This window comes from Camarhynchus parvulus, chromosome Z, assembly GCF_901933205.1.
Source record: "Camarhynchus parvulus chromosome Z, STF_HiC, whole genome shotgun sequence".
NCBI classification, from domain to species: Eukaryota; Metazoa; Chordata; class Aves; order Passeriformes; family Thraupidae; genus Camarhynchus; species Camarhynchus parvulus.
Genome location: NC_044601.1, coordinates 15,569,130 through 15,641,218, shown reverse-complemented (window position 1 = coordinate 15,641,218; position 72,089 = coordinate 15,569,130). Strand labels below are relative to the sequence as shown.

The window sequence follows — 72,089 nt, the reverse complement described above, 5'->3', positions numbered from 1 at the left end:
CTGTGGGGATTTTTTAAAGCAGACTGGCATGTATGAATCAAACAACTGTTGAAATATAAGTCTCCATGAACACATGCGTATCTAATGCATGTAAGGAGTGAAGACATTTTCTAGACATCATTGACAGACCAACTGAACATAAAACCTTAACTTTCTGGAAAAACCTTTGGAATAGATTCAAAGCAGCATCTTAGAGGTACTTCTGCCCTGTGACTTCTATGGCAACAGTCTGTGTCCTGCCTAGCACAGCAGGAACTGAAATCTGACATTATCTAACAGCTATTTATCAGCCATATAAAATGAACTGATGAGGTTAACTTGACCTACACAGACCTACAGTCAAGAAAACTGGAATATCTTTTACTCTTAAATACAGCACAGGTGACCAGCAAATCTGTAATTCTGTGCTGGAGTGCAATCGTGGGTCAATATCTACCTAAGAAATGTATTTTAGTGTTCTGCTGAATGATTTCTGGAATATGGTGTCCACTATCAATTTTCACATTTTTGAGAGTGAAAAATCAGTTCAGCTAAAGGAAATTCAGCTGAAACTCACACGTTCATGAATGACATTCTCAGAAGCTATTGTCACTTACTTTAATCTTAAAAATTGTACAATAAACTCTTTCGTACAAAGTTTAGTCACACTTAGAGCTGCTGCACTTTATTTCAACAGCATGTACTAAAATACAGAATTACATATTTCTCAATAGTTTCTTTCTCTTTTTCTCTAGTCAGACAGACAGCACACTCTCTGTATTTCAGGTATGTTAGCTGACTTCCAAGGAGAAGCCTGGTAATGTATATCCTTTATATTTTACATTCTTCTTTCATCTCCAATGACCAGGGTTAAGCAAGAGAATCAACATTATAAGAAGACAATGAAATCTTCACTTCAACCTGGCATAGAGAATTTCTTAACTTTTTTTTTCCTGGGATTAAAACTATTTATCTTTAAAGTGCAATACAAGGAGCACTATATGCTTCTGTACCTAAAATTACTCTTATTAGTCACATCTCTGAAGTTATGTAACAACTGAAACTGTGTTTCAATGAGCAATTTACTGAGCAATTCTGTGTAATAAAATTCAAGCAATGCTGAAGGACCATGAAGTCAGAAACCATTTGCTGTGTGGATGGCTAATAGAAAAATGGCAGCTGCATTTCCATAGCTGCTGAGGTCTCTCCCCTTCTTTGATAATCATCTGCTTTTCCAAGATGTACATGGACTTCATACCAGTTACCAGCAAATAAGAAAAAGGCTGTTTTCTTGATACTCCTCTAACCATAATTCTATATTTCTCAGTGCACAGATATTTAGCCTGCAACTTAGAAATTCCTAGGATTTTAAGCATAGTATCTGCATAGTACTGAAAACAGAATATAAGAATGTGAGGATTGTGCATTGAGAACAGACCACTAAAGTTAGGTCTGGTTAAATATTCTCCAGTTGCAGGAAAAACTCTGCAGTTCCATGTTGACCCCCTTCAACAGTTACTTTGCATGGATTTTACTTGTATCACACAACAGCAGGAGATATCCAGCCATGACTTACAGGCTTCCAGGAGCTCTCCTGGCTGCCAAGACCTTTCAAAGATGACTGTGAGCAGCCACTGGTGGTTGACCAGCTCTCTCAGCACGCATGGATGCCTCCCATCAGGAGCCATGGACTTATACATGTCAATGTATAGATGTCCTCTAACCCGATTCTCCTTGACCAAAGGAAAAATCTTCCTTCCAATATTTCTGTACCCTGGTCTTGTGGGTCAGAGAGTCTTAAGGGCTGCTCTTGTCAGTGAAGACCGATGCAAAGATGGCATTCAGTAACTTAGCCTTCTCTGCTTCCACTTGCTTAGTACCATGTCTGTCATTATCCTTTGCTTTTTTCTTGTTATTGATATATTTGAAAACCATTCATTATGTTAAAGACCATTCATGTCAATAACGTTGTTCTGAGCTTCATTAACAGCAAATATAGCTCCAACACTTACAGGTGATAAGGTTTTTTACATTCCCTGCTTAGCAATTTGTCCTCACAAGAACAACAGCCCCAGTCTAAACAAACCATATTCCCAGAGCGGTCTGGTTCACCAACAGGACAGCAACAGAACACCAAAACATGGCACACCCAGGGAGGTTTAGGAATTGTCTTCGAGATCCTTTCTTTACTGAGCAATTCTTCCTCTTCTTTGGGACATTTCTCTGGAAAAAGGCCAGGAAAATAGAGAGCCAAAGGACTTCCTAATGGGTGTTTTTGTAGAAAAATAGACATTCATAAAGGTACTGGATAGAAGACACGAATGTTATTGTCATGTTGTGTTGCTCCATTCGGCAACACCATCTGGAATAAGTATGTTTGGTACTGGACCTATATTTGTCTCCGATGAAGTATGTGTTCCTTATTTAGTAAACGTTCCTATTTAGTGTAGTCTACTGAAACTGCTGCAGTTTAACTTTACAAAAATTCCATAAAAAAGTAGAACTTCTAAACCATTACCTCTGTTTTGTAGTTTGTAGGGTTTGGTTTTTTTGTTTGTTTTGGTTTGTTTGGTTGGTTGGTTTTTTTGTCTGAGGAACTTTTACTGCATAATAACCAGTTTGCATTTGGGTCATGTAAGCTCCCTCAGCTTGTCTTTCAACAGTGAGCAAACAAGGAAAACAAAGGTGAAACAAATCACTCTTCCATCAGACATGGCCTACATGAGCAATCTAATTTGAGTACAGAGCTCTCACGGTGTGAATTATGTTTCAAAGCACAAAGAAATTGAGGAAATCAGGGGTTTTACAGTTAGCCTTGATCCCCTAGGATTGTGAACAGCTTTCACCAGTGGGGATGGTTTCCACAAAGACTGCAGAACTGGCCACCTTGGGCAGGTTCCTGAGCACATCTACCAGCCAAACCTGGCACGAACTGAGCTTTGTGATTCCTTTGTCCTCTCTGCAGCTCACCCAGCCCTTTACAAACTGAGGCAATCAGCACTTCTCTGCTCTACATGTAGGTAGGGAAGAGGCCTCAGCAGCTGTTAGGACATGCTGATAAAAGTGCAAGGGGAGGGCTAGATGGGGGACAGCTGCAGGCAAGGCAGCCTGACAGCCGGAACTTCCCAGATGGGCAAGTGCTGCCCTGGTGAGGAGACCATCACAAAGACGAGAGCGGGGCGCGGGTGCCGGGCAGCCTTCGGCCCTGCCCCGCCGCCGCCATCTTCCCGCGTCCCCTCAGGCCGCCATCTTGCCCCGGGGCGCGGCGGGCGGTGCGCGGGGGAGGGGCGCCACCTGGCGGCGCGCGCGGGACAGGGCGCGGAGGGCGGCGGGAGCGCCCTGAGAGGAGGGCGGGCAGCGGCCGCGAAGCTGACTCGGCAGCGGTAAATATAAATACGGCCTTGCTGGGGTTTGTGGCGGCTGCGTGTTAGATTTTTACTGAAATAAATAGTATCTGAAGAAAGAAGGAGGAAACATCGCCTATGATTATAGATTATTTTAAATTAAGTATTTTATGACGAACAATGGGCTTTAGTTTGTATGTAGCAGATGGCTGTTGCAAATTTCTGTGAGCACCATTTACTCCTGGAAACAGAGCAGTAACTCCCGAGTTCTGGCTCCCATATCACACATAGCTTCAGTTGGTTGGATTGGAGTATTTTAGTTTTCATTCTGTCAGAAAAAAAAATTCCTGCCTAAGAAACCAAGAAACTAGTCCTGGAAATCAGGTGATTGTTGCATGATTGGTACAGAAGGCATTTCTGGATTTTTAAAATATAGTTGTTAGTCATTCCCTGGAAATCCTGATGTACCAAGTAGCAAGTTCAACATTTTGAATATTTTTGAATTTTTTCCTTGTTATTTTTCTTCTGAAAAGTAAGGAAATTGGTCTGCTTTGTTTTACTTTGTTTTGTCGTCTTAATTTTTTATTATCAAATTTTTGGTGGTGACACATCTCTTAATTTCATTGGTTTGTCATGTGTTCTTCGAGCTGGCGCTGTCACTGAAAGAAAAAAGGATGTGTGACATACACGTCGTTCCCAGTTATTTAATCCAACATGGTACTGCGTCTGTAGGCAGCCCAGTGCTCTTAAGAATCTGTGGGCTGTTAAGAATTATGTGTATAGTTAACATTTGCATCGTGGGTACTTTAAGGTACTCCTCCAAACAATCTTGCAGGCATCACATTGATTAAAGAAGCAATTAATTATAAGAATTTTTTATACACTACTAGAGGTGTTTAAACCACTAGAAGTGGTTTGGTTTTTTTAAGTAGATTTCTCTTGTTGAAGTTTACAAGAGTTGCGTTTACTGGAAAGAACTGCATTTGTATTTGGGTTTCTGTAGGGTGATTTTTTTTTTCTGTTATAATCCTGACATGTTTGGTGTCACCAAAATATGTTATGCTTACTCTTCCTTCTCCAGTATTTTGTATTTCTCAGTCCCTACAGAAGATGAAGGTTATTTACTTGTTAGCTGGTGTGGTTATATGTAAAAATCCCCCAAGGGATATGATTCTGTATCCACTTTTACTTATGTCTGATAGAACTGCATAAAATTTATTTTATGACTCCTAGTTTGCATTTTTAAATGAAATGGTTTTCATCTCCCTGTCTGCAATGGCGTTATTGGCTACTGCTATTACAAACTTTCATGGAGAAGTTTTAGTTCCTTGCATTCTTCCTAATGACTAAATATAAGTAACAAGGGACTAGAATAAGGTGTCATGTCAGTGAAGGCTGAAAGTGCTGTTGATTCAGAATACCAAAAAAGTTAGTGGACTTCTGTTAATGAGACCAAAAGAGAAAATTTCCTATTAATTTTCAAGTGCTCAAGCTATGTGGAATTCCAATCTGTTTCAGCCACAAGCGTCTTGCTGCCCAAGGACAGAATTAATACTCTCACCAGGTCTCCTTATGATCTGGTAAAGCAGGGAAGAGAGCTTGCTCTTAATTCAGCACTGCCCACAGTATGTAATTTCTTCTTAAAAAGCAAGACCCAGAATTGATATGAAATTGCTAAGTAATACAACATCTTGAGCAAAGAGGACTCCTGGAAAATGTCTAGCTTTGAGCTTTTGTAGGGAAAAAAATGGTGTGTTTCACGGGCACTAAAAACTGGCTTCTAAAAAGGAGTAAAAATAGATAAGAACAAACCCTTACTATCTGTGCTGCTAATACCCACCCTAGTTGGAAGCAGGAACACCTGGCTTAAAATCAAGATAGAGATCCCAGAAGTTGAAAGTTTTTCTAAGAATCTTTGGCATTTGAACTAATTTTTTAGAAAAGGAACAAAGGTATTGTACTGCATACTGAATTATATTTAATGCCAACTCGCAACATCTGTCTGTAAACACACGTGCACGCATCTGTAAGGAGTCCTATTTATTCTTATTTTTATTTTTGTTCTATAGCATGATTGATTCTTAATGTGTTGTTGCACTCAGTTTCTAGAGAGTAAAGTCAAGGGTCAAATACATAGTAATTTTTTACAATTCATGAGGATTTCTAACCTGAACATTTTCTTGCAAGACTTGCATTGAATACTAAAGTTTTCTTATAAATTTTTAAAACTTCAATGTTCAAAGATATTTTATAGTTATATAACATATCTCACCTTAGAACTGAGCAGCTAATGCAGCTCAGCATCAGTCAAGCCTTTGTATTTTTTTCCTAATATCTAGTTTATGATTTAGTCATTACCCTCTAGCCTTTCTTCAAAAATAGGTAAGTTGAAGGGCAAAGTTCAGCAAATTACACTAACATAGAGCAGGTCTAGGAGAAAGTTGGAACTGTTTCTCTGGTGGGCTGGCCAATAATATTATATTAATATTATGCTGTCTGCATTTTCAAGTTGCAGAAATTCTTGGATGTAGCCCACCAGACCATCTGAAATCTGTACTAATAAGGATACCAATTACCTTTAGGTTTTCACTTGGAGCATTTTGGTTTCAGTCACCCGAGTCAGTGGTAACAGCCTCTGGATATGTTATTTCCCACCTCTCTGTTTCTTTTCCCCAATGAGTTTTGGTCTGTTCATGTTTAAAGACTTCTCTTAGTTATAAACTGTGGCAGACCCCTCAACTGAGACTAGGATATGAAGTTTTTAAACTTGAGTTTTTGAAACGGCAGCACTAGTGATTGAAATACCAGGTCTTTTAGTTGCAAATAAAAGTGATGCCTGTATATGCAGATAAAGCGTAGCTTCCTTTGCAAGAGCGTTGAGGTCTACTTGTGGTAAATCAGCATCGGGCATTTAAAAGTCCTCATTTAAGTAACCATCATAAGTAAGTGTATGTTAAATGTCTGCATGAGTGTGGTAAACTGTCTCCTTGGCATTGTTTCAGGAGGGATTGAGTAGAACTGTACTACTGTCACCAAACCATGCTTATAGAGAGGTGTCACATGCCATAAACAGTTTCAATAGCAGCCAAATTACTACCCTTTCCAGGTACTGTTGTTTTCTGTAATTAAATGTGATGAGTCTGAGCTATTTCTTCTGGCTTTTTTTTCCCTCTGGGACAAAGGGTTTCATCAGTTTGTTTTCACTCTGATGCCCTAGGAACTTCAAAGCAAATCATAAAAGGTTACCATCTTCCTGCCCCATCTAGTTACTGAAATTGCCCTTATTTTTTTATGTACCCCAGCACTTCCTAGCACTTCCTAGATCCCCTGTAAATTCACTTTCCATTAAGGAGAAAATCAGACACATATATCCCTTCCACTAGTCTCCATCTCCTAGAACTCATTTTTCTAATTCTGCAGAAAATAGCACTTAGAGAAGGTGCTGCTGACAATCTGTTAAGCGGGTTAAGTCTCTCTTTTTCTTGCTCTTTTTCCCAGCTAAATGAAACAGTTTAAGAAGAATGTATGAGTGACATTCATGAAACCTGAGCAGAAAATTGAGGTGTTTTAAAAATATATTATCTATTTTTAAAGAAAAGGCTTTGGCGTTAGAAATATACTGGCAAGTGAATTTTTAGAAGTACTTTTAATCACATTTTGAAAGAGAGTGAAAAAATGCTGAGAAGAAAATTTAGTTAATCCTGGCAATTGTGGTAGGCTATATTTCCCCCATAATTTAGCAGAGTAATGAAGTCCGACTATTAATAAAAATAGAATTTAGAAAGTCATTAAGTATTTGTAGTGGTATAGTGATGCATTTGGGACAACTCTGACAAAACTGATTAGCTCATGGAGTAGGAAACAATTCTGAAGGTAGATGCTTGAAATATTTTTTTGTGCTGAATGCCTGATGTAGTCTAGGGAAGGAGAAATTCAGATAACAGTTCTGAAGCCAGCACTAGCTAAAGGCTTTTGAGCCAGATGGGCCCAATAGAAGGATCCAATGCAAACTGGAGAGATGTTTCATCATTCTGATTTGTCTGAATCCTATAAATCTATTATTTACATTTTTTCCCCTATATTTTTATTCTTGATATCAGTTTTCTTTCATTAAACACTGTGATGAAATCAGAGTGAAAACATTTTTTCTAAAGAATTCACCTTCTTGGTGATGTTTCTTTTGTACAGCTCTAACCATGAGTATTGTTGCCTTTAACAGGTGGGACATGATTTGCCACCAAGGCAGAATGGAGGTTCTACAACAACAGTAAATGAATGTTACATATATAGAATTATGTTTGTGAGCCCTGCCATACTAGGACTAAAGAAGTAAAATAAATGTATTCTTGAATTAACTAAAAGTATTAATAGAAGAGGAACTTCTTGGCCAATGAAAACACTACAAACCAGACTGTATTAATAATGGTTAAACTTAGCCTGGCTAAATTAAAGTTTTTGGACTTTAAAAAAATCATTACAGAAAAGTGATAAAATTATGTCTGTACAACTGTTGCATTACCAGAGTTTCCAGTATGATTAGTCATGCATGATCATTGTCATCTTTGTTCACAATTTTGATTTTTCTCTTATGTATCAGGTAGAAACTTGTAATGCTCTTTTGCATTGCTTAAAACACATATAATACAGCTTGCTTGAATTCTGGCAGTTTGTGTAATAGCTGAGACTTCTTTGTATCAACATGTGTCTTTTTTGCTATTTCTTGAAGTTCTCAGACAAGACAATTCTTTCTGCACACCCTAAAGAACATGGGAGACTGCATTCACTACAGAAGGCAGACAGTAACAAGTATTGGTGACCGTTCTCATGTAAGACAGATTATGTGCTTAATAGCATTGCAAGGTAAGTCAAGACATGCTTAGCTCCTGTCATTTTTCATTTCATACATCTAATGAAGAGTAAATATGTGTGTGTATAAATATATATCTCACAATTATGAGTACCACTCCCCCATTCATTCCTAGCAATGAAGATTAATTCTTCCTTTAAGGTCCTTTTATCCTTCTCAAATAAAGCAGACCAAACTGATGATTGACAGTCTTTACTGTGGGGGCCAATGAACTCTGCCCCTCTACCTTCTTCTTTGCTCGCTTATCAAATGCCCTCCTGCATAAATTCTCATTGCTGCTCCCAGTACTTAAGAAATCACAAGGCCATTTTGCACTCTTTGTTGTGCCAGCAGCATTCAGCAAATCTTGTCTCTTGGCTAGTTTGATTTCACAATCCAGGTTACCAATCAGAAAAAAGGAGAGAGTAGAACAGAGCACTTGGAGTATGTCTGCATCAAATCAAGATCATTTTCAGCCCAAAAATCTAGTGAAACATGTTTGTTCAACATAGAGGTGCAAGGACTTTCTCACTGTGAGATGCCAGGTAAACCTTTCTTCTAATAGCTCTGCTCTGTGAACCTGCTGCTACTCCTTACTTCACTTGCTTTCCTGGATACTCTTTACTCCTTTAACCACAAACATTTCTGCTATTTAAATTGTTCTAGAATGCATATAACCAGTGGAACTGCTGGTCATCCAAGGGTAGACAACTCTAAAATAAATTTTCTTTTCCTCTTCTTCCCAGGCTGTAACATTTATACCTCAAAACTTTTGCTGGGCAGAATTATCAAAGCTGGCTAACTCAGACGTTTCTGCACTCAGCTGCAAAACATACATTACAATGATCCATATATGGTGTGAGTGTATCATATTATTTTCTTATATATTGTGACTGCTTCTTTAAACAAAAGTGCCTCTCAAACAGGTAGCATTAGATTAGAAGTGTTGCTTCTTGAGAAGGCTAAAGTCTGGCCCAGTGAATACATGCTGTGGACATGGAGTAATGGAGTAAAATGGTGCTGCTTCTGATAGATCATGTTAATTTAATGGTTGGAATTGAAGGTAATCTCAGACTTCATTAAGAGATAAGAGAATACTCTTTGTGGGACTAGAAATATCAGGTTTTGATCCTAGTCATTATGATCCCAGTCATAATACATAGAGATGTAGCTGTGTCATAGAATCTTCCTGTCTCAGATCTGGCAGGGAGAGGATGTTGAAGCAGCAGGAGGTGTAAGCTGGTTTGAGAATGAAAGTTATGTGTTGGGTATTTGTTAAACCACTGATACCTCTGAGGAAACAAAAATAAGCACTGATTTATTTAAGAGAATGATCTTCTGTTTACCCAAAGCCACACAAGTAATTTTCTCTTCGGCTTTATGCTAGCCACAGCTTCCCAACAGAAGTAAAATTTAAATCTCTTACATAATCAAAGCACTTTCAGGGGAGAATTCGACCCTGAGGGAGGCAGGAGAACTGGACAGACTTGCTAATAGTCATGTGATAAAAGTAGTCTTTTCATTAGCCCTTCATTAAGTGCAGAGATTGCGTTGAAACATGCCCTAGCTAGTATCAGAAATAGCCAACCTGGAGATGAAAAGCATCCTTGTGCTGAAATGAAAAGGGAAAAGAAGACCCTTAGATACCCTATGACAGTGTTGCTAATGAGTTTCTCACAGGTCGCCATTTCAAATAGCAGGCTTTTCTCACCAGCACAGAAGTACCAAAGTACCCTGGAAATTCAGGTTATCATGCACCCTTTCTCCCCTTAAATTCAGAATACATTAGCATCAGTTGCATTTCAGGGTCCACAGAAATTAGTCCCTTACAGCCCATGTGTTTATATGCAAAAAGAAAAATGAGCAAGTCTCATGATCCCTGGGAGGCAAAACTTCAGGAGGTGAGAGGAGAGCAGTTTCTTTCCTAGTTTTCCCTATACTGCATATCTAGTTCACCTACCCTGTCTGCAGGTAGCCTGGTTCTTTAATCCCTTGTTTGACAGTGGTAGGAGTTTTATCCTACTTCATACTTGGAGGGCTAAGAATTTTGTGTATTGTTCTTCCAAACGCGTTACTTGCATCTCTGAACTTTTTCATGAAGTATGGAGCAGTTTATGCGGCTTCCATGGGATATAAAGACTAATAAGGTAGGTTTTTCCTTCCCACTGAAGTACTGAGAACAAAATATATATGAGTTAAAGGTCATCTCCTCTTAATGAAATAAGCACCTGGGGCATGAGAAGAAGATATGCCTCATCATTTTAATGACTAGTGAAAAAGTGATATTATGATCCAATACAACACTTGGTCATGGTCAAGCATTAACAAAAACTTATCAGTGGTAAAACATTACAGTGACAATGTATATTTTATAAAAATATCTAAAACCACAGCTGGTCTCAAGCAGATACTTTGAAGTGGGGGGTGAGATGTGAAACTGGATATTAAACTAAATCAGTTATAATTGTTAATTTTAAAATAGAACTGTTCATTTTAAAATATTACTGAAACCACTGATAATCCAAAGACAGTGATAATGTCTGTGTTTGAAGTTAATGATGTATAGAATTCTGTCTTGTCTTGATAAATTTCTACTGAAACAGAAAGAAATGAAAATATTGTCTTGTTTGTAAAGAGTAAGTCCTTTACAAAAATCCATATTTACAATTAGAAATAGTTTGGCAAAAGATACTGTAAGAGGGATATCTCTATGAGGTTTTGAGCAAATCCATTTACATTTCCCTTTCTAGCTAGAATTGCAAATTTTTTATTGCAAACTTATTCCTGAAAATTATTTTTATTTATTTATTTTTAACACTTATAAGATTTTTTTCCCTCCAGCATTATAACCGAGGTATCCTTGTCATTGACAAGGACAGAGTGCTCCACAAGGCAGGGATATCCGAGCAGCAAGGCAAACAGATTGCCATCACCCCAAAAAGAGCCATGTCTACAGTGCCAGAGGAGGGCAATCATTACAGGTCTGTAGATAGTCTTCAACCAAAACTGCAGGTTAACAGATGAATGAGTGATGATAACAGATAACATGGTGATGAGATAAATCCAAGGTCAAGCCAGGAGGTCAAATCCATATGGATTCAGGTCAACAGGGTTCCTAGCCAGGTGTGGGCATAGGTGCAATATAGCTCCGGCATAAAAAAAAGGTGTGAGAGCCCAGCCTAAAAGCAGGTCCTGGAGAAAGGTGAGAGGTCCCTGCAAGGGATTCTCAGGCGACATTTCTGCGTGTGGCTTCATGGCTGGAGAGCTGCACTGTCTGTGTTGGCCATGAGAGCAGGCAGGTAGCTTCCAGGAGAGAGGGGTGTGCTCAGGAGCATAGCTGCTTATAGCCCATGTCAGGATTGTGTTTCCTTTTTATTACTCACTTTACACATAGTACATAAAAATTAGATATTTTTTGAGAACTGAGTATCAGCAAGCCGTGTGGAGATACAGTGGACATCAGGCCTGTGGTTGCTATTTATGTCTTTGAGGATCTCCTTTTGGAATTTTAAAAAACAGAGAATTATTTTATAAGAACTAAATTATAAAGGAGGTGAGTGGTCTGGAAGAAATTTATCAGGTAAGAAGATACAGCTCAACTCCTAACTAGTATTTGACAGCAGAGCACTGAAATACTTTATGGTAGAATCATCTGACATATCATGCTTCTTGCCAACCAGACTACACTAGAAATCATTAAGGATTCTACTTTGGAGTGTACTCTCTGAACGGGGAGGGATATCAAAAAACAGGAGAGCAAGCAATTAGCAGTAGGCCTAGACAATATAAAATTGAGCTAGTGGAAAATAAAAATCCTCTTTATAAATATGACTTCATATGCTCACATTTCTCCTTGCAGTAGGTTCTCAAGTTTCCATTCTGGAATTAGCACATCACTGGGAAAAGCAAAAACATGTGCCAGGGATTTCAGTTAAAGTGAGTCTGAGCCCTAAATCAGATGGTAGTTGCATGTGGCTATAAAGGATACCTTATTTTCTTCCCAACAGTCATGTCACATCAGGTATTTGGGTTTCAAATCAAACCAGTTTTATTTTTTGTCTTTTCCTTTCAGTGACTATTTGAGCCACCATTTCTTATGTCAAAGCTACAATGCAAGTGGTAGATTGATCTCTGGATAAAGAAGTTCTTGACTGCCCAGTGTTTTCTGACAGAAGAAAGACATATCTGGCTTCAGCAGCAAAAGTATTGTACCCAAAGAACCAGAGAATCCTGAATGGCAGAGAAATCTTTTCAGGTTCAATAGCATACAAAAATCTTCTTCTGCCACTAGACTACATCTGTCAGCTAGTCAGTCGCAAAACTTGCTACAAAGTGGCATTATGCCAAACGAAGTTTACTCTATTTGAGGCAGAGATTAAAAAAGCTCATTGGGACAAAGTCTCCATCAGCAGAAAGGCTGTGATGTTAAAGAAAGACTGATTTTAACATTTCTCTGTAACTGACATTTATTTTAATTACAGAATGAGAACACTTGCAGGGTAGTGATCCCAGGCTGCATTTGCGATCACTTGTTTACATACAATACTCCAAGGACAAAGTGTTAATTTTACAGTTGAAATATCTGTTGTGCTTTTTTTTCTTTTTAATTTTTTTAATCTGCCTTTTTTCCTGTATTGTGTTACAGAAAATAGGATGATCCTTTTTTCCTGTGAAGAAATGTGAGAATACATTTCTGTAAGGCATCTTGATACATAGTAACTGGCAGAAACCAGAGCAATGGAGGCTTTGAGCCTGTAAAAAGGATACAGAACAATCTGACTGTTCTTTTGTAGCTGGGATAAGTACTGAACTGAAGTTACAGCAAGATAGAAGTTGGTGGGGCTATAGAGGAACCCTTCTATCAAGGAAGTGTACTGAAACCTCAGATTACACCACAAAGAAAGGGATAGAGGCTCCATTTCTGATGGTTATTAAAAACAGATTAGACAAACATTTCTATAGTGCGGCGTATGCAGAAATTATCATGACTCGAGGAAAGGAAATAATCTGGATCTCTTTTTCTTTGTTGGATTGGTCTAAAGAGATGATCAATAAGGCTAAGTGTTCCTTCATTTAAGAGACACCCTATCTTGGGGATCTCTCAGTGTCTCTTAGGAATTCCTGATTGTATGACATCCTGGAAACATGGAAGCAGTTGTGGCTTATGAGGGCATCTTCCTGGGGGAGAGAAGGGCTGTGTATAATGTCTATAGATGTGCAATGCTAATTGTACGTAAAAGTATGAGCTTCAGAGAATCATTGAAGAGTTCTGGAAAAAGGAATGACTAATACAGTGAGAGGTGAGGAGGACAGGAAAAACTCATTCAGGGAAAAGGCAGATTTCATTTGAATGCCCCTACTACCAGTGGAATGACCAGTGTATCTTAGGACTGTGATGCAGGCCAAGAACAGAATTGTCCCTCAGCTGCTGTATGTCAGTATTACCCAGGTCCTCCAGTAGATCTTCAGAGCCGCCAGGGTTTCTGTTCTTAAGTACTGCAGGCATCTGTAAGGTTTCTGCCTGTGTGGGAGGACTGAAAGATAGGAGGAATTTGAGAACATCAGTAATGTTCTGCTCAGCTGAAAAATTCAAATTATTCTGTGCTGAACTGGGACCCACTCTTCTTAAGCCTCCCAGGCAGTCATCCTGACAAACTGAAATTCATTCTCACATTCTCAGACTTGCTGAATGCCCTTTGAACAACTACAGCATTGACATGCTATGTTACAGTAACAGAAACACAAAGATTTGTTCAGGAAAATCCCTTCTGCAGAAATCTATATTAGGTTATGTAAATAGGCTAGGATTTTCTAAAATTTAACACTTTGAAAATAAAATTCTTGGTGGCTTATCTGAGAACTGAGAGTCCTTTTTTCTTATCCAGTCTCTTTAGAGGCTTTCAGTGGTATATTACATCAAATAACTAGTATCACCAATATTTTCAGTTAATGAGATAATCACTGTTACCTGTTAATTTTTTACCAGTGAGCTTTTTCCTTGCAGGATTCTAGATTATCATTGTTCTGTCTTCTCTTTAGAAGAAGAAAAACTACAGGTTGTTTTACATCATGAAAATTCTTGAATGTTGGTTTTTTTCCACAGTAGTTCATGAACTGGTCAATCGTCTAAACAGGGAATAGTCTTATTCTGAAGGTAAAATGCTTCTTCTTCAAGTCTGTGACATATGCTAGGTGACAGTATTCATAGAACCTGGAGGAAGTATACAAGATACTTTTCATTTCAAGTTTTGATGTATTTTCTAACATTTTTGTAATAAACTAACTATTTAGGCTTGTTTAGTGACACAGATCAAATCCAAAGTAGAGCAGCAGAACAAGCCTTCCTGTGATGCATCACGAATTAGAGTGAACCTGAGGAATGCATCTATAAAAGCATCCATTTGTTCAGTATTTCCAGAAACCTGAGAGTGCAGGGAAAATTACCTGCCATCTTCACCAATTAATATCACTTGCTTTTTTTGAGGTTTCTCTGAGTTTCTGAGGTATGTACAACGTTGTGGGTGGTCATCAGAATAAGCAGTTTCTTTGCTGTAATTTTAACTGGCTGTAGTTACCTTTTTTATCTGTTTTGCTTGCATACTGCCTCCGTGGTCTGTTCCTTTGTTTTATGTATGTAACTGCTACTTCTGCTGTAAGTAAACTGTCATAAAAGACCAATCACCTAACATTAACCTTTCACATCCTTGAAAACCAATATGTCATCACTTCTTTCTTTAAGGTTATGATTACCATTTTTTTTTCTTGAGACCTCTTTCTTTGAAATTATCTCAAGCTTTCAATATTTGGAAAAATGTATTAGAAAAATGAAGAGCTGCTACAAAGGTAAGTGATGGTGTGTGTGCAAGGCTCAGGATCTTGCTTATTGCTCTCCAGCATTTCTTCAAACCCACGCTTGATTACCTGTTAAGATGTCCCAGCAGATTGAGGTCGCTCAGTACCTCTGAAGCTACTAATCTACTGTGCAGTTTATTACAATGTTTAGTCTTTTAATTAAATTATCTGTAATTCTGGAGAAAATCAGGTGTTATTTTTTTAAATCTGCTAATCCAGGCTCAAATGAGGTGTAAATCTCACTGAACCTATGAGCTCACATGTGTGTTACTTGAATAAGTGTTTGCAGCAAGAATTATGAGAAAAAGACAAAGGCTGGGAGGAAAAAAACACTGAATCTTTTTAAGATAATGCATAATAATAACAATCATCATCATCATCACAGCAGTTGTAACCAGATCAGGCTTTTGATCCAGTTGTCCAGTTCATTTCATAAGCAGCAGAAGGCTTGGAAGACCATCACCCTGAGAAGAGAACAAGAAGCCCGTGCTGAAAGGCCTCTTTTGGCACATATATTTGTTTGCTTCAATGTGGATATACAAGACAAAAGTCAACACCCTTTGTTTCTAGGGCTGTATTGCACAGGTCAGCAAAACCCTTTCTCTACAGGCTGAAAGTGCATAAACAAATTATTAGGGTGACCCAGTCAAGGTGTGATCACTTGTGCTGTGGTACTGTGACCACGTGCCAGAGCCCTGGAAATTTCTTGTGGCTGTACAGTGCATCCCTCTGCTCTTGGGCAGGGGTAGAAGGCCACCATCTGCTGCCTCTGAACTCCCTGGTGAGAACCTGAAATTGAACAGTTCTGTGCTGCACTGTGGCTCTGTACTCCATTTGCAACAGTTTGTGCATCAAGAGAGGACCTCTCTTGCACCAGACCGAGCAGCGTGGGTGCATCAAGAGAAGGATTTCCTTAAATCAGACTGGGTGTAGGAGGAAGCTGTCCTTGAGCCAGACCTGCCGCTGTGCTGCGAGGAAACCACTAGAGAGCAGCGTCAGAGTGCTCTGGCCGTACCCAGCAAACGCCGCGGGTAGGGGAAGCTGTGCTGGTCCCAGTAAGAAAGGCACTCGGACTCCGTGTTGTTTAAAATTATTTTGGAGCTTTTATTGTAAAATGAGAATAGCATGGATAATCATCACTTAGACGCTAGGAAGCTGGAGCGGTGTAGTATTGAGCAGGATGCCCACCCTTGCACAGGATGAATATACTCTGCATAAGTGGAGTTTTATATGCTAAGAACTAAAGCTTTAGCTAGTGATTTTACAAATTGCAGCACAGCCCTCATCAAATGGTGTCTTTGGAATGCCATAATTTTGAAATGTTAAATAAGCCTTGGTAGTGGCTTTTGAGGTTTTGTTTGGGGTTTTTTAGTTGTTTGGTTTTGGTTTTTTGGATTTGGGGGTTTTGGGGGATTGTTCACTTTGTTGGTTTTGTTTGTTTGCAGTTTTAGGAGGTTTTGGTTTTTTGGTTTTTTTTTTTTTTTTGGGGTTTTGGTATTTTTTTTGTTTTGGCTTATTTTTTTTGTTTGTTTGTTTGTGTTGTTGTTGTAGTTTGTTCATTTGGGCTTTTTTTGTTTTGTTTTTGTAATTCAGTATCCTTGTCTTGCTTCCAAGACAAGGAAAATTTGAATGTCAGAATAAAGAAATATTTTCAAGGATATCTGAATCTTTCATCACACTAATTTTTGTTTTGACTTACTGCTGGAAATTACTATCCTAAAATACTTGAAAGAACACAGGTGGCAACTTTTGTTCAGAAATATTGTATCCATTGTTATTATTTGCTACAAATATTAAAAATTTGTATGTAAGTTATATGATTATTGAAACATTAACAAGAATACATGTTTTTAACAATATCTAAAGTTTTCTTGGTCATAAATTTTTGAAATATCTTTATTTTGCCTCTATTTCTTTCATACTAGAAGTTATTGTTGTTGTTAATTATTGAAATGGAAATAATGTAGCTTGAGGGATTGCCTGAGTATAGTCAACATAATAGAAATACATCTGTAAACATAAAATGATTTGATAATTTAATTTCAATCAGTAGAAATTACCTAGGATTTTCTTTTTTTCAGATTAAGAGATCCTTTGAAGAGAAGAAGCCAAAGAACTTAGTGTTATTGCACTAAGCAAGTCAAGCAGCAGTACATAGAATTCACTTAATCTATGCTAGAATGGGTCTGGTGATTATAAACTTATCTGTGATAATAAACTCATCTGTGACCATAAACTTATCTGTGATAATAAACTCTGTGATGGAATGTTAAGATATAAACACAAATTATGTAAGTGGATGTAACTTACAAACAGTACAAGGGGCAAATGTAAAGGAATTATTATTAAGATTTCAAGTAATTATTATTAAGATTATTAAGATTTAAAGTACTTCACTTTATTAAAATGTATTTCTGATTTCTTTTATATCCGGCGAGCTGTGGATAGAGCTGAAGAATTTATTGCTCACTGAGCTGTCAGTCCTCTTTACAAAGGTTTATATATTTGTATTGCACTGGTTTTATTTTTAAAATTTTCAGTGCTTCTCCACTTCAATGCAGAGATGGTAATGTGCATCTCAGGTAGCTGGGATACCTTGTTGAGTCAGACAATTGTCAGTCATTCCTGTCTGTCCATCTTTAATCCAAGTTTCCCAAGTATGTGTGGCCGTTCTCCAGGAATTCTGAATGAGGTGACAGACAAGTAGCGGTAAATGTAATGTATGATATTTACAGTCCTTGAGAGTCATGATATCAGTGTCATCTGAATATCTGTCAGTCCAATTAAAGAAAATAGGATCAGTTGGGCAATCTTTTGGCTTCTGTAGTATCTAACAATTTATAATCCTTGGCTTCCCTGCCAGCAAATTCCTTATCAAGCAAAGACATCCTAAAACACGAGGCCAATAAAACCTCTCCAAGATGTTAATATAAGTGGGCTGTTTTAAGTAGATAAATGTACCAAAAAAAAAATTTCTGAAAGACTTCCACATAGTGAAACGTATCATAGCACAGGAAGACAAAACACACATGAGGTTTAGCATCTCACAACAAACATAAAATTTCAACCTGAAACATATAGTTTATACAAATAGCTCTTTAGTGAGTGCAGCGAAACAGATTTTTTAATTAATCTACAGCTCTTTCAAGATTATCTGGGCACACATTGCAGTTTTTCTCCTGCCATTTTGATGCAAGAAATAGCGAAGTTCAAGCAGTTTGACTAAGATTCTTAATATCACATCGGGCTGAGAGACAGAATACAAGAGGCAACATATTATGGAGAGCTGAATCACAACTGAAAGTTTGTATTGGCAGGGCTTCAGCAAACAAAGATATTCATAGACACATCTATGTCTTTATTGTATCAGTATAGTTACACAGAAGTCTGTTTCACCTGTGCATGTAGCAGGACGCTTGGATAAAAGTTGTTCTAAACCTTCAGGGACTGAGAAATTGAAGTCACAGGGTCTCATGCAATTCAGGTTGGAAGGAAGCTCAGGAATCTGGTCAGCTGGTCAGCCTTACTGTTCATCTTATGCTGGTAGCCTTTGCTTGCCTTGGTGTTTATGTGCATCTTCTTTGGACTCAGCTGTGTCTCTGTGTTTACGTCCACAGCATCAATTCATCTTGCCTAAGAGTTGGATGCTGCTCACATTTGACAAAGCACTGCAAGAAAATCCCCCCAGCTGGTTTTGTAGTTTCAAGCAGTAAGGGGCACAAATTTCAGGAGGATGGGGTTGCCCCGAAAACAAGTGTGGACTTTTTGAAGGGTTTCAGCAAAGGTGCAGAGTGGTATTTCCACTCTGCACTGTGGAGTGGAAGAAGAGGGAAGGAACTGGGAGAACAGCTGCAGCAGCTGGAGTTGCCAGGATCAGCTTGCCTAGCAACCCCCTTCTTAGGCAAGGGTATCTAATTCAGAAGCAACAGCAACATCAGAAGCAGCCCTGACACTTGGTGAGCTGGGTGCACATTAGGGAGCATGGGAGCTGTCAAATCACCAGCTGTAGAGCTCCGAAACCTCCTCAGTTTTTTGGTAGGTCTATCTAGATCTGGTTACCAGAACTTATTCCTCTGATCTGTGTGTTCAGAAAGAACTGTATATGGCTTATTACAGTGAAACAGCTATTTATGCTAGTTGTTGATTTTTATTTTAGTAATGTAGAAACCAAGAGTAATTGAAGATATATTGGAAAGATAAGTTGTACCATTCTGTCTTCTATTCATATTGTGTTGTGATAAGCAATTGCACAATACAGTAGATGATTATGCTTTAATTATATGTAGAAAAACAATAGCGGATTGCATGAGTAGAAACTATTATCTTTTACTAGAAATAGAATAAGCCCAGAGTGCATTATCATAGAGTATTCTGATCTGTTAGTATACACCCTAAAGTGTATTTTTAATACATGATTAATATAATCTGTTATATATACATATATAATGTATCTTTTATTACTGTTACAATTCAATTTCTGTGCTATTATGATGCTGTTTTCTACCTATAATAGGCTTATGCAATTTTTATTTTATATGTCATTGGGAATATTAAATTTATATGGCTAAAATTTGTATTGTGTTATTAAAAGTATAAAAAAAATTACTCCTTCATAGATTTTAGGTATGAAAGATTAAAAGAAATGGAGCCGTTTGGAATGGGGGGAGTGCCATTCTAAAAGCAAACAAAAAAACCTTTGTTAAATAAACTGTCTCTCTGCATATGGTCCTAGAACCATCTGCTCTTTGTAAAGAACCATTTTGGGAGAAAAAGGTTAGTTAAGTCCACTAACTGTTTCATGGCACTTTCTGGGCAAATCAAAATAATGTACTAGTTGTGTTTGTATGAAATTATTTTTTTTTTCTTTTTCCCTCCAGAAGTTAGAGACGTCAAAATATGCTAGCCTATGTTTCTGCATTTTGTTTGATTTCTGTAGAAGAATTATAAACTTGGGAGATGGAATCCATCCTTTCCCTCTTCTTATCCTGTCTGGTTTTTTTGACTCTTTTTTTTTTTTCTTTTTTTCTGGCAGGTGGTATTAGTGGAAGGGTGGCATGATTTAGATAACAAAGACTATGACTGTTGGCCCCTGGAAAAGCCAGATGAGTATAACATGCTGGACTGCGGAGGTGAGTGAGTCATAAAGACGACTTGGTATCTTACTTGGGGAATGGCTGAAACCCCAAAATTGAAGTATTCACAATAATAGCTTACTCATGATGGATGTAATCCATGATGAAATGCATCTAAATCAGTGACAACCTCTCTTCCTAGAGAAATAAGTGAAAGAAAACAAGTAAAGATACTTCAGAGTAATTATTTGTCCAGTATACCTTTGTTCTGACAGAAAAGTAATAACAACAGCTGTATCCATTTGCCCAGCGAGAAACTGAAAACATTTTCTTTCTCATTAGAAAACCAACTGGAACTTAATCCAAACGAAGCATGGAGGCAGCGCAGCATTGTAGCAAATCTACTTGCTGAAACTGTGCAGTGTAATTTCAAAAGTGTACTGTGCTTAATCAGTAAGCCAGTAAGCAAAATCACCGATTCTACATCATGCTTTTCCACCTTGCACAAAACTCTTCCATGAGTACCTAAAAAAACCCTGAGACCTGTAATAACATACTCCTGTCAGTTTCCAAAATTAATTTACAGGATGAGATAGTGACAACAACAACAACAGCAACAACAACAACAACAACAGCAACAACAACAACAACAAAAACCAACAAAAACCCCCCACAAAAACAGAAACAAAAACAAAAACAAAAAAACCCCAAAAACAGACAAACAAACAAAACCCACAAAGAAAAACAAGAAAAAAAAAAAACCCAAAAACCACCAAAAGGTTGGTAATTTATTGAGATGAAACACTATTTAAGGAGCAACTGATATGTGTAAAACTCAATTTAAATTTATAAATATAAATATAAAAGTTTCTTATAATCTAGGGGTTATAAAGCAGAAGAGCAGGCGTCTCAGAAAGGTTGTGGCTTCTTCATTCTTGGAGATTTTTAAAACCTGACTAGAAAAATGCTAGAGAAACATCCTTGAGATGACCCTGCCTTGAGCAACACAGGCTTGGACCGAATGAGTTCTGTGGGTGCCTTCCAAATTCAACTCTTCTGTGATTTTGTGACTCTGTAACAAATAAATAACTGATGTAAAGGAACACTTTGTTTATGTTGTAAAAGGTAGGACCAGAGAAAAGCATTCAATAGGGTTTTTAGAAGAAAAAACAAGAGTGCCTCAGAAAGTGGTTCTAATAAAACACTTCAGGAAATATACTGCTGTGTCACGCTCTTAGCTCAATGTTACAGTTAAACATTCTTCAATTAATTCTCTTGGAACAGTGAAGTTTCAGCTAAGACTTTTGTCCCTGTATGAATTTACTATTGGTTTAACACTGAAACAGCTATTTATCACTACAGATGTCTTGCTTAAAGCTATTTTTACTAAGTACAAGGAAAACTAATGTGAGTAGATTGCTTAATTAATGTATACCCATTACAATCAGTTTTAGAATGAACTTCAAGCTCTATCCTCCTTTCTTTGTAGGTTTTCTTAGCCCTTTTCTGGGCATTGCTAGAAACAAAGCAAAACACATGTACTGTAGCCTCATTGCTGTGGAATTAACAGAAGATTTTCAAAGCTTTTATATGTGGGAGTAACTGTCATTGAAAGAAGAGTTTGGTTTACCTTTCTGAGACCTTTATAAGGAAGTAGAAAGTAATTTAACTGAAATTTGTGCTGACCTTTTGTCTTCATTCTCATATATTCTTTGAAGCTCAACTCTCTTACCTTTTAGTAGAAATCACACTAGCATTTTGTTAAATCTTTGTATTATAGTTTTCACATAATGTTAGCAATTAAAATGGATTTTTACTTTTCAAGGGAGGTTATCAAGGGAAATCGAAGTTATTTTACAAATTGCTAGTTAAATCTGATAGTAAATTAGGGGGAAATTAGTGGTTTCAGTACTGTACAAGCAAAGAATGTACTTGTTAAAACAAGTATGAGTAACAAAAGAGGTCATAACCAAACAACAAGAGCAAAAAAATGAGAGGTCTTGTAAGGCAGGTTTACCAGTCCTCTGCAGAAGGAATTTAACACTTCCTGACAAACTGAGTTACACAGTTTCATTATGTAAGTAATTTGATGTGGTGCAAATTAAACATCCGACAATAGACAAAAAGGTAGGTGAGTGCACTGGAAAGATTTTGATGGTGTTAGGTTTACGGATTTAAGACTTCTCCCGACTTTTATCTTACTTCATTCTCAGGCACAGAGGACAAGAGACATGGTGGGGGTAAATCATCTTTCCCAGTTTCAATTGTGAAAATGGAAAATAGCAGATGTCTGATGTACTCCTTCCACTGTCCTCTATTCTAGATGCCATATGATTCTATCACGTGATAATGCATTCTTAAATATGTAATTATTAGTATTTATGTTTCATGAGTTTAAGGATTTTGACTGAATTTTGTGTGTGGTAGAGTTGTCTATTGTCTTCCACAATAAGGTGTGTCTCAGTAAGAGCAGCGAAGAATTAAGAGCAATATTTCCTGATCAAAAGAGGAAAACAAATATACCAGAACAAACAGCAATGCTATATAATGGAAACAAAGTTAGTTACATAAGATGAGCAGATTTTTTGTTGCATTTCTCCAACTGCTTGGTCTGAGTGTCAGAACTCTTCAATTAATGTGCATTTGTATTTACCAATACAGCCATTAAAATACATGACTCTTTTTGGCTCATAAAAAGTGATTGGAGAATACTGAGAGGGTTACTCAGAAGGTTGTGAAGCGCTGGAACAGGCTGCCCAGAGAAGCTGAAGATGCCCCATCTCTGAAAATGTTCAAAGCCAGGATTGATGGGGCTTCGAGCAACCTGGTCTACTGTAAGGTGTCCCAGCCCATGGCAGGGGAGGAGGGACTAGGTGATCTTTAAGGTGCCTTCCAACCCAAACCACTCCATTTCATCTATGAATAGATGAAAATCACTACAGAGAAAGTTTTGTATTTGTATATATCTGTTAAGTAAAAAACTATAGCAAATATTCTGACCCATGATTGCACTTTTCTAGGACTGGAGATGACATGGGTTCATAGGCCGCCAGAAAAGGCTGTGAGTGGGGAGTCCTTCAACGTGACCTATGCTGTCTTTGCTTCAGACAGTTTTTATCAATATGCTGTGCAAAATGGAATCCTTTCCTACAGGTATTACTTCTTATAAAAATGCTATAATGATCATGAGTATATGAGGATTTTGTGTGTACATATTCAGTGATATAATTGGAGCAGACACTCTGGAGCTCGTCATTAATTCCTCCCATGTTTTGAGATCTCTCATAGCTCTGTTTGCCCTGCTGTTTTTCCCTTTGCTCTCAGACTAGCCATTATGGCGGGTTTGCCTGCTAGGTCAGAGACCGGGCACGTCACTACTGTCACAGTGCAACTCTGGACATCACTTCTTGCCTTCTCTACACATTGAATTTATGAAGTTGAAGTTTCATCACGAGTCACAGGCTCTCTATATCTTACACTCACTTCAATCATAAGTATGATTCAAGTGCACAACATGGATATGAAAAAGAGCTAGTCCAGTCCTGAATCCATTTAATTCAGTGGTCGACTGTGCTTGATTTCTGTGGGATTAAAATGACTCCAAAAGCTTTATGTCAGCTCACACAGTGTTAGTGACTGTGGACATCAACAGTTAGAGAGTATGTGCAGCTCCAGATCTAGAGATCTGGATCTATAAACCCGGGGGCAATATGCTTTGATTTCACAATTTTGTCTGTAAGTAGCAATTCTCCATTCCTATATAGGAACACCTGAGACAGAGGGTGGAACCCCACTTCCTGTGCTGTTGTGTAAGAGATGATTACAGAACATTTTTCTCTTCCTGAGAGTTCACATTGCAAAGTTCAATTTATAAGAGCTGTTATCCAGAATTATTTTATTTAATATTGAAAGATGATCCATAATCTATTTGCAACCACAAAAAGTTGATTTTTTTTTTAATTTTGGTCATCTATGTACTATGTTTAAAAACTACTTAAAATTTGTTTATCACATCTTCTGAAATGTATGGCTGCCAATAGTTCTGGGAACTTAACTGTGAAGCAGGTTTTTTGACTGTTGGCATGAATCTGATTTTTCTAGTCTTCCCTGGGAAGACTAGAAAAATCCACTCCCTCAAATCAGTGAGGGACTTGGAAAAGTCTGCTTTTCGTGTATTTATACACACCTTGAACATAGAGACAGATGGCAAATATTTTATAAAAAGAGAGATAAATCTATGCTTCATTTTTCAAAGGGATTAAATTTACATCTCATTTTGTCTAGGTTATCTAATTGACACTAAAGGTTACAGTGGCTGACCCAAATATACCTGAGGTTGGCAAGTCAGTGTATGGGCATCAGTGTAATTGGATAAAGCCATGATGAAGTTATTGAATAAAATATACAGAATACTGGATAAATTTTGAAAAGGAAAGAAAAGTACATGATGGAATTAGACGCCAAATTAATTATTTTTCTTAATTTCCAGTATGAACTCAAAGGCTGATAAATTTTAATATTTTATCTGTTTTGGATGTTGACATATTTGCTTATGTCATATTTCAAATATGCCTATGCCCTCGTAAATCTGGCCAGGAGTACAATCAATGTTAACCTAATCCTTTGTCGTTTTGTTTATTTGTCAAAATAAACACAGTCTTCTCGTAATAAACAAAGCCTACTGTTTTAGACCTAATCATTATTGGCTAATTCTTTCATTAAGAACAAGCAAAAAAATAAATCCTGTGTTCTGAAATTGTTTTCTAAAGATCCAACACAAGTGCATAACATTTCAGCTGAACTGCAATTGATTCTGGCTGTATCTGAGTAAATCGTGTTTGCAGAAAACAATTTTATCTTACAGCCAAATTTATTAGGGTGATAACCACTAAAGGGTAACTGAGGAAACTGTTGCGTCACACGTTTCAAGGTGAATACATTCATCTTTCATGAATAAGTTTTCAAAAGTTGTTTTGCAGCACAGTCTGTTCAGAAAGTCTGCTCTAAAGCTGTGGTTTGGGAAATTGTATCTGGTGTATAAGACCATTATACTTATTTTCCTCAGCAATTTAGATTGTGGAGTGAAGACTGGAGCTAAATGGTCTGTATGAATTTCAAGCATAGATAAAGGTTTCTGATTGAAAACTTTGAGACTGGAAGTAGCCAGGGACACATATATCTGAGAGTGGAAGTAGAATAATAGTGTCTTTGCCTGTGCCAGATGAAGTGCAAAGTAATCCCACCTGATCATGAAGTCAGGTTGGAAAGAGTAGTGGAGGTTGGTCCCTGCTTGCAGCACAGTTTCTGCTAGAAGTCCCTAGTGCATGGCAGTCAGCAGAGGTCCACTTGACAGCAATTTCTAGTGCTCCAGGAGCATTTCAACTAGAAGACAAAAAGAAAGAAATAGTTCAAAAGTGTTTATTTCACTGCATATGTTTTTGCTGCTAATTCGTCTGCGCAGGATAAAGAGCAAGCTCTTGTGTGTTTGTTGCAATTTTTGTGAATGAGAAATGGATGTAAAAGTTTTTCTCTCTCTCCTGCTTGTTTAGCAATGCTACTGCTGCAAAGGAATTCTGTGAGGAGCATGACTGTCCTGCCAGATGGAAAGACGCAAATGGGGACAACTGCTGTGTCTACCATGCCAACATTCATTCCTGTCCTTTGGCCTTCATGGTTAGTGGGATGGTGCAGCATCATGTGCTCTGTTCTTGCTGCTGGCTGAGACATCATTGTAATAAGCAGGTTCAAGTTCGTGAAGTATTTCTGTGATTACAATTAGACCAAATCTATGTAGTTTGCTATATATTCACAAATTATGGTTCACTAAAACCACTGTGGCAATGTCTGTCAGTTTTGGAATTTTTTGCACTGAATGCTGAGGCTGCAAGGCAGTATTCAGAATCTCTCATTAGCAGGACCAGTTTCATCTGGCTGAGTTTACCTGACTTGGACTACTGTGCAGTCAAGAGAGAAAGAAAGACAGATCACTGTGTTCTAAAACAAGCAGGGCAAATTTTCAGTTAGATGTATTCCAGTCTCTCTGTTTTACAGAGTGAGTGTGGTTAATTTGCTTGGATTACTGAAGTTGGAGAGGGTGAGTATTACTGGCTGTGACCTGTAGAACTGAAGCCTATTTACCTGTGTCCTGAGATGGAATGATTTTTCTTCATTGTATCAGAGCAAAAAAAAAAAGAATCTAAATAAAAGATAACGAACTTTGTTCATGCAGTGAAGGCAAGATCCATTCTTAGCCTGTCTTCTTGGCCTGTCCCTCTTTGAATAACTACTTAAAGTTCTGATCTAAAAATACAGTTCGGAACACCCTTTTTTTTTTTTTTTTTTTTTTCTGTGAGGTAAGCCTTACCCTGCATAAGAACTTTCATGCAGCTGCCCTGTTTTTCTAGTTAATCTCCCTTCTGGAAATGTGACACATTCTTCGTGATCAAAGGTGGTGTAATAGGAAGCCTAGCCTACACATCTTGCAGCTGTTTCATATACCCTTCTGTGTGAAGGTCTAATGACTCCGCAACAGCTCTAGTTTGCTTCTTGGCAGTCTGTTCTTGAGGACTTGCTTTATTAATGATTCCCCAAAAGCCTTAGCTGGCACCAGGATTTTGGTTTAAAAGAGGAATCCCTGCTGGAAGCATCACATCAAAATTTTTGTCTAGAACCATAGTAAAAAACTTGAACATCCCACTGCTTTGGTAACCTCTCTATTATTTTTATTTTCACAAGTAGTTCTGCTTGAAATTATGGTGTGGAAATGGCAAAAGCATATTCACCAACCTGCATCATCTGGTTTCTTCATAGTACTCTAAATGTTAGAGTTTCTGCCTAAAGGAACTCTGAGCTATTTGACTGTTACAGAGTTGACTATCACTGCATAAGATTGAACATACACTTCAAAGTAAGTTTTTCCATTGTTTGAGAGGAGTTTGAGTTCTCATTGCTTTATTTTTTCAGTGTCATGTGTTCTAAAACATTTTATTTTGGTTAATGTGCTCCATTAACCAAATGTGCTTTTGACTTGGTCTATTACTTACAGTCCTTCAAAAGATATGTCTGAAGAATTATCTGGAATTAGGAGACAAGCTTAATCCTTTCAAGTAAACAAAGCAGCCAAAATTAATCCTCCATGTTTGCAGTTGTAGGAGGTTTACATCCTAACAGTTTTATTGAGAAGTGCTCTGCAAACAGACCCTGAAGTACTGCCTCCCTTCGTCGTTAAGGAAAAAAGAAAAAAAGCTGCTGTATCAAAAGTGACATTTCAGTAAAACCTCTTGAGAAAAATATTAAAAGTGGAATACAAATCTGGTTCTGATTCTAGCACAGGAAATCAAAAAAAGTGAACCAGCTTCATAAGAACACTCATTCTTTGAGTTCACTGCTGAGACTCATATTTTAAGAAATAACAATATATGTGAGATCTTAACTGAATATAGGAGCAATTGCTTCTCTGTTATTTGTCACAGAACGGTGTTTCTTATGTTTTGGCAATTTGATAGTTTTGGTTATAAAATAGAACTTTATTTGCTGTTAGAGAACATAAGTAATTTTGAGAAAGAAAGAGAGGAGGAGCTAGGACTTTCATTCTGTTATGGTATACTGACGTAACCGATATGTCTACTAAAGGCTAAAGGAGGAATATGTGGTCCATGGATCCCAGATGATGGTCAGATATTTACTCACACTTTGTCTACTGCTGGCAAAATGAGCCAAAGGAACTGGACTGCCAAGGTAAAGTATATTTATTGCATATAGGATTTTACCTCATTTGCTCTTTTTGGAGCTTACATGCTAGTAATTTAATGCAGTTCATGAACATGCTCCCCATTTTATTTATATGTATGTGTAATTATCTATGCTATGCATATAGCTGAGCTGACTGTCAATTCCCAACTGACTTGACTTGGAAGTCAAGTGAGGTACTTTTACAGCTTAGGTAGTTAGTGGAAGGAGTGGGGATGGCAGGAAAATGAATAGCATAATCTGTCCATTTGAGGTCCACACTAAGAATACATCTCACTACTGACTGGATATGAACCTGTGATGCAGGTTCATATGATCATAACGGAGCTTCAACCTGAAAGAAATAGCAGGAAGGCATACACAGCAGAATGCACAGGGCTGATAGCCCTGCCTGGTGAGAAGACGACACATCAGGAAGGGAATCGAACCAGTCTTTCTCTCAAGAGCTATCTCTCCTGATTTTGAAAGAAATGCACAAATTCTTTTGAAGGATACCACAGTCAGTCAGTTCTTGTTATAAAAGTCTACTGTGTGCGAGTGAAGTTTTGATGCTTGGTGGTTTGTTCACTTGTTTCACAGGTTGTTTTAGTTCACGTGGGTGTGACTTCTCTCATTGCACATATCAGAGTTGGGAGAATCCAAGCTGCTCTGGAAGCAAAAACCACAGTCCTTCCGGCAGTAGGTATGATATAAAATGAAAATGTGAGCTAACTTCTTATTGACTACAAATCTCAATGCTATTATCATTCATGCATAGTTATGAAGAGCAAAAGCAATTCTTACCCCAGCCTTTGAAAATACACAAATGTCTTCCTGAAATTCTTCTTCACATAACACTGAAGTCTAAAAAAGTGTTTGAGCTTCTAACTGTTGTATTAATCTAGAACAGGAGAAAGCCACTCTTGTCAAATAAGTAGTCAAATACCATGACCAATGGCTTCAGATACTACAAGGCTTGTTTGCAGTTCATGGGAATCTGAGAATATTCCTCCAGCTATTGTTTTGAGAATCCAGACACTTTTCCCCTGAAGGGGAGCAGACTAGTCTTAAACATATTGGAAAGGTAGAAATCCATATTGGTTCCCTTGTTCGCATTAAAAGTTGCTCCCAAGGGCATCAGTCTTCTCTTTAGTATGGAGGGAAGCAGAAATGACTGTAACAATTATCTTAGTGATGTCAAATTTTAAAAGTGGGCTTCTTTAATAAATTAAACACACAACCTGAAAAGTTATTGGCTAAAACAAAAGTGTCATCACAATACTCTTGATATCTACTCTTCTGGAAGTCTGAGAATATATTTTGCAATGTTACGGGAAAAAAACACAAAGCAACTCCAGTGTGAATAGAAGTATTTATCTACAGAATTTTCTACTCATTTCAAAACAACTGCAGCTGAATTTTCCAGGAAACTTACAATATATCAGAGAAGAAATTTTAAAAAATGCAGCTCTACCCCTGAGACAGAAAGTGACTTCTGTTATTATCTTGGTATTATACTGGAATTAGTGAGCCTGAAACAGAATTATTACTGAGCAGTAGAATTTTTTAGGTTTTTTTCTTTAATTTAAAAAAAATTACATAACGACACAATAATACCTTCAGCTCACCTCTCAAGTCTGAAGTACAGCATGATATTAGTTTAATCACAGAGGTAGAATTGAAAGACCATTCAAGACATGGGAGAAGGACTTTTGTTATTTAAGACTTTTGTTTTAAATCACATCTAATATTGCTGATAATTTATGTAAGACTTTGGAGTAAGTAAAGGAAATAATTGAAGTGTGGGTTGTAAGATTTGTTTCTGCAGTTCCCAGTGTCTTTTGCTGCTGCTGAGGAAGGGTCCCTGGCTTCCAGGAATCACAAGTGCTGGATTAAATACAAAGAATGCAAAAGAAAATGTTGGCCTTGAAGAACTTTGAGTTTCAGAAAAAAAAAGTGTGGATAATGAGAAACACAATAGTGATGAAGTGATTTATACACAAAACATGTCAAAGGCTCACATATAATTAACATTTAACTTGATGAAAGCGCACCTGTATTACTTCAGAAATTCAGATTGTTCTTTCAGTTGCTGGGATGATGTCTCTGAATTCTTCAGAATTTATTCTTTCTGGGACTCTGAGGTTTCCCAGGTCAAGAACCACATGTTTAAATCTGGATACAATCTTGTGGATGGATGAAACTGCCTTAAAATGTTTTGTTTTCTAATCAGTCTGTGGAGATGGCTTTTGTGAGGAAGAAGAAGGCTGCTCTATCTGTCCAGCAGACTGTGGGGAATGCCCTCTTTCTGTGGATGTTAGGATAGCAATTGCCTTACCAATATGTTTAGTCTGCATTGGCTTCATTTTGACAGTCGTGGTAAGTACCTGTTCTCTACTCTTATTTTCTTTCTCTTCAATGAATTTATTAGACAGAGTGGAGCTCTCTCTAAGTAGAGGGAGAGATTCTGCCTCCAGCGAATATGTGCTATGGAAAAAAGCAGAAAGAAGGGAAATTACTTGTAAAGCTTCCTTATGAGGGAAGCCACATTGTACTAGGAATTTTCATCCTGTAAGAGAGAAGACTGAGGTGGAATCTAATGGGGGGATGGGTATATTATGGTAAAGGAAAAAAAAATTTTCCACTACATAGGGAGTAGGGGATGCCAACAAAGTAAGAGTACTTTTCACTCGCAGTAGAACTCTGTTATGAAATTAACAGCTTCAAAACCTCATAGAAGCCAGAATTATTTTGAAAAGATTTCAAAAACAAATTAGGTAAATTCATTAAGGACATAGCTCCACATGAGGCCATTAAATATCAGAGTCCAAATAGAACTTTAAGAGCAAAACAGTCAAGTTGGGATATCCTCAAAAGAATCACGGGGAGAGGATATTTTTTTTTTCTGTTTTGGTTGCTTGATTTTTTTAATAGGTTTGTTTCCTTAGTGTAACAAACAGCTTGGTACCTTTCAAAGTGATTAATTTTACATAATAGTAATCAATTATTATAGCAAACTCATGAAGGAAAAACAAAAAGGGAATGAGGAGAGAGGAGTGTGTCAATATTGGAGAAGTAGTTTTGGGAGTCTTTGAATGAAAGAGTCTGTATAAAGAGAGAATGATATTATGGCTTATTACTTAAGATGCTTATTACTTCAGTGCTTCTTGGAAAGAAGACACTTATGTATCTGCATCTTGAAAAAAATGGGGGTTTGAGTTTCATAACAGAGGTTTATCAGGTGAATATGGCAGCTGTAGAGTCATTGTATTAACTATGTTCATAAAGGGTAATTTATTTAGCCCTTGGCCTATATATCCTGTAAAACTATAGGCTCCTGCTTCCTCAGGGGTTCCTTCTCTGTCCATCTTATACTGCAGTTGCAGTGAGCATCTGAGGTAGGCAGCTGCATAGATAGAGAATGAGTAGGAGAAAGCTGATGGCCCACAAATTGAGGTTCTAAAGGAGGCCTGAGTCATGTTTGTTTGTTTGTCACTGTGTGACTTTGTGAGTTAGGAGCAGAAGCACTGTTGAAAGCTATTTGAGCATTCCTCAATGGAATCCTCAAGGAAGTTGTGACAATGAGTTTATAGCAAGTGTCCAGTAAAACCACATGATCTGATAGAAATAAGCAACTGGACAGATGAGAAGTTCAGACAGTTTTAGATGTCTGGCTTTGTAGAAAGAGCAACGGAGATTCTTGGCCTTGCTTATGTTTATTTAAAGTTCTTGTAGCAAAAATCTATTATTTCTGCTGTTTTTTCTGTATGTTTGGAGTTGTTTGTTTTCCTTCTTTCATTTCTGTAGACATATTCCTGCTAAATTCTTCAATAGCAGCATCATGGGATTTTAAAGTTTTAATGGTTTTACTGTAATAAGATAGGAGAGATGATTTTATCTAATTCAGTAATTGATATAATGTAAAAGGAACCATCTGGGAAACTAATACCTTCTTTAATGTTTCAAGTAGCAGAAAGGATTCCTTTGATATCAGTGTCAAAGGAAACAAGCCTAGTATTCACTTCTTGCTAATATGTCTGTGTACAGTCACACCTTTGAAAGATAAAATGTAGGTTTCTTTCCTCAGAAGCCTTTTGAAATAAATGGGATGACTTAATTTTGATTCATTGAGCTCTATATTTGTCACAATTTCAACTAGTATATCAACACAATCTCCACAACCTGTTTCTTCTTCATTATCTGGACTTTTATTACCTGTTTCAATAAATGCCTTGGTCCTAATATTAAATTTTGAACTATAGAAAATGGTATAATGATGATAAAATGCTGCTTTGATTTGAGATTTTGGCATTGACTGCAGTTGCATAATTTAATCTGTTGCTCATTTGAAAGCATGTATTTACACTTTGTAAATGTTAGTTTTGTATGTCAGTTCTACTGAAAATCAGCTGTTAGCTCAATGCCTTCTTTACAAAGTAGCCACAGAATCCCTACCTAATATTCTTTATGATAGAGTATTTGACATAATATGGCCTAATTAGTAGGTCATGGGCTAATTCTACTCCAAGATATAAGATGCATTGCTCCTTATCTCAGGATTGGGATGAAGTTCTTGTCACGTACCTACATAACATAGGGCACTTCCATGAGATGAGATGATGTAAACCCCTCATCTGATGTCCAGGCTGAAATGTAAATGCATGCATGTTAAAAATAATGGAGAGCGTGTAGACAGTGCAAAATATTACATGTAATTAGTTCTGGAATATAGCCTGTAAAATTTTTAATATGTTTATTAGATGCTGTTTTCTTCCAAGCCTGTTATTAATACTTTTGGTTCTAATGTTACTTTAAGACATATGCTGAATGTTTACACTTCAGATTTAGTTTGTATACTTTTAAATGTTCATATTTTATAAAAATAATCTCTGAGTCAATTTCTTAAAAGACAGAAGGGCTACATTAGGAATGATTTTTTTTTACTCTTGTAGTGGTTTCAATATCAGAAACAAAAGATGCTTTGGGATGAAAGCTGGATTATAGACTTCGCCTGCATCAAACAAGGTTAGCAACTTGTAATTTTGATACTGTGATCAGTTTACTTATTAATTTTGAGAAATAATCACAATTATATTGTCTCTATTTTAAGGGTCTTGCAAAAAGTGAAGCCGTTTTTGAAAGACATGTCCAATATTTCATCCCTGTAATCTCTGTGAGCTGCTCACTCATATTTTTGTTTGTCAAACCATTTGATGACAAAGTTATTTAAAATAGTTTCTTTCTTTTTATTTATGTTGATTTGTTAATCAAAGATCACAAGCCTACCTCATAATAAACAGATAAGCTCTGGAGTTGGACGAAACAAATTACAGTTGCTTCGGTGGAGATACCTTTCTGTATAATTGATCTCACTAAGTTGTGCTGGAATTGCACAAATATATTGAGGGATATAGTACTATCTTAATTTCTCTCAGTGTATGCTGTCTGTGGCAGACTTGCTACAAAAAGTAATTTTGGCCAGAGGTATGGAGGGCTCTTTTTCTATTTTATCTTCTGGTATAAAGTATTATTTAATTTGTTCTAATTAAACAGGTTAAGAATAAATTCAGGTGTTATTATATGCTTTATTATGCTGTACTTAAGATACATACCGATTATTTACTTTGCTGTTCCTTTTTTAGTGTTCAGAAGGAAAACAATACTTATATCCTCAGAAAGGGTAAATCTGTAGAAGTCTGCTGTGCGGATTGTACACACACTCATTTTCTGTCTCTGGGAGAGATTGCTCAGCAGATGTCTGCTTTATCTGTGTTCTGTTGGGTTGCTAGTGTCAAGATGTTCTTGTGATAATATGTAGTGGAGATACTTTCAGCCTGAGACTTGAACATTAATTTTGGTATACTTTTGATAAGATATCCTTGTTGTTGTAAATAAGAGGTTTTGGCTTGGAAATTAATTTGATTACAGGCACCAAAATGAATTTCAATCCAGATTTTTGAAAACAGAAATGGAGAAAAGTGTTTTTCAATACAGCAAAAAGTGACATGAGAAAAATTTTCAGCTGGAAATAAATTAGAAAATGCCATAAGCACCACATGTAAGGGAAAGCAATAGAAAGAGACAGAGGGAAATTAGAAGCATGATCAAAAAATAACAGATTAAAATTACTTTGAAAACTCCAAGATGAAAGATGTAAGTTTCTTGGAAAAAAGCCTGCAATGCAGCAATGCTGTTTCAGAATATTGCTCTAAGAGTGATGATTAACAACTTAATGAGGACTGATAACATTATAAGGTCACAGACAGTATGTCTTCTCTGCATAGAGTTGTTCAGAGCTACCCACAGTAGCCTGAAATGCACAGATATCTAAATGAAAATACATCAGCAGTGCTTACCTTGGGTATGTAGCACTCCGTATGAAAAAATAACCTTATTTTTTTAAGATAAGTTATTTTTTTGGTGTATTGCACCGTATATAGACATATAGATATATATGCAGTCTTATTCTCAAAACTATCTCAGGGATCTGTAATGCATTTCTGGGTGGAATGCTGTAGAAAACTTCAAATGTCAATGCAATTTTGAACTGCATATAGATAATACTATGGTGTGGGAACATGGCAGTTCTGATTCAAGGTGAGATATTGGACTTCCTCAGCAAGATATTCCTACCAGGGAGAGTTGAGATGTCTCAGCAATTCTGAGCCTAATTGGCTAAATCTGGATTTTGATTGGAGATTATGGCATGACGTGTAGCTCATTAAATTTGTTTTGAAGTCCATTTTTTTACTGTGAGCTGGTCAACAGGCATTAAAAAATGTACATTGAAAATCACTGGGATATTTTTCCTCTTACTGTATTGTTGCTCTTCTCCAACTTCTCTCTGGTGTCAGAATCACTTCCCACATTCCTGTACTTTTCAGTCTTCTACGAGCTCCAAATAGACTTGTTAAAGTATGGCACAGGGTTTACTCTCCTTCCCTGGGTTCTGTCCTCAGCTTCTATGTAGCAGCAAGGGCTAACCATCTCAAGTGCAGAGAAGTGAAAGTTGCATAAAATCCTGAGGACTAGTGAGAAGGATCTCTGGCAATGAATCCTCTTTGAAACATTTTTTACTTTTTTGCAGCAGTCCCATTCCAAGCTATAGCTTTCTCTCTTAAGTATTGACAGGAGCAGATGTGATGCAAAGATTTTGAAAATTCTCTGTATTTCTTTGTGTCTGGAGTCTCCACCTGTGCATAAATGGAATCTTCATGTGCCTTTTCTCATCCCACGTCCCATTTAGATTGCATTATATGGACAGCAACAGGAAGCATGATGAGTGCTCCTCCAGCACTCAGTGACTCCAGTGTCAGTTGTGTTACTGCTCTGAGCTCCTGCACAGCAGCTGCCAATATGTCCAGGAGGAAACACTTCACCCAGACTGGGAGATAGTAAGTCAATATATTACTCATTTACTGCAGTATCTACTGTATTAGTTTCACCTTTATTTCTGGTTCTTGCTACTTTCAATTGATAGGCAGTGAAAAAGCATGAATTTATCTTGTCAGGCCAAATTGGGTAAGTTAAGATCATCATCTCACTTCTGTGCTGCATATTGGCTGTGGAGTATTTTAACATGCCAGGCTTCTGGTTTGGTTGTCATTTCTCCTTTTCTCTTAGGGTCTTGTTTAAAGGTTGTTGGTACATATAATGTCATGCATCTGTTAATGAATGGCCCTTGCTGTTCAAATGTATCTGTAAGCAAGACTTTTATAAATCCCTTTTTTCTGAAATGCAGGCAGAGCATTTTGCTCTAAAGCAGAGGTTCTTTGCTCTAAAAAAGGGCATCCTCTACAGTAGCACATTAGAAGTCTTGTCCTTTAACCAGCTGACACGACTCAAGATTCAGAGCATTTCACCTCTGAATCAAATTACAAACCTGCATATCATGTAACTATAAGGACAAATGTTGCAAATATATCCTGCCATCCAAGAAGCAATTGAACACATGCAAAGCTGGAAGTGGTTCTTATCATTTGAATACACAGAGAAGGATCTGTGCTTTGGGATCATTGGCTAGGGAGAAAGTGCCTTCGGCATAGATTGTGGAAAATCACAGCCACTTCATTAATGAAATACTGTGTTCAGTATTGATCTTTTTTGCTTCTTTTGGAGTGGTGATATTTTCATCATCATTGTCATCCCCTTCCTCAGACTCAGCATCAAAAGTATTTGTCATGGGTATAATGGGACATTCAGTCTCAATGGTGAAGCACCTACAACTGCTACACTAAACACCCCATACTCTGTATTTATATGGTTCATCACTAAAATTCCTGCAGGTATCTCCACTGAATTCCTTTACTCTAAAAAGAAAAATTTATTTGTTCTTAATCAAACTCAGCTGCTTCTTTGCTGAGAATGCTCAACCCCACAAGAACAAAACTTTGTTAAATGTCAGTGAAGAATCTGCAGAACAGTACTCAGAAGTAATGGCTAGATGGGAGGTGGCTGTATGTATTTCTCTAGCTCTGACATTTCCTTTGCTGCTCCATCCTCAAACTGCCGCAACTGACTTTAACACTCACATTCCAAATGGTGTCCACAGATCCAGATTGAATATAATAACTAATGCTTCCTTTATCAAAAGAAACAGGGTCCTGTCTCTTGTCCTAGATTCACAGTTACAACCACATATGGACATGCTTAAATTCTCTGCATCATCTCTAGAGATGTGGAGCTATTCCCTGATACAAAATATATGCAGTCCATTTTTGTAATATTGCTGGCTTCTAAAGTTGCCCTAAAACTGTAAACAGCATTTCATTCTGTTTCAGTGATGGCAGAACAGTGGCCATAAAGAAAATCATGAAGAAGTCATTCATGCTGTCTAAAACCATACGTAAAGAAGTAAAGCAAGTGAGGTAAGAAGCGAAATCTAAGAACTGTATGTTGTTCCATTTTTACACTGATTTTTTAGGGCTTAAAATCTTTCCAGATGTGACTGTAAATTCATATTCCTCTTTCTTTCAAACTTTCCTTGAAAGAGAGCAAAGATCAAAATTTCCTTATGTCTGTTTTATGTTTTCTCTACACTGTGAGACAAGGCACTTGGTTTTCCAGTTGCACTACAAAACCAGGATGGACATCGGTGAAAATTACTGTTATGCTGTGATTTTTGTTGATTTCCACAGGGAACTTGACCATCCCAATCTCTGCAAATTCATTGGAGGTTGTATAGAAGTTCCAAATGTTGCCATTGTTACAGAGTACTGCCCCAAAGGCAGTCTGAGCGATGTGCTCCTCAATGAAGATATTCCTTTGAACTGGGGTTTCAGGTGAAAAAATCTGACTTTTGAAAAGCTAAATGATATAGACTGTGCTATATGCTGTTTGGGACAAGATATTAATTTTAGATAAAGTTCTTGTCTAGACAAGCCTGTACTGTGATATAGGGAGAGGAAGGGAGGGAGGGGAGAACGAAGGGAGGAAGGCAGCAAGGGAGGAAGTTTGAATATCCAGTCCAACTTGTCTTTTTGGTGTTTTGAGAAATTACATGATTAGTCCTTGCAATGCTAAGCCAATGATTTGTCAGATTTCTGTTTGTGAAGGCATATTGGTGAAATGATTAGCAAACCTGCAAGTGGTTTATTATTCTTACCAATAGAAGAAATGAGCTCACATTGTCGATGAAACTTTCACAAAGGCAGTGACATTGTTTTTTGAGATTGATCCTCTTGACATGTCCTTTCTGCTTCTGCTTTATGCTTGCCTTCAGCAAAGAAAAATGGTTTTCAGGAAGGAAACCTTCCAAATAAAGCAAGGAAGATACTAAAATTGTTTCACTTGTAAACATGTGAAAGCACTCCCAAGGATAAAAAAGTACTGACAATTTCTAGAAGAAACTTTACTCTCTTGGCCTGTGAGCTCAGGGAGGTATGGGTTTTCAAACAGTCACCTTAAGTGTTTTGGAAAAATGACCATGGGGACACAAGTTGAAAACTACAGTAGGCTTTGGAACCATTTTTGAGTGAAATTGGAAATACTAACTCACTGATTTTTGACTTTCAGGTTTTCTTTTGCTACTGATATTGCTCAAGGAATGGCCTATCTCCACCACCACAAAATGTATCATGGACGGTTGAAGTCTAATAACTGTGTGATAGATGACCGGTGGGTTTGTAAAATTGCAGGTAAAGAGAAAGCTAGAAAAAATTTTCAAAACTGCCCAGCTAACCCTCTAATTATAGATTTCACATGCAACACTCTTCCCAAGTACTTTCATGTTGACATTTCATGTGGAATTGCTGACTGCACCAGACTTCACTAGCAGCACCTTGTGCTGAAGCAAGTTTCATGTTACATTATCAAGTCAAGTCATTTAGTATGTGTCACAGACGCACACTTCAGATCCCACAAATGATTCAGCCGTCAACATCTGAGCAGAAACTCTACCTCATTCTCTGTTTTGATAGAGAGAGAACCCTGAGGCATGGAGAATGGTGTAAAGAGATGTAGTAATGCTGACTGATTGGTAAGCACAAGGTAGTTTAATGGAGAAAAGCAGACTCAACTCAGAGCTTTTAAGTCTTGTTCATGGCATTGAATTGTATTCTCCCAGTGATGGAGCTGTGGGTCAGGTCTACTCTTGGTACAGGAAGAGAACCTGTGGGAACAGGAAAACCACTGGAGAGTCTAGTTTAGTTTGCAGCTGCCAAAGGGAATTAAGGCAATGATCATCTCTTCTACTTTTTGCCCAGAGCAGTCATCATACGCTTTAACCCACAACCATCCTGAAAGCAGCAGCAGCAGATTTGTTTTTCAGTGGTATATCCTATGACTAAGGCTCCTACACGGGGCCAGGCTTGCTTCTCCAACTCCTTCATTATCCTTCTGTCTTCAGAACTGCCTACTCTGCTTGGAGCCTGTTCTCTGCTGGAGAAAAACATAAAAATTAGACATAGTTGGATTACATCCACTGCATCACCTTAGCACAACTCCTCTCAATTGAATAGGATACCTGTGAAATCATTCAGCAACTTCTGTTTTGATTCTGTTCTGTGTCAAACTGTAGAGTTTTCAAATCTTCATGGTTTATCTGGATGCAATAATGTCAAACAAACCTCCTAAATAACAAATGTGGGAGCAATTTTAAAAATGACCTCCACATAAACCTTCAATCCCTAGGAACATCTTAATTAGAGGTCACTCCAGATAAAGCCAGATTCTACATCCAGCCTTCACATACAGTCAGAAGAGCGCTGTTTACGTAAGAAAGAAAACAGAAGTCAGTTGTTTTTTTCTCATTCTTCCTGATTCTGAGTCATATGCTAAGAATTCCTTCTATATTAGGTTAGAAGTATAGATGGAAAGATGTTTCACATCTATGCTGCCTTTGTTCTGATGCTAGTGGTGTTCAAGTAACACCCACCATCTGATTTTCAGTTGTTAGTCTGTCTAACTAGTAATTACTTGAGCAACCTGCCACCAGAGATAAGGATCAAGGGACAAAGTAGAACAGAAACCTGTATTTATGTGCTAACTCTTGCACTGAGGTGAGAATATTATCTGAAAATAATTTGATAAAATCATAAAATAATTCTGATTGCAACGGATCATGGAGTTCAGTTTGCCTGCTGTCATTCAGTCTTGCCCAAATATTTGGTTTTCCAGATGCTATATTTGCAATAGTTTAGGGGGGCAAGACCACACAAACCCCACTATTTCTAGACTAAGATGTGTATTTAGAATAGGGAAATTTATTTAGACTAGATGTGTTACTGTCTACTACTGTACTTATTTCAGGGAAATATCCACTGAGTAGTTTGTTACCTGCTTTCTTCCACTTCAGATTATGGCTTGCAGTCATATAGAAAAGAAGATTTTCCTGATGGATCAAATTCATCCCAGCAGTATTTGATACAGATTTACACAGCTCCTGAAATACGTACTCTTTCAGATTTTGAACCCAATTCTATGTCTGATGTCTACAGGTAGCTAACTTTTCCTGATCTCACTTTTAGTAATCTTGAGTATTCTTTAACAACAGTTAGGCTTGGTGGAATTCTGTTGTCACTCCGGGTATATGTTTGATTGTATTTTTAAAAGGATTGGTCCTGGAATACAGAACAGCATAGATATCACAGGACCTTCTCTTTCAAGGTAGATAATCAAATACTGAATTCACTGACATTATTTAAAAGCAGAGTTGGCCCAGTGATTTATAAGGAGTCACTTGACTGGTAAGATAAAAAGGCATAAAGATCTGCTATTATCTAATTATCCTTTTTTTTTTCTGTTGTTGTTTCTTATGAAAAGTAGAATTATTTTCAACAATGGCAATACTTTAGAAGTTAATAGCATCAATGTTCTAGAATGTCATAATGCACATATGCATCCTGTAATTCTATTACTGAATGTCAATACAATTATTTGGGGGCATATACATGGTGATAATATTTGGTTTACAGTGGAAAAATAAAGAGAAGGGGAAAAATGGATGCACTAGCAAATAGCTCCATTCCTTTCCTTTTGAAAGCCTTTATAGAATGCTTTCCAGTGGCTTTCCCTCCTGGTGGTGGACTGCTTCTATCCAATCACTTTTCAGATAAGTGGGAACACAATTGTAAACAAATGTCTGCGTATGTGCTTGAACATCATTATTTTTTATCTATTCTATCAGATTAACTGAGCAAGAACTTGAAGTCTCAGTAGTATTTCTGCCTATAGGACATTTCAATATGTCCTTAGAATTTTCTCCAAAATAGCTCAGCTAAGGCAGTTTGGGATTGTGTTGGTATTTCCGGCTACTGTCATTTGTCCTGTATCTGTACTTTTTCAACATGAAGTAGTCTTTGAAAGAACTGTGCTCCAACTAAACAATAATTTTAGGATTGTCTTATACATTCCAGTTTACCATTGCCCGGCAGCCAAAATGTATCCCAGAAAATGTTTCCTTGGCTTGTTGTTCTCACTTTGATCCTGTTCTGGATAGATATCATTATTTGACTTTGCAGGCAACTTTGCCTCCTGAAGGCATTTCTTGCCAATGGTTCCCCTTTAAATAGTCCTAAGATTTGATTTGCTCACATCCTATATGTCAACAATGAACTTTTGACAGATTCAGTGAATGTTTCCTGGGTTTATCTTGCTGTCCCACCCACATGTCTGAAAAATCTACATCTTCTGTTGTGACACTCTGGTTATTAATTTCTTGATTAAAAAAAGTAAAAGCAGTGAGAGATCACACCAAAAAAGGGAGAAGAGCAACATGCAGGCAGGGAAGATAGAGAAGTACCCTGTACCATTGAAAGAGTTGTCTTCTTATCTGGGCTGTTCTTTAGAATTTGCATTTTAAAAATTTATTTTTGATGATATGAGCAGAAGGTAAGCCTTCCTGATATATGTATTTTGCCTCACTGGCCAGGCAGCATTGATCCAGTCTTGAAATCCTCAGTTTTTATCTGTGCAAATATTCCATTAATGTTCTTGAAGGTGAGGCCCAAATAAAAAATGAGTAGAGACTGCAGGAGAGTGACTTGTAATTTAGTGTGCTCTTGCAGGTGAATCACATTCTTTTAAAGTTCTCTAGGAAATTGTTGGTCAGATTGGAAAGCTAAAATGGAAATGAGAAGTATGAACGTAGCTCCTGTTTTGAACTGAAGAGGCTGTTTCCAGTCACAGTTTCTCCTAGATTTGTTCTTCTTGATTTGTAATCATCATATGAATTTCTCTATCCACAATGAATAGTGCATTTTATTGGGCAGTGCAGCTGAAGATTAATGAAATCAATGCTGCTTTATCAGAGTTACTTTCATCTAATTATTATCCTTGAAAATCTGTTTTAGTTTTGCTGCCTTACCAGGATTGATTTTGCTTTCTCCTAACAAATCACCACAAAATTAATATAAAAATATCATCAGATTAATTTCTAAATTATTAATCATGTTTTATATGCATTATTTTATTTTCCAGAGGTGGTCCACAGGTGGGCTGAAAGATAGATAAACATACCCTGTTACCAACAGAATGTCTTACAGAACAGTGCAACCATTAGTGACTCAACAGATTGAAAAACAATATTCTCTACAAAAGTAAATGTTACCAAGCTGAGAGGCATGCAGGCATAAATTATTTCACAGTTTTACTATATAAAGAGACATCTTTATCCAGCCTGTTGGCTGAAGGAGGTACTTGCTTTTAAGAGATCACTGTTCTGGAAGATCTCCAATAAGTTCAGAAAAAAAGACTAAATTCTCTATTTTTACTCTCTTTTCCCACTCTTCATCCTTTCATTTAGACCTTAATTCAACTGAGGAAGATAATGACCATGAGAATATAATTCAAAGAAACAAGCGGAAATGCTTACTATAGAATATCTCCTCTGGACACACCATGTCGTCACAGACTTTTTGAAAATTTTCTAGAACAGCAGTCTTTTTGGTGGCTGAAAAAAAGCCACTCCCCCTGCTGGTGATTCTGATGAACCTGCTCCTGACCCTTGATTGGAGCAAAAATCAGACCCTTATGTTTAACTGGTAGGATTCATGTACATAAATCTGGACATATCATCTCTGGATTCCATTAATACAGAGAGAATTGCTTTGCTGTTGATCAAACTCAAAAATCTCTGGGGCCTATAACCGTGAGAGGCAAATGCTATGAAACATTCAGTAACAAATCCCTGAAAACACAAAGTAGTAACAAGTAGCAGTACCATTGCCATCCTTCCTTTTGAGATACTGGGATTTCAGCCATAGAATGGGCAAGAGTAAGAAATCATGAAAAGAAGAAATCACTGACTCAATTAGCTGTTATTGCATTAAGATTTTTTCTTCATTTTTATTCTGCAGTTATGCCATCATTTTATTAGAAATTGCCACAAGAAGTGACTCTCTGGCAGTAAGTAAAGATGAACTATCTTTAGGGAATAGAATTTGTAGAATTTGCATGACAACTTTGATTCTGTTTCTGCTGAAGACAAACCAAACTTTGAGTTACTGCATCTTTGAGTTACTTTATGAGCATGCATTTTCCTCATGATTTTATGGATGCCTGTTCAGTTCCCATGAAACATCCAGTCAGGGTTTCCTCATAGATCTACCAGTTTTCCATTTCAGAACTTTGAAGAAGAATATATGATAAAAATAACGTAGCTCCAAAACTGCCTTTTGATTAGTTTTGTGAGGCTTAATGGCTAGGTGGATACAGAGAGAATGTATGTATTAATATCTTCCTTTTTCTCCTGCTTCTTCCTTAACCTGTCTTTTACAGGCCCTTTAAGTGGAATCTTGCAATAAAAAGAATAACCTAGAAAAGCAAATTAGCTGCTCTCCATGAGTAAAATATCTCTTTTTCATATGTCTTTTGATCACTGCTAAATGACAAACACAAAAATTATGCACCTTGAATTTGGAAGCAGATAGTCTTGATATGTAACCACATTCTCTCTGAAATAATTTACTTAACAAGAGTTGTAACAATAAAGACTTAAAACTAATATTTTTCCAGTTCTCACAGTTTGTGATCATAGACTAATATAGTCCTTATGGTCTCCTAAAAGTTTCCCAATATCTTGCCAGGTATTCATTGGTTTCAAAAGTTGTTTATGTCATATAAACACTAAGATTAAAGCCTGTCAGCCACGAAAAAACTTTTCGGAAAGGTGACCCATTTTAGACTGGGTTATATATTTTTTTATCCTTTCTTTTCCCTTGTGCTCTTATGTAAAAAAAGCTGACTTAGAAGTCATAGGGAGGATGTTATAAAAGTGATGATGATAGTAGTAATATATTTTCCGTGTCTGGCATGAGAACCATAACATTTGTTTCAGCATTGTTTAATCACCTTTTCTCTAGAAAGATGATGTGCATTCTGCTGAATATTCTTGGTGCCCACCTTTGGCAGAATTAATTTCAGGAAAGACTGAGAATTCTTGCCCATGTCCTGCAGATTATGTAGAGGTGAGTAAAATACAATAATGTAAGTGAAGTACAAATTGTGAGTAAAGTACAATATTGTGTACAAAAATCATTTATTGAAGTGGATTTAAAACATGTCATAGTAGTTTTATGGTGATATTACCTTTGATAAATATAAATAACCCAGAAATCAAGAAGTACACCTCAAACAAGGCAAAATGATAATATCTAATATCCTTAATAAAAAACCTGTCATTGTGACAATGAAAAATTCAGTTGTCCCCTCCAGTTTCCAGTGTAATAGATTATGTTTTTAATATTCAATCATTAATTTTTGTGCAATTTCATTTTATTGTAAAGTGTTGAATTCCATACATATTTTATATTAGTAATATCTAGCTTTTGTCAGAGGGCTTTCACATAATGAAGTCTGTCTCAGGCAAATTATGAGTTTTGTTTGTTTCTTATGCAACAAGTCTTTCTCTTCAGTAGCCTCAATAAAGTACATCTCCTCCCAGTTTAATTAAATCAGAACAAGATGGGGTCATCCTCATTTCAGTTGTCATTAAAGTGCAATATAATTCACCTTTGCTGATTTGTAGCAACATAAATGTAAAAAACTTCTCCTTAGCAGAATTGTTTTTTAATCAGAAGTTAACATTCTAAGGGGTACTTCAGCTCTTAATCTTTTGTGAAACTTATGTACAGACAAGTCCTCTGAAAACAGTATTTGACTCCAACAGCATAACTCTCTTACAGCACAAGACAAGAACTTAAGCAGTATTCAGCAGAAGGAACGTGTATATCTTACTCATGATTTCCCACAGCAGCATTTTCATGAACTAATATCCTTCATCAAAAGCCTGTAGAATTCCAGAGGCTTCAGTATCTCTCTGACACTTCGCCAGCTGCAGATAGAGCTTCGCATAGGCAGTTGGCACCAAGAAAACAGAAGCATTAACTTAAAATACTGCTTGTGCTTGGAATAATAAAAGGCTGTTTGCTTTTCTCACTCTCTTTCCCTTCTGCAGTTAATTGAAAGGTGCAGAAAAAATAATCCATCCCAAAGGCCTACATTTGAACAAGTCAAGAAAATGTTGTACAAGATGAATCCTGTTAGCCCTGTTGACATGATGATGACTCTGGTAAATTTAGCTTTTTAATCCAATCCAATCTGCTCACTTTCAATAACTTTCACCTCTATCCTTCAGGTTTGTTTTTTTTAAGTCTTATACTCCTTGTTTGGAAAAAATATCCACAGTTATTTGTTCCGTTCTGTTGGGGTGACTGTAGCTGCAATTCTGCTTAGAACCGTGCTTTTCTTCTCATTCAGGTTTTTAACTTTCTCATTTTCTTCGAGGCTGAACATTTTTTTTGGCTGTCAAATGTTGTTTGCAAACTATATTCCCCCTTTCCTGTGGTCCAACACTCTTGCAGTACCATGGATATAGAATCCCTGCATTCTACAAATAGCATGTTTATAAATCATTTTGAGCAGAGTATCTGAAGCTCATCAGCAGAGAAGGAAGATACCTGCCTCCAGACTATTGCCTCACACAGAGAAGGGATGCAAAAAGCAAAGCACAGACTAGCATAGCAAGATAGTTTATAAAAGGATTGTGAGTTTTTAATAAAAGTTTGAGACTTAGATACCTTTTGTTTTGTTAAGATTTTGTCTGTAGGCTGCTCTCTGCATTGGATTTGCCCGCTCAAGTTTGCATGAAGTTTGAAAAACCTGAATTTGCCTTCTGCTGTCTTCTGTGTAAGCAACAACCTGAAGTCTAAATTCACAAATTTACTTAAGGAGAAACCTGATCTTTGTATTTTGTAAAAAAGTGTTAGGTGTCTTAGGCCTGTGCCCTTTTTTATCTCTGAATCTCTGAATGTTTTCAAAGCAGAATAATTCCAATACTTAAATCCTATCCACCTAGGCATCTGTTTCAGTAAAAAGATGAATTTCTGAAAAATTTTACAAAATTCTCTGTTATTTAGATGGAGAAATATAACAAACATCTGGAGATACTAGTTTCTGAGAGAACCCAGGATTTAATGCATGAAAAACAGAAGACTGATCGTCTGTTATATAGTAAGTTATAGAGAAAAAAATACTGGATATTCTTCTCAATAATAATTTTATTTCAGCTTTCTAACTACAAAAAAGAACCCTTTGATAGGTGATTATTTAATAGGTAACATTTAGCTAGCAAAGAATGAATATACTTTTTTCTTGCGAAGCTGTAAAGATATTTAGCTACTTTCTGTATTTCACCCTAGAAATCAGTACTCTCATCTGAGAGCTGTGGCCCAAAATCCATAGTGCTCTGACTTTGCAAAGCCATTGGTGTGGCAGGCCTTTTGCATAGTTATAAACGTTGTGGAAGGGTAGTTGGCTGCTTCTGATGGCAGTGTACATTCCAGAATTCTGTAAGAAAAGCATAAAGAGGTGGGAAATAGCATATAAGAAAGCAAAAAACAAAGGGATGTGAAAGTCCAAGATAGGGGGAACAAATAAATTAAAAAAAAACCAAAAACAGGGAAGAGATAGTAAACAAACCTAACGCAGGTAGAAAGCACTAGCAAAGAGTTCACAAAGAGAGAATTAGTAAAATCCCAGATCACATTAGAATCTAACCTTATTCTTTCTTGAAATGTATAGATTCTGGTTTGTTTGGCCTAAAAGTTATGGGCAATGTGAAGAATCTGGATGTGTTATCAGTGAGATTTATTGTGATTTCTCACATTGCAGCAGAGCAGATTTTGATGCCAAGGTGTGTTTTCACCTTCGTAATATGAACACTTTTTGTGCATTTAAACCAGCATGTTATGTTTAATATGTTCTTTAATCCATGTAAAAAGATTACAATGCTCTACTTTCTACAACAGGTATGTTGCCAAAACAAGTAGCAGATGATCTCAGGCAGGGAAAACAGGCACAAGCTCAAAGTTACTCAAGTGCCACCATCTTCTTCAGGTAAATAAAAGATGAAAGGTAGGACTAGAACTGTCTCCTACAGAAGAAACTCCTAGGCTTCTGGTGGAGATGAAGCTCTTAACCAAGTACAGAATTTCTATCTAAACTGCCACCTGTTGTAATAGGTGGTTCTACAAAATAGTGTCTTTCGAAATTCTCACACTCTCTCCCTAATTTTGGTTAGAATTACTTAAGTAAAAAATTACATTACTCTGGAGCTGTGACAAACAGCAGCACATCACTTTACATGTATTACACATGCATGAATCTATGTTTCATAAAATAGGTATAAGAATCTACCATTTAGCCTGTGTAAAGAAAATTTGCCTATCCTTAGAGTCCACATGGATTTACAGTTTTAATTTTTTTTTGCATGCAGGAAACAACATACAAATGGCATGCCTTCACTTGTCATAAAAGAACAGATATCAAGATCCCTTTTTTTTTAAATTTATACATAACCCAAAACAGAAGAGTGCGTAGTGTGTTACAGATTTAAACTCTACCTGTAGAAATATTTTACTGCATTGCTAAGCAAAAAGACTTAGGCCAGTCTGTCCTTTTAAATGGAAGAAGTCTTTTGTAAATTTAAATAAACAAAGACAAAACTATTCAATAAGAATCTTAGCAAAAGAATTATTGAAAAGAGGAGGTTGATGTAATTGCATTGAGAAATTTTTACTGTGTGTTTAAGGTTACTAATTAGCAACCATTAGGACAATGGATGATTATGCTCTTTCTGTTGTGTTTTCACAGTGACATTGTTGGCTTCACTGAGCTGTCCAGCAGCAGCACACCATATCAAGTGGTAGATCTCTTGAACAAGCTTTATACCATTTTTGATGAAATCATAGATAACTATGATGTCTATAAGGTGGAGACAATAGGAGATGCCTGTAAGTTCCTTGAGCTGCGGACTATGATGGGGCTTGGGTCAGGATAGAGACTCTCTGATGACAAGGAAGAACAGCTGAAGGAGATTTGGAAAGCTTCTTATGACTGAGAAGACCAAATAAAGCAATTAGGAGATGAGTTCTAGCACAGCCCAAGCAAACTTTAGGAACATTTTCCTGCATACATTTAATCATTTGCATGGTTAACAAGTGTGGTGAATGGGGTAAATTAATGGAGTAAAATACCACTGCTGTTTATTGGATTCCTGTTACTAGTGAGATCTGACTTTAAGTCTTGACAGCAGATTAATTCCAGTTGGAAACTTCTGTATCACAGGAACACAACTAAAAAAATTATCTTCTACATGGGATCATACATGCCATACCCTGAGCTTTATTATCTGTCTTTTTTGTGAAGACCTTAACAATCTTCTTTCTCCTAATACATTGTAGGAGCTTGACTGCCTCTTCTCTTTTGCATCTTTTCTTTTGTAGGAAAATAGCTTTGTATTTGCTACCATGGCAATCTGCTGCAGACAGATTGTGATTAAAATTGAGTTCTTTAAAACCTAAGGAAAATCTAACAGGGCTTTTGGATGAGACAGACAGAATTCCCATAAGAGATGGGGAACAAAAAATCCCACTCTTTTTTCTCCATGGAATTGCTGAACACATTCTTGAGCATAAAATTCCTGAACAAATGCACCCCATAGATCCCTAAAAGACCAGTTTCTTGCCCTACACAGTATCAGAATCATAGAGTATCCTGGTTGGAAGGGATCCACAAAGATCATAGGGTCCAACTTCTGGCCCTGCACAGGACCATCCTCAAGAGTCATACCGTGTGCCTGAGAACGTTGTCTAAATGCTTCTTGAGCTTGTCAGGCTTGGTGCTGTGACCAGTTTGCTGGGGAACCTCTTCCAGTGCCCAACCACTCTCTGGGTGAAGAACCTTTTCCTGATATCCAACCTAAACACAAGCCTGACACCACTTCAGGCCATTCCCTTGGGTCCTGTCACTGTCACCAGAGAGTGCCTGCTCCTTCTCTTCCCCTCATGAGGAAGTTGTAACTGTAATGAGGGCTCCCCTCAGTCTCCTCTGTTCAGGCTGAACAGACCAAGTCACCTCAGCCACTCCTCACATGACTTCCCCTCAAGGCCCTTCACCATCTTTGTGGCCTCCTTTTGACACTCTCTAACAGCTCAATATATATACATTTCTTATATTGTGGCATCCAAAACTGCCCCCAGCACTCGAGTGAGGCTGCCCCAGTGCAGAGCAGAGCAGGACAATCCCCTCCCTTGCCTGGCTGTGATGCTGTGCCTGATGCACCCCAGGGCACTGCTGACTCATGTTCAACTTCAACCAGGAACCCCAGGTCCCTTTCCTGCACTCATTTCTGCTTTCCAGCCTCTCCTTTCCCAGTCTGTCTATACATCCAGGGTTGCCCCATTCCAGGAGCAGAATCTAATACTTTTCCTTCTTAAACATGAAGTTCGTGATTGCCCAGGCCTCTGATTTCTCAAGGTCTCTTGGCTGGGCCTTTCTGCCTATGGGGCAATTTAGTAGCATCAGCAGACTTAGTAACCCTTCCAGTCCTGTGTCCAAGCCATTTGTGAAGCTATTGAAGAGCACAGGGCTGAGCATGGAGCCCTGTGGAACCCCCCCGGTGACAGGTCACCAGTCTGATGACTCCTCATTCGGGCACCCCCTTTCTGCTTGACCCCCGATTCAGTTGCTCACCCATCACATAATTTGTTTATCCAGCTGTGTTCCAGACAGTTTGTCCAGAAGGATCTTGGGAGAAGCTGTATAAAAAGCTTTACTGAAATCCAAAAAGATAACATCAACTGGCTTCCCTTGCTCACCTAGGTGGGTTATCCTGTCATAATAGAAAATCAGACGTGACAATCAGGGCTTTCTACTTTCATGAAGCCATGCTGGCTATGACCAATGACTGTGTTGTCCTTCAGGCATTTTTCATTGCCTCCCAGAAAAATTTTCTCCAAAATTCTGCTGGGCATGGAAGTGAAAGTGACTGGCCTGTAATTTGCAGGGTTCTTCCTCTTGCAATTCTTGAAATTCTTGGAAAAATTCTTGAAAGCTGGCAGATTTGCCAGCTTCCTATAGACTGGAACCTCTTCAGATTTCCGTGACCATTCAAAAACATTTTCAGAAATCTTACAATGACTTCACCAGCTCTTTGAGTGCAATGGGATGAATCCCATCACGTGCCATAGAATTACAGGGCTCAAACTAGAGCAGCAAATCCCATATAAGTTCAGGGTTTAGTGGGAGTTTATAATTCTCATAGTCATGGTTGTCCAGCTCAGCACTCTAGGACCCCAAGATCCCATCATCAGTTTTTAAAGCATAGTGCAGGAAGCACTGGTTGGAGTCATTGCCTGTTTTTATAATATTTGCCCAATGACAGAAGGCACTGAACAGCCACATTTGCACTGCATATCCCGCTTTAACCTTACTCAGTGGAGGGAAGGATGAAGAGAAAAGGATTGGAGGGAATAAATCTCATGTCAAAATAAGGAGGAAATACAACATTTTTCATACCTAAGGTAATTCCACACATGAACCATTGCCCTAGCATTAATTTGTTTCTCGTTTTCTTTGCTCAGCAGGTGCAACTATGCCTTGGGATACGAAAGAATAGGACTTCTTCCTTTGTTTTTTTTTTTTTTATTATAGGCAGCATACTTTAGTAAATCTATGTGTAATGGCAAAGGTTAACACAGTTGCATTGTTGTGTTAAGATATGGTGGTGTCGGGAGTACCCAAGGAGAACGGGATCCTTCATGCTGGTGAGATTGCAAGCATGGCTTTAGACCTTCTGGATGTCTGCAGGACTTTTAAGATCCCACACAAGCCTAATACCCTCCTAAAGATAAGAGCAGGAATACATTCAGGTATGTTGAGAAAGCTGCAAAATAATCTTATCCAGCCTTACAAATGCATCTGTAGTGGCCATTTCCTCTCCATTAAAAATAAAGTTAATTTTTTGATACACAGTGGAACACAACATAGAGGTCATCCCAACAGAATAATTTATTGGATGCATGGGATATTGCTACCTCAGTTTTGAATACAACATTGGAAACATCCCATAGCCCCTCTGCCTTTGACGATGTGAGTTAGAACTGCCATTCTGTGTCTGTAACCTGTCCTTATCAGCTGTTCTCTTCTCAAAACAGTGAGTTGTTTCTTGACAGTCTGATCTAGGCTTCACTCTCAGACTCCTAGCTCCCTGATTTAATCTGATGTGATTGTAATTCCTTCTTGATAGACAGCCAGAGTTGGACATGTTCTGTGCAGCCCAGCATCTGCCAACTAATCAGCGTACATTGTCTTACCAAGAAATCATATCTTCTATGTTTTAAATCACTTGTAAGACAGATTTGTAACCCATGTAAAGACAATATTGACACTCAGTCTTTATCTGCTTAACAAATCAGATTTAAGATAGTGTAGGAAGCAACCACAAGGCTGTATGACTGACTATGTGATTTATAAACACAAAATATCTTGCTTTCCATTTCTTAACAGGGGCAGTTGTAGCTGGAGTTGTTGGAACCAAAATGCCACGGTACTGTTTATTTGGAGATACTGTGAACACAGCTTCCAGGATGGAATCTACCAGTGAAGGTAATAAGGAACAAACAGCAGATGGGGGTTTAATCATCCCTGAATTAGTTCTTAAAAAATGTTAGGCTGAGTTTTGAGTCCTGACCTATTCAAATAATTCAGAATCCTGTAAAGAGATTCTTGATTTCTGGGTCCAGTCTGCCTAGGGACAAATTATTTGAGTGATATTCTCTACAACTGTTTTTGCAATCAAATCCCTTTATTTCTCAAGTCCTGGGAAGGGATTTTTGTGGCTTTGAAGTTCTCTAGAGTAAAAAAAGATTGGACTAAAACAAAATGAGATGCAAGTGGTAATGTTTACTGTTTCTATTTGTTCCTGGCACTTAGCTGGATTTATGGTAAGAATATTTTCATTACTCATCTTTTGCTGCTGATAATTTTCTCTAATGGAGAACACAAGAAACAGTAGGATATCATGGGAGCTGTGTCTGTGTTCAGCCAGTGTAGAAGATTATGTATGTGACCTCTAGAAAGGAGTTTAAACAGAAATTTTGTGGAGGTATGCTCACTGCTTCTTCCTCAGAGATAACAGAGCTCCAAGTCTGTCACAGACATCTTTTCATGAAAAATCCTTTCTTTTGGATTTTTCCTCCTGAGAAGCTGAGAGGCCTCAGGAACGAAATGTAAACAATGATTATCTGCTGCTGTGGAATGCAACAGGTGGATCTGTGATTGATCTCATAGAGTTGTTTCTAATTAATGGCAATCACAGTCAGCTGGCTTGGACTCTCTGTCCGAGAAAGAAGCTTTTGTTATCATTCCTTTCTATTCTTAGCTAGCCTTCTGATGAAACCTTTTCTTCTATTCTTTTAGTATAGTTTTAATGTAATATATATCATAAAATAATAAATCAAGCCTTCTGGAACATGGATTCAAATCCTTCGTCTCTTCCCTCACCCAAGAACCCCTGTGAACACGGTTATCACACAAGTCTACTTAGAAAACTTTGTCTTTAGCTAACATGAACATTTGAAACTCATGTTCTGAAATATTTTAACTGATTTAGTGATTCCATGCCACAGAACTTTGATGGCTTGTTTCCTTACAGTCATGAAATGAAGCTGAGTAGTTTTATGGCTCACATTTTAATGCATTGTAAATGAACTAGGCACATACAAGATTCTTTAAGTTTAATTTAATGGTAAAAACTGATACTTTCAACATCTATCATGATCCCCTAAAAACAAGGAAGAAAGGCAGGGGAATGGTCCTAAATGATTAAAAGATTTGAAACTTTTGAGAGGATTTGAGAATCACTAGCGTCCATTGCTTCTCACCATTTTTATTTCTCCAAAGCAAATGCTAGCCTTGATGGAACACATATAACTTCATTTTTGTTTTGTCATTCTCCCAGATAACACCATTCATGTTCCTTGTGTCATCTTATCTAAACTCCTTTAAAACTAATACCTCCAAAATCTGCTTCCATCATTCATAGGTTATCTTTTGTTCTGTATGCCAGTCTCTTTCTCAGATGGTGCATCAGCACTATAGACTTAGAAATAAAGACAAAGTATGTATCTTTCAAGCATTTATTTTCTCTCCCTCTTTTTCTGGCCACATACATCTGAGGACCTCAAATTATATTACCAAGTTTTAACCCTAAGATAATTGCTTTAAAATAGATTAATTACTAGCAATGCGCACTAAAAATGCTATCACCTGGAATTTGAGTGCTAGTGTCTTGTTCTCAAGCAAGATGACAAGCTGAAATATAATGTATCTTCAAAGTTCTGAGATATGTATCTATCTGCGACTTAGATCTCCTGATCTACAGGCAGTGTTCTGAGACTCTAAAAAACACTTAAACAAATAAATGTGGACATTATAGAACTGTCATTTTATAATATAACAAAAATAAGTTAGACAATCTTAGCCACTCCTACTATCACATAGGATGTTTTTTAAACAAAAAAGCATAATTATTGGCTCTGTGTCACAGAATGTTACAGGTGAAAAAAAAAAAACTTTTCTTAAATTTTTTTAAATTTTGGCAAAAGTTTGCTTTCCAGCAAAAGTAGAATTTCTTCTATCTGTCCTTCCTGGTCCTTCCTCCATCATTTGCAAAAGGCAAGACAAGTGAGGTTTACATGGTTTACATGAAGATAAAATTTCAACTAAGGGAAAATCACAATGTTAATAAAATTATGGAGTTTTGTTAATGTCATCTCTTCCAACTGTCTTAAATTGATAGGTTTGGAGTCAGAGCAGTGGTGGCTATTTCTTTAGTGTTTAGACTTTGCTGAAAACTAAATGTGCTTAGAAAGCACTGGCTCTTTATTGACCAGAAGTAGAACTATGTATGGTTTTCTTCACCACAGGCAGAGGACGCTCATCAGTAGCACAGATAGACAACTGTGAAGAGTACAAAAATATTACTAGATGCAGAATGTGAAGAGTAGTGTTTGTTGACAGCCCCATATTTACCCTGAGATGCTCTCACAAACAGGCCAGGATACTGGAACTTGTGTGCAAACATTTTTAATAACAAATAACAAGGAATGGAAGGAAAGACTTGGAAAAAAAAACCCAAGGGAGAGTTCATTAATGAATCTTGAAATGTTTGACACACTTTGGGAGATGGATGTGTCTTAGATGTATAAATTGTTTGCTAATATGATATTTATCTTTCTTTCCAGCTCTTAAAATACAGTGTAGTTCAAGTGCATACCAGCTGTTGGAGCAGATTGGAGAGTATGTATTAGTATGCCGTGGGAATTTACAAGTCAAGGTGTGTATGCAGCATTTATACTCAGCTTTTCAGAGAGGAGAGTGTGAAAGTACTCTGGAGTCCTTGAATTTTAACCCATGCAGTCTCCTATATTTTCTAGTCCTCTATATTTCACAGCGCTTTGGTTAGACTAATTCTTGTACCTGAAGAGAGCATGTTCAGATTTTAAGCCAGGACAAATTCCATGGATTTGTTCATAGGACAGACCTGGTAAGTCAGAGACAAAGGACTTAATCAAACTTGGAAGTCCTGCATGGCACATCACTGTCATGACTGCTTGAAATCAAAAAAGGTCCTTCAGAGACATTACAAATCATCATGTGAGTTCCACCAGAGAATTAACATACTTGTGGACCCAGTTTTGGATGGGACTTCAAAGAGTTTTTTAAACTGATACTACTGCTATTATCTTTTAAGGAAAGGTTTTATGCCTCATTTTTCCACTGTGTAAAGTGGCTGACAGGCACATATTTCTCCTTTTGGGACTTGTTTTGAGTTGTAGTAAAAAAATTATTCCATAAATGACAGATAGTTTATAACCCTATGACTAATATTCCTTCTTAGGGGAAAGGAGACATGGTCACATACTGGCTTGAAGGTAAGAAAGCTTCTGTCGCCCAGAAGGCAGTCACCAGCACTTCTGTGACTCCTCAAGATGCCAACAGATTTTCATATAGTCTGATACCAGGTGTCCTTCCCAGTGATCCTCTCTGAAGTCCTACTTCTTAGTCACTCATTAACTCCAATATCCCTTTTGCTTCCAGTCTGTTAGGTCATCGTGCTGAATTAGAAAATTAGAAAAGAGATAATACACCCCTTTGGCCTTGTGAATGTATTAGCTCAGGCTTTATTTACAAGTGTTTCTCCCAGCAGTGGCACTAATAATAGAAAAAAAAAAGCAAAAACTCATCTTAAGGAATAATACATAGAAATGGTCCACCAGCTACCAGAGCAGAAAGTAGCTCACAGTGTTACTTCTTGATGTGGTTTTGATAGGAAATGCTCAGCCAGCAGCCACCATGACCTCAAAATCAGCTGGTTGGACATTCCAGCCTGTGAGGTGCTCCCACAGGAAAGGAGATGGTACAGTGTTGCTGTTTAGTGGTATTATAAACCCTGTGGACATGGTTGGTTTTGTGCTGTGAAAGGGAAAAATGAGGTGTGTATTGTGTGAGGAAGTAAGATCCATCGAAAGAGGATGAAAATAAGAGCAGAGAAATTATAGTGGATACAAATTGAAACAAGAATTTGTACTCCTACTTCCATTTAATCTCCATTGTCTGGGGCATAGAAAGAGGAATTAAGAAGAAAGTGTACTGTGTTTCCATACAGGCAATTCCTAGTGACACCTGCATCTTGTTGTGGAAAATCTTGGTAGAGAAATGCAAGATGTTGTATGCTGTTGCTAAACAGGGTAAAGTTCGCTACAGCTGCTCTAGGATTTCTCTGAAAAACGGCTCTTAACATTAGCTGATGTTTTTGCTTTGACTAAAGTGGTGGTGAACCTACTGTTGCTGGATAGCTGTCTGTCAGTGAAATCAGGCAGCCCTCTGAGTCACTGTGTAATTTAGGACACAGTTTAGGAAAGGTCATTCCTGAGCCAGCATTTCCTGTAAAGAGAGAACTACATCACTACAAGTGGAGTAATTTCTAGATGAGCATGATTCTGTGAGCATTACTGGTGTTGGCTTTCTTTAAAGACTTACCTTTCAGGGCTAGTCTATTTTGAAGAGTTTAGCCCATTCCAGTTCAACTGGTTAACAAACAATCTAACAGAATAAGTGAAACTGAGAGACGAAGGATACCAAGGGTCAAAGCATTTCCACCATAATGTGAGCTGCAGTGGATAAAGTTAATTGGGAGGAGATGAAAAGGAAGGACTTTGAGTGACATAGCACCACTTAATCCTGATTATTCTGCTCCATTACCCTCCAGTCTGTCCCTGATCCTAGGTACAAGTACAAAAACATGCATGTAGTTGCAATATTTCTGGTTTAAATTTGTGGAGTTTAACCAAGCAGCTAACTATTTGTTCGTGTTTCTATGTAGCTAGCATAGCTACATAGCACAGCTACAACTTTCAATTTCAAGTATGTGCTGTGTGATAGTGACAGGAGAGTCACACTGCAGTCTTTCTTCAGCTTCCGTGAGAAGTAAATGCAGCTGTAATGATAGACTTTTCAGGGATGCCTAACAAAGGTAGAAAGTTAAGTACTTCCAAATTATGGGAGGTTTTTTTGAACTATACAGAAAAGATGTATATCTTTCTGAGTGAAAGTAAGTCTCAGAAGTCTGTGTATCGCAGTGAGGGACATAGACATAGCTGACTTTGGCACATGAGATCCCAACATAAAGTCCGGCCAAATTTTTTTAAATCAAAAATTTTAATTAGTTTCACATTTTTTCTAAGCTTAAAAATTCCTTTATCTTTTTAAATTTCATATTAGAAGGTATAGTACAATTACTGTTTTTGTAATCTTAGCACCTTTAATCTTAAACCTTTCAGTTATCAGTAGCCCAGAGATATCCTCTAGTACAACCATTTCCTTTATCCAAATAGTATCTAGAAATTGTGAAACTCTCTGCTTTATTACAGTGCTTTTTGATGTATTAAATATTTTACATTATTATCTTAATGAGTTTGCATTTGTTTACATTTTTATTAAAGGTTGATATCCTTATCAAATGTGGATGTGAAAGTGTATGCTTTGTCCATAGTACTTCAGTTTTAACTCTTCTGCTTTATTTTAATGTTGTCTATAGAATTAAAAGATTTTTTTTAAAGTGTCTTACGAGTTTAAAATCTTCTAAATAGAAACGAGTGAAGAGTGACCAACAGCAAGCTTGCTGGATTGGCAGCTTTAACCACTGACAAGTCTTTGGGTGGTATTCAAGTTCTGCTGAGGACAGCAGAGGCTCTTGCTGACTTCAGGAGTCTTAGAGCCTGGTAGTTTTCTATAAAAGAGGTACAGCCTGAAGAGTGCCTGTGTCACCCTACCTCAGTTTTATTGTTACTTCCTGATCCTCTCCTTCAACAGAACATCTCCAGAGAATTACTTTCTACGGATTGTTGAATCTGTCACATCTTTCCTGCAACTTCAAGCAGTAGTCCTTAATAATGTCAGTTTGTCTGATGACTGTGATGATATGACTGACTTTGGAAGATAGAAGTACAGTAGTGAATATTACAGACACAAACAGAAGTGTCCTCAGTCAACTGACAAGTATTTTAAGATTAATCTCAGGCATTTTGACAGATGTAGTCAATGACAACAGCCGTATTGCAGAGGCAGGAAAGCATTTACCAGCCTGTAAAACTGAAGTATGATAACCAGCACAGTGCTCATCTGTGAGATGCTTTAAATCCACAGATTCACATCCCAGATTTGGAACTAGTCAGCTAATCTAGCAAGCATTCTTTTATAAAATGGCACTATATACTAGAAATATGTGATGTGTTCTTCCTTTTCTTGATGATTTTATCCATGCCAGAAAATGGGAAAGCAATTGCAATAATAGAGCTGAAGAAGTGAAGGTGATATGTACTTTATAGATCACTTCACAAGAGTGGCCATTCATTTTCTACAGTCATGCAAGATAATACAGACGATACTAAGACTCTATTCACAATGTGGTGATTTTATTGGAAAGATTGTGCATTCTGATTATTGTTTATTACAGCTCCATCTACCTGGCAGTGAGAACGCAGGCAGGAACATTAAAAAAATCACACAACACAGAAACTGACTTATGAAAGTCTTTTATTAGATTGATAAACCTTCACTATATTGTTTCAACTTGAATATTGAGGAACAGACTGAATAATCACAATATTTTAAAAAATCACGACAAGTAAAGCCAAAAATTCATTAATGTATTTCCAAGTGTAAAACTTTCTAGATTTTATTCAAACCATAGGCATTGGAAAAGACTGTGTTTTGCCACCAGAAGTTATTCTTTATCCCCTAGATTAGGTAGCAAACATATTTTATTTAGCTTGTTATTGGTGTGGGGTGGGGGGGAATCCCAATTCCAAGGTTCTTTTGGGGTTTTTTTTTGTAAACAGAAAAGTTATCTGCTTCTCTGTACAGCCAATTAGTCAGATGAAATAATTTGTTTAAATAAAAGGGAAGTGAAATCAGGTGTCCTTTGCAAACAATACAGGGGCATAAAATGAGTGTTGAACCTGACTGTGCAGTCAAAGATGCAGTGTCTCTTTAAGATCAATATTGGATTAGTATGAGATTTTCCCAGCTTGTAGAACATCTCTCCCACCTACTCAGACCCCTAAAAATTACTAATAGCCCTTCCATCTGAATTGACCTTAAAAGTAGAAATCTTTGGTTTTTTTTAAGAGTGTCTTTCTGGGGCTGTCCTTTAAAACCTTTAAAAGACAAGGCTATGCAAGATTGTTCTGCTTATACTCCAGCTGAGCACCATCTGCTTTTCAAATAATGAGCACTTTGGCCTCCTAATTCTTCTCCCAAGTCTTCCCTTCCCCACAGTATAAAACATTGTATTGTACAATTTTATACATTCTAAATTGAAATTCAAAGATAGAATATTTTGCAATAAAATGTTCTCTCCAAATAAAATATGGGGAAATTGCCTTTCCTCCTAAGGTAAGTTTGGTTTTAAATTTAAATGCATTTTCAGATATAGAGATATAAAACAAGCAGAGTTTGGAAATGTGATAGAGTGGGTGTTTAGAAATTCTTTGTGTGGGAGCCCTAATGAGTGAAACCTTCCAAAGAACACACAAGAGTCTACATGATGTTATTTAATGTCTCATAGCATAGTAACCACAGTCCTCTGGTTCACACAGGGAAACATCCCACTCCACCTTCTTATTTGTACACCATCTTTCCTCTGCACTATGTCTTAAACACATATGTGATCCTTTCTGAAACTAAATTGTCAAGACTGGATTCAACAGTTTTCATACAGCACTAAGCTTGACCTGGAAGCTATGAAATATTTAGTGTTACACCTTTGCAAAATTTGCCTTGGATTTCAACAGCAAAATAAGTACTTCTTACCAAGAGTACTAAATATGAAGCCAATATAGGAGCATCCTTATGTTCATGACTTTGCACAATTGCTGATTATTACTGCATTGCATACTAAAATACAGTGGTGTGAAAATAGATGTTTTGATGAGATCTAAAATCAGATCCAGACTACATGGTAATTTTTTCCTGTAGTTCTTGTATCATGCCTTCAGGCAGGAAAACATTTACTGTCCCTTCTTGAGGAGCCATCTGGGTAAGTTACCAAAGACGCAATACACATATGGAACAGTGCACTAAACATACTGTTTTTGTAACAAAAATTCAACACAGTTAACCTGACAAAGTAATAAAATATTGTGTGTGATGCCTTTTTGGTCTTTTTTGCCTTTATGAAGATCTCTTCTGTTCTACTCTCATTAGAACATATACAGAGCCAGATTTTCAAAGTGTTTAACCCTTTTTTCACTCCCTGAGGAGTGAAAAGGATACTTTAGGTTGAAAAAAAAAGTGAGAAATGCATCTTTCAGAATTGACCAAAAGTTCAGGGCATTCACCAATGGTTTGGGGAAATGCTGAATGCAAAGCACTGGAAAAATTCAGATTTCAATTTCCAGGAAATTCATAGGGGCCATACTGAAACACAGACAAGGAATATCTTAACTCTGCTGGAAGAACTGTGTGTTCATAGAAAGCCACAACAGAGCTGTTCTTCTAAGAAGTTTTTTCTTCTAAAGAACTGAAGGAATTTTAAAATTTCAGCAATAGAGTTGAACAGAAAAGCTGAGTAAGGTGTTGGAAAAACACATCTGAGGAGACCTCAAATTACTATTGTGTTATGATTGTGCATTCTGTTTCCAGCCCTTGCAGACAAATGTATAGCATGTATACACACACCCATCCAGGGTGCAGCTTGTAAGTAAAACCATTAAGCATAAACACTTCCATGTATCTGACACAAGGCTAATCTATGCAACTCTTCTGAGCACAAAACACACAAAGATTTAAAAACTAAGGAAAGCTGAATCTCTGTGTCTGGTAAAGACAATAGAGTGTCTGGAATTCCAGCACCAATAGGACTGCTAAATTAAAGGTAATGCTGATCTATGAAAGTTGGCCAAGGTGTGTGAAAAGTGACTTCTCAACCCACTCTCTCTGTGGTTTAGAGCTATAAAAGAGCTCATACCACCAGAGAAGTAACCAACCCACAGACAGTTCTCCCTATAGGGATTGTATGTTCAGACTGGCTCAGAGTGGAAATGGGCTCAGCATGAGCTGCTTTGCAGCTGATGCCCCATGCCATGTGTCAAGACAACACCTCTAGCCTATATATTAGGAAACTCCTCTACAAGTTTTAAAACAATTTATATTAGAAGCATCAACAGAAACCTTTCAGGACTCAAAAGTTCCTATGCCATGACTTTACTGCCAACATGCTGAGAGTCAAGGTCTTGTGTGCTGATTGTGCTCTACAAGTAAATAGGTTGGTCCCCACACACACATGAAAATCAGGTTGCCAGTGCTTGGTGGCCTGACAGCGACCTGCCTCAGACCCATGGCAAAATCCCAAGCAAGAGCTGACAATACAACTGAATGGCTTAACAGCTTAGATTGCATGGATGATGTAGTGTCAAATTCTACCACCCTGGCCAAACGCAGGAGCTCACTCCGCGAAGTCTGGTATGTAGCAGCAGATATGGTGAGAGGGGTTCACAGTAGCTGTTACTCCACTAAATTACAACATAATAAATAGTTACTGCAGCCAGGACTGCAGAGAGTTTGGATCAGAGCGGGAGGAACTGCCTCTGCAAGAGTATGACATTTCTGCAGAATGCAGATCAAGAACACAACACAGTCCAGAGGGACACATACTCTGAGCACACTCACCTCTTGCTTATTCAGTTCCAGGCCGAAAGGACCAGCTATTGTTTTGCACTCAGGAGGACAAAGTGCACACTGATTGAAATTTCAAATTGTCTTGTAAAGACTCTGCAGAGATCAGCCTGTATGGCTAACAATGCTACTTATGACAACAGAAATTTAAACAAAACATAAAATTGCCCTTTGTTGATCTGCATATCATATTGTCTCTTAAAAGAAGATAAACTACACTGTGGCACTATGATAAATGCTATTCCAAAAAGAAAGTTTATATATCTCAGGAAACTTCTCTAAATGTCCATATTACTGTTTTCCATTAAATGCTTTATACAGCCTGCCACTTTAGGACTAAGCAACATGTGGTTCACAAGACATTTATCCCCCAAGATATTTATCCCCCAAACTGAGCCCCCCTACAGCTTCATGCATTGTTTGGAAGAGAGCACTGAGGAGAGAAGTGGGACTCTGACCTGAAGGTTTTTTAATGTAGCAAGAACAGAAAGAAGCTCTCATCTCTGGTCACAGCTTGGAATCACACCCCAAGCTGTGGTATCCTTAAGCCAAATTCAGACTAGAAGCTGCCTCTGAAAAGCAAAGTGATTATTCCTGCTTGTTCTAAGATCAGCACTGGTACCACAAGTTCTAGTGTCCACACGAGCTGAATGAAAATAAAGTCCCAGGTGCCCTCTGATCTGGGCATGTTATCTGCAAAAAAATTTGAAAATGATGTAATGATGTCTGTGATCAAATATGCATTAGATTTCTACTGGCAAAACTATAAAAAGGTCATTTTATTACAAAATAAATAGAACCAACAGAACCACCAAACCCCCAAAACAACAAAACCACACAAAGCCCAAATATTATTACCTAACCCCCCTCAACAAACAAACAATCTAAACCCCTTTTCATTTTCAAATTTTAAAATTCATATTTTTAATGGCCAAATTAATCAATTTCTATTTCATCTTCTATTAAACTAGAGGGAACAAAAAGGAAAAATAAAGAGGTTTCAGAGGCAGTACTGATTGATTTCTCTAATTTCAAATTCTCACACTTTCAATAAACAAATCTAGAGGATTATAGTATATTAGCCTAAAAATATTGCTTAAAGTTGTATTTTATTGTAAAGTCTTAGCTGACTGAATGGAGGGATGACATTCCCTGCAAATACCAAATTTTAAACTTTTTTTTTACCTCTTTCTATACTGTGAGAAGTTTTCACTCCCATTAAACTTTTGTTGAATACAAGCATTCTCTTGTTTTTACACTACAAATGGAATAAAGCACATGACTCAGATCTGCATGTCTGTATATCAAGTTATATATTTACTATTCCTTTTGTCACTAGAGTTTGCTGTCTTGTCTTGAAAAAGTCCATGTAACTTTTGACAGAGAACATCTAATCCTAGACAAAATGGAAAAACTTGACTTCTTCCTATATATATATATTTGCAGAACTGTACAGATCTAGGTTTCCAGTGGGCTGGTGCTCTCTTATGCAAGGCAAGTGATTACTCACAACCCTGTCAAAGGCAGCAGGCAGGACCCAGTAGCCTGTTTTCTCATGGTGGGTCTGATCTCCAGGGATGCTGAGCACCCCTGGGCATGCAATGAGAGCCCTCACCTGCTCTGCTTAGAAGCAGAAAGCAAAAGACCCTGTTTGTCATCACATTCATCAGCAGTGTTTTATCTGTTGGCTTCACAGGTCATGAAATAAGACTTCCTGGTGCCACTAAAGACTTGCTCTGCACATTGCAGAATCAGGTCCTGCAGTGACTAAGCCTAAGCAGAAGGCAAGCTGCTGACAACAACTGAGTGCTTTTATGTGGAAGTTGAACGTGTCAGGGAGAGGGTCTGTTTTTGTGGAATTCCTTTGCTCATTGGATCAAACCTGGGCTGCACGGGGCGCAGGTATTCATTTATTACCACAGTACTGTTGCTGCATGCCTGAGCAGCACAGCTGCCTGTAACCACCTATTCAGAGTTTTTGCCTGACTTCAACTAGCTAGTGTTCTTTGAATTTATCATAGTAGTATCCAGATGCCCCACCAAAGCCTGGCCAAAGGGTTAACATCTTATTTGGTCTGAAAGACAACAAGCTAGCCAGAAAATTGTTTCCTTCTTCTGGAAACATGTTCAGAGACTCATTGTCTGTTACGATTTCACATAAGTTTCTCAACAAACAAACAAATACACACACAAGTATATGTATAAAATTTACATTCACTTTCCAAACAATTCCATGGGCATGGAAAGCCTCATTTAAGTGCAAAATTCCTTTTCATTTTCTACACAACGTCTTAGGTTGCTACAAATGATTTATTTCCTACTCTGGTAACTCAATGTATTTCTCTGGTACAACCTATGGTTCACAAAAACGATCTAAGTAGGAGCAGCTATTAAGACTTTCATCACACAGGAACTTTTTGGTGTTCTGGGAGTTTGCTTCTAGGAACTGGGGCTTTGTGAGATGTTAGCAAATTACTCTATGCTTCAGCAACCTACCCTAAGACCTGAACACAGAGTAGCTGCTTAGCACGCACATTGTGTTACACCACATCACTGTTCCTACACCTCCGAGCTCAGGTAAGATGTTTATGCACAGCATGGAACATGCAACTTAGTGTCGGACAGAATAGCCAGGTTTGTATTTCAGTATGTAAACTGCAGGCTCTGAATTTGAATGGTTAATCTTCATTACCCACTTCACATTTTCTTGCTATGTATCCATAAGCTGTGAAAAAACCATCTGTCAGTCAGGTCCTCTGTTCCCTTCTCCCAGCAAAGCATGGCTTTGAGACCCCTGAGTGGACTTTCACCATGCATTCCCCATACAGAAATATCTGGCATTTTAGAAAAGGCACAAGAAAATGGCATTTTCAGAAGAGTCAGATCCCACTCAGAATATAACTCACAGAAGTCTATTCCTGAAGTGATTTTTGAGGTACTGAAATATATTTTGAAGACCTGAGTTCACTGACATCTGCTCCTAGTCTCTGCAAGAACTGTGTCGTGTTCATGTTGCATTCTCCTTGTCAAGGGCATACTCTAAAATCCAAAAGTATTAGAAACATTCCAGTGAACTCTAGACCAGTGGAAAATTAAGCTAACACATCTATGTTCATGCTATTGATGATGGGTTAGTCTTTGAAAACTCTCCTGAGCCTATATGGTTCCTAGAAGACTTTCAGAAGAGCCCATGGGGTCAGGACACCTATTCCTTGACACAAAGGAAAAAAAAATCCAGCAAGGACAAAGGGAGACAAATGATTTCTACACTCCCTGACATCAGGCAGCTATTGGAGTTCATGCTGACATCTCTCAATCCCTCCCAAAATTAAGTGACAGTATTTCAAAAAGTTATTCAGCCATAGAATACCACATTCTTTCCTACAGTCAGCTCCAGAGTTTCATTCAGCTCTTGATCTCTGCTGACAGCCACTGCTGCCCTCCTGCCAGTGTGCCTACAGGCTTGCGCAGCAGGAAAACAAAAGGGAGGGAAAGGGAGAAAATAAAATTAAAATTAATTTTTTTTCCAAAAATGAAAAATTGAATTTTAACCTTTAAACATGCTTGTTTACTTACAGAAAGCGTACTTCAGGCACAAAAGGTTTGAGTATCAGTCACATACCACTTTAAATTGAAATAGTATCAGGATTGTCCCATGCAGTCAGCTATATTATCCCCTATCAAGAAGCTGAAGTTGCAGTTTTTGTATACATACATATACATAAAGTATGCATCTTTCACACAATGGTCTCCTGGTCTGAATTGACTCCAGTGGGGTTTATGTAACAACAGTACCTGTCATAAGGGCTGTTATCCTTGTAAGAGCAGACAATGATACTATCTTTAGGAGCCACAAAAATGTTGTCTTCAATGTCAGGGCAAGGAGTGCTGTCCCTGCTGGGAGAAGAGCTCTTCTTCTCCAAGGCACTGTATGTGGAGCCATCTCCCACGAACACGTTCTCTGGCATCTCTGGGTAACAGCTCTCCAGGTATTTCAGCATCTCCTCCTGCTCCACCTTTTTGGCGTGGCTCTTGCACTCAGCCGTGGCAGCGGCGGTGGTGCTGGTGGTGCAGATGAACACGGTGTCCTCTCCCCTCAGCCCGCTCCTGTCCTTGCGGTAAGCTTTCCTGGCCAGCTCGTCACAACTTCCCTTGCCGGACTCCAGGTCGGAGGGGGTCCTTAGCAGCTCCATGACATCCCGGTCCTTGACTTCCTTACAGCACGGACGCATGTTCTCGGGACATTTGGTGCAGCCGTCGGTCTTTCTGGTGAGGGCAATGGCGGCGATGCCCGGCAGGCAGATGGCCGGCCCGATGGCCAGCAGCGGGATGTCTCCCAGGGTCTCTCCCTTGATGCCAGACACGGTGAACATGAAGCCGAACACCAGAAAGACGCTGACCAGAGCCACCACCAGCCCCGTCCGGGGGTTGATGTCGTCGGGTCTCAGGGTCCGCGCCATCCAGCTGGTGCGCACGGGGACGCTTCCCTCCACCGGAGCGCCCCTCGGGGCAGGGGACAGGCGCTCCCCGGCGAGCTTCCGAAGTTTCCCGGGCAGCGAGGCACGGAGCACCCCACCAGCCGGCGCCGCTCGGCTTCCCCTCGGCGGAGCTGCAGACGGAGGGCGGGCCGGGGCCGGGAGCTGTCCTGCCTCCTGCCTCCTCCCTCGCTCCCTCCCTCCCTCGCTCGTTCCCTCGCTCCCCGGAGCCGGTCGGAGCGGCTCCCCCTCCTGCGGCCCCGCCGCGCCCTCCCACGCCGGCGGCGGGCGCAGGGGGCTCAAGCCCTGCCGAAGGCCGGGGGTAGAGAGACCGGGCGGCTTCCAGCAGCAGCGGCCGGGGAGACAGCTGCCGCGGGGGTTCACCTGCCCGCTCTCCGCCTCCTCCTCCTCGTCCTCCCCCGGCCCCTGTGCCGGGGCCCCGCACAGCCGTGAGTACGCGCACCGCCCGGCCCGGGATGCTGCGGGGCCGGCGCGGGGGCTCGGCGGGCCTGCCCCTACCTGATGGCCACCGCTGCTTGGCCGGCTGCTGCCGCCACCCCGGGCAGCCTTTCCCTCTTGGGCGGAGGGGAGAGGACCCCCGACGGGCGTCCTTCCTCGGGAAGCCGGCATGTGCATCCTCCGCACGGACCCCGCGCCTAAAGCGTCTTCTTCGGTGAGGACGGGGCTTGCGAAGTTGTTGAAAGGAATTGTCTTCTGGGCAGACAGCAGTCCTGCCCCGAGTCTTCTCCTGAGTTAGGCACCTGTGGAGAGCAAGGCTTCAGGAGATGCTCTGCGGCAGCTGGATTTCATCCTGAAGGTGGCCCTTACGGAGAAAGCCTCTCCTGATGTTATTCCCTCCCCAAGAATGAACATAAATGTTGGGATCCCTCAGTATCCATGGCCTGCCGATTGTGATGGTGACGTTCTGTCCCTGTGATTTGATGCACTTCGGTGATGGTAATTTGAAGTAATCACCACCAGCTGAATGAGTACAGAAAAGGATCTCAAACAGGTGGGAATGTGGAAAGGCAGCAGCATCTTCAGGCAGGTTGCCAGTGATACAAAAGACTAAATGCTTTCACCTGGGGCAAAGATACTGGGAGACAAAAAGGAGTGATACCAGAAAGCTTCCAAGAAAGTCAATGTAACAGAAAAGGACACTCTGAACTACAATTTTGAAACCAAGGTTTCTTTAAGTTTTCCCATTAACATGATTCATTTTCCTCGTACTACAAACTTGGAAAGCTCAGAGAAGCCAGTTTAGAAAACACTCAGATGTTTCTCAGGTCACGAAAAGCATGTTTTTTTTTTTTTTATTTACCCCCCATAGAGTACAACATCAATAGAGCACCTCTGTCTTGTAGATTTCAAACTTGCCTTGCAGAGATCAAGTCCAAGAATATAATTTTGCAAGTGGGAGCAACTCTTGCCTTACAGGACACTTTGTAAATGGGTTGTCAAGTTATAGTATTTACTGTTTCATTTGAAGCATGAGTAAATGGGAGTAGAAGTACACAGCGGGGAGAGTTTTTAAATCAGTGGCAATGGTCTGGGTTTGAGATTAAAAGTTCGTAATGGACCATGGTCATTATTTCAACTTGTTCTCCAAAAAATTGTCCAGTAAAATTCACAATGAACCTCTCACCTGTTGCAGAATGGGCTGAAACAGGAATGTTTTGGAGTCTGTTAGAAATACCTTTCTTGACTGAAAGATTTAAAAATCAAAACCTTCCAGCCAGCACAAGTTAACTTCTACTGTTGCCACTGTGCAGGATTTAGTAGTAGAGAAATGACAGTAGTGTTCTCAGCTCCTATTTTCCAGAGCGAAAATTTGCTGTTTTCTTTCCATCTGCTGTTATTCAGAGACACAGCTTTTATGTCCTTACTTAGGAATGAATAATGCCTTTTTTTATCCATCAGCTAGATTCTGGATGAAAGGAAGTGATTAACCTCCAGCAAGCCTGTCCCACATAACTAAAATGTTGTAAGTTATGAAGTTATGAAGTCATGAGTATGTTGGTAACTAATGCCAATGAAAGTCACTGTTCCTGCTCCCTGACCTTCCTTCAACTCCCCTACTGCATTTGGATAGTTTTTCAAAAAATTGGAAATAGTTCTTTTGTTGAAAAACAAATTATGATGCCTGGGAAAAGCAATTACCTGAAGCTGTACTCATCAACAGTCCTTCAGAGATAGAAAAAGGACACAGAAATGTAAATATTAGTGGCATTTGTGGAGGGGAAAATTGCTGTAAGAGCTGAAGTACATGTCAGAATATCTAACAGGAGTAAAAATGGCCCTTCAAATTTAAGCGACAGGCTTACTGAGATGGAAGAGGGAACATCTACTTTGGAACAGAAAGCTGTTAGTGGACAGAAAAACACAGAAAATGTCAGGACAAAGGTGGAACTAAATGTCTTCAATTTGTCCCTTTGTGAGTGATTTCAAGACAAGATTGTATGCTTCCAGCAGGAGGGGATAGAAAGGGAAAACAATCACCCAGTTCCAGGAAAGCATGCCACGATTGTTAAAATTGTCTTCCCAAGCTAGAAATCAAGAGATCAGCAAGTGCCACTTAACACAACTGAGCAACAATGCAAATGGTTGCATTTTCTATCCTGTTCATAACTAGAGAAGAAAAATGACTCCTTTGAGGTGAAGTTTCTGTTCAGGTGCTGGACACAAAAATCAGGTACTCAACCATGTTTTTACCTCAGTTTTCAATGGCAACCTCTCTTCCCCCCTCTTGAGTGGATGGGCAGCAGTCTGGGGACTGAAGGAAAAAAGTGCTCTCTACTGTAATAGATCAGGGTTGTGATCACCTGAAGAACCTGAACATATGTGTCTATGGATCTGATGAGATGCTGTCCTGGTTTTGTCTGGGGTAAAGTTAATTTTCTTCAGTGGCTGGTATGGAGCTGTATTTTGTACTGGTGCTGAACACAGGGCTGATAATACAGAGATGTTTTTGTTATTGCTGAGCAGGGCTTACACAGAGCCAAGGCCTTTTCTGCTCTTTGTTCTTGCATGCTGGTGAGGAAGCTGGGAGAAGACACAGCTGGGACAGGTGACCCAAACTGACCAAAGGGGTTTCCAGGCCATGTGATATCATGCTCAGGACATAAAGTGGGGTGAAGAAGGAGGAAAGGCAGGACATTTGGAGTGATGATGTTTGTCTGCCCAGGTCACTGTCAGGTATGACGGGGCTCTGCTCTCCTTGAGATGGTTGAACACCTGCATGCCCATGGGAAGCAGTGAATGAATTCCTTGTTTTGATTTGCTTGTGTGCATGGACTTTAGTGTCCCCCCTAAACTGTCTACACCTCAGCCTATGACTTTTCTACCTTTTACCCTTGTGATCCTCTTTCCAATTCCAGTGGAAGGGGGGTGAGTGAGTGGCGGCTGGGGCTTGGCTGCTTGCTGGAGTTAAACTGTGGCAGATGCTTCCCGAGTCCCAAAGGAATTAGATTACATAATTGCCAAGCCAATCTCCATGGTAGTTGAAAAGTCCTGGCAGTCAGGTGAAATCCCAGGTGATTAGAAGAGTAGAAATATTGGACCCACCTTTAAAAAAGGTAGGAAAGAGAACGGTGGGAACCACTGATCTCTCAGCCTCCCTGGACTGACACTTCCTATTAAAAGCTACCCAGTAGCTCTCTAAATTGTCTAGATAAGGACTTGATGGGTGTGCTGTTCAGTGGGTAAGGAATTAGTTGAACAGTCATATCCAGAGGGTAGTGGTCAACCCAGCTCAATCTTCACATGAAGATTGGTAATAGATAATGTCCCTTAGGGATCTGCCTTGGGACAAGTAGTGTTTAATGTCTTCCTCAGTAATGGAGAACCATTGGCAGGTTTGCAGCCAACCTGCTTTGAGTGGTTTGAGTGGTGCTGTTGACACAGCTGAAGGTCAGGATGCCATCCAGAGGGACTTGGACATGTTTGAGAAGTGAGCACATGGGAATCTCATGAGGTTTAACAGGACCATGTTCAAGATGCTGCACCTAGGTTGGGGCAACCCCAATAACAACACAAGCTGTGAATGGATGGAGAGCAGCCCTGTGAGAAGAATTTGGGGGTGCTGCTGGGTGAGAGGCTGGACATGACCTGGCCATGGGCACTCCCAGCCCAGAGAGCCAAACGTGTCCTGGGCTGCATCCAAAGCAGCGTGGGCAGCAGGGGAGGGAGGGGATTCTGTTCCTCTGCTCTGCTCTGCTGAGAGCCCACCTGGAACTCTGCATCCAGCTCTGGGGTCCCAGCACAGGAAGGATATGGACCTGTTGGAGGGACTCCAGAGGAGGGACACCAAGATGATTAGAGGTATGGAGCATCTTTCCTACAAGGAAAAGCTGAGAGCATTGTTGATCCTCATGAGATTCCCTTGGGCCCACTTCTCCTTCTGGCCCACATCTCTCTGTATGACATCCCATCCTTCAGGAGTGTCAACCACACCACTTACCTTGGTGTCATCTGCAGTTTTGCACAGGGTGCATGCAATACCCTTGTCTATGTCATTAACGACATATTAAATAACACTGATCCCAATACCAACCTCTGAGGGACACATCTCTTGTCACTGATGTCCATTGGAACTCTGAGCTGTTGACCACTACCCTCTGAATATGACAGTCCAACTAATTCCTTATCCATCTAAAAGTGCACTCATCAAATCTATCTCTCTCCAATGTAAAGAGCAGGATGCTGTAAGGAACTATGTCAAAGGCTTTACAGGAGATAAATGACATTCATAGTCGTTCCCTTGCCCACTGAGATAGTCACTCTATTCATTCTCTATTTCCAGTCACTGGGGATTTCTCCTGACTGCCATGGCTTTGCAAATATGGTGGAGAGTGATTTGGAAACTACATTAGCCAATTCTCTCAGGACTTTCTGGGATGCATCTCTGTGGATCCAATAGACATATATGTTCTAGTTTTTCAGGTGACCAGGAACCTCATCTCTTAAGAAAGGAAGCACTTTTCTCATCCAGTCCTGACCTTGCTTTCCATCCACTTAAGAGGTGTGGGAAGAGAGATTGACAATGAAAAAAATTGCTGAGTATTTCAGCCTCGACTCATCCACTGTTTCCGGTTTTCTAGTCGTGTCATCAGAGGAGTACATTTTCTTTGACCTTTCTTAATAACCATGGAGCAACCAAAACAGCTATTTGGATAAGCAGCTTTAGATGTATTACATTCCTTGTGGTTTTTTATGTAGGTTTGAAGATAGAGATCAGAAAACAATGGACCAAGATGGATGTGGTGGAAAGGGTACCTGTTGAATGACAGGTAATTTTTCCTGGTACTTCTTTCTTAAACCCTTCTCTGAACCTGCTGTTTTGCAGATACGATTATCTGCTGTCAATGGCTTTTTGCAAGAGCAAAGACATTCTCTGACCAGGCAGTACTGCAAAATCCATGGAAAAGTGTGTGTGCCATAATTTTTAGTATCCTAAAAATTAAAAGATCTGGCAGATGGAGTTTTGAATAAATACATTGCAGTTGACAGCTGGCTTACTTATAAGACCTCATACCATGCAAGAACTCCACAAGCCCTTAATAACATCATAGGTAAAATTAGACTCTAGCTTTCACCTTCCAAGCTCTATGGTAATGCTAAAACTTGATACTGTTTTTGAGTGTGGGATCATGTAGGTCCTATTTGTAATCTGGATATGGAACGTGGGCCTTGTTTTGCTAGCAAGTTCTGTGTGGATTGGGATACTCAAATTTCAAGCTTTTAGCCTAATGCACTTGTGCACATATTTGAGGCACCCCATTAACTTGAGGACACAGTCAGTCATTCTGTTGAGGTCACTGGCAGGTGCTTCAAACCTGCTCAAGAGCTGCTTCACAAAAGTTCTTCCTGTCTGCAGCAAGTACTCCTTGCTGAAAGTGGATGCTGAATGCGCAGCATCCATCTTCAGGCCTTTTTGTACATTGTGTTTTCTTGGCAGCATCTACAAAAGAAAATACTTGACAATTTTTTTGTAATGTGCTACTATGTCCTGTGATACTCATATGCCTCTGCTGAAAGACTTTCTTTTCCCCCTATTTGAAAATGTTTGTTGTTTACCCAGCTTCACATTTACCTTATTTCTAGTTCTTATGGGGTCTGTGTAACCACTTCTGACGCCTCTTCCATGCTTCTGGACTGCTCTCAAAAGTTCTCTGGGTCTTCATGTCCTCAAGCACAAGTTCACCTGAGGGAGGATTTTTGGGCTCTGACTGTTCACTCAAGCCCCTGGGTCCTGCTCTTTGTAGACAATCATTTGTGCTTGACTGCGGCTTGCTGGCCAATTGGCCGGATGTGGAAGGACTCTGCTGATGAGAGCATCTGATCAATAAACAAGGGGCAAAAGAGAAATATCAGATGCCTGAAGGGCTTGTGTTTTGTCACTGAGCCATCACACCAGGAGTGGGATTCAGAAACCCTGGTAGTGAGTCATGCATCCGTCTTGAGGTGACCTCGGGGACTTAGCAGGATTGCTGTGGAAGAGGTACAGGCTGCTGTGTGAGTCACGGCATCAGGCAATAAATTAGCCAATATAATTCACTGGGAACTTTATCTATCTGCATCGCTCTGCCTGATGTGCTCTTCCCCTTTGGGAAGCTTCTGATTAAATATACTTTATTTCTTCTATCGAAAATTGCTCACAAAAGATGCAATAACTCAGGGGAGTCACCCACAAGTACTGCGTGTTATGCACAATGGTGAATAATGGGTAGCTTGCTTTGTCCCAGAGAACTTAGAAAACACTTCTTAAAGGGGGTCT

General features: G+C 38.7%; 2 protein-coding genes across 2 annotated transcripts; one reads left to right on the top strand and one right to left on the bottom strand.

Moving 5' to 3' along the window:
• Positions 1 to 19,002: 19,002 nt before the first annotated feature.
• LOC115915756 (atrial natriuretic peptide receptor 1-like) lies at positions 19,003 to 54,651 on the top strand. The gene is made up of 23 exons (XM_030969435.1): positions 19,003 to 19,056; positions 20,054 to 20,150; positions 23,114 to 23,246; positions 25,643 to 25,766; positions 27,726 to 27,830; positions 28,422 to 28,524; positions 30,055 to 30,200; positions 32,774 to 32,846; positions 35,068 to 35,215; positions 36,602 to 36,688; positions 36,959 to 37,102; positions 37,836 to 37,957; positions 39,616 to 39,757; positions 42,617 to 42,651; positions 43,626 to 43,726; positions 44,716 to 44,829; positions 45,677 to 45,770; positions 46,568 to 46,655; positions 47,412 to 47,551; positions 50,318 to 50,470; positions 51,108 to 51,206; positions 53,846 to 53,937; positions 54,502 to 54,651. Exons 1-23 carry the CDS (start codon positions 19,003 to 19,005, stop codon positions 54,649 to 54,651), a joined length of 2,544 nt encoding a protein of 847 aa, XP_030825295.1.
• Positions 54,652 to 64,576: 9,925 nt separating this feature from the next.
• Positions 64,577 to 65,428, bottom strand: TMEM215 (transmembrane protein 215). Its single transcript, XM_030968713.1, has one exon. It carries the CDS (start codon positions 65,297 to 65,299, stop codon positions 64,577 to 64,579), a length of 723 nt encoding a protein of 240 aa, XP_030824573.1. The 5' UTR covers positions 65,300 to 65,428.
• Positions 65,429 to 72,089: the final 6,661 nt, after the last annotated feature.

Excerpts from the sequence above, each read along its gene's own strand:
- LOC115915756 (XM_030969435.1), top strand. The coding sequence starts at position 19,003 with ATGGGAGCTGTCAAATCACCAGCTGTAGAGCTCCGAAACCTCCTCAGT. Across the intron at positions 32,847-35,067 it reads CTTCGCCTGCATCAAACAAG|ATTGCATTATATGGACAGCA; the intron begins GTTAGCAACTTG and ends CGTCCCATTTAG. Across the intron at positions 39,758-42,616 it reads TCTATGTCTGATGTCTACAG|TTATGCCATCATTTTATTAG; the intron begins GTAGCTAACTTT and ends TTTATTCTGCAG.
- TMEM215 (XM_030968713.1), bottom strand. The coding sequence starts at position 65,299 with ATGGCGCGGACCCTGAGACCCGACGACATCAACCCCCGGACGGGGCTG.